The sequence below is a fragment of the Meles meles genome, chromosome 11, assembly GCF_922984935.1.
Source record: "Meles meles chromosome 11, mMelMel3.1 paternal haplotype, whole genome shotgun sequence".
Taxonomy (NCBI): Eukaryota; Metazoa; Chordata; class Mammalia; order Carnivora; family Mustelidae; genus Meles; species Meles meles.
In genome coordinates this window covers 5,669,133-5,733,216 of record NC_060076.1, presented here as the reverse complement: position 1 = coordinate 5,733,216, position 64,084 = coordinate 5,669,133, and the positions used below count along the sequence as shown (strand labels likewise).

The 64,084-nt window shown below is 56.8% G+C and overlaps 1 protein-coding gene across 1 annotated transcript; it reads left to right on the top strand.

The window, feature by feature from the left end:
* The first annotated feature begins 12,431 nt into the window (after positions 1 to 12,431).
* Positions 12,432 to 63,685, top strand: NCS1 (neuronal calcium sensor 1). The gene is made up of 8 exons (XM_046023500.1): positions 12,432 to 12,588; positions 36,296 to 36,320; positions 47,204 to 47,342; positions 48,726 to 48,804; positions 49,989 to 50,077; positions 50,435 to 50,512; positions 52,828 to 52,945; positions 59,245 to 63,685. The coding sequence occupies exons 1-7, from the start codon at positions 12,525 to 12,527 to the stop codon at positions 52,924 to 52,926; spliced, it is 573 nt and encodes a 190-aa protein (XP_045879456.1). The 5' UTR covers positions 12,432 to 12,524; the 3' UTR covers positions 52,927 to 52,945; positions 59,245 to 63,685.
* The last annotated feature ends 399 nt before the right edge of the window (positions 63,686 to 64,084 follow it).

The window sequence follows — 64,084 nt, the reverse complement described above, 5'->3', positions numbered from 1 at the left end:
ATTCCGTTCCTAGGTACACAGTCAAGAAACGCAAACTGATGTCCACACAAACACTCGTCTACAGACGTCCCTAGCAGCATCATTCCTGAGAGCCAAATAGTAGAAAGCACCCAAATGTCCATCACTGATGAATGCACAAAGTGATCTACCCAGAGGACGTAAAAAGGAATGAAGGGCTGACACGTGCTACAACAGGGATGGACCTTGATGGCATTTTACGGCAGACGTAAGCAAAAGCAAGCCGGCTGCAAAAGGCTGCCATTTACATAATATGTCTGCAGTAGACAAGTCTGTAGAGGCAGAAAGTAGATCGGTGGGTGCTGGGTGAGCAGAAGGTGTCTTTCTGGAAGTGGTGAAAATGCCTTTGTGGTGAGAGTTGTACAACTCTACATAAATACTAAAACCATTAAATGTGCACTTTCAATGGGTGAATTGTATGTGAAATGTATCACACAAAACTGTTAAAAAATACAGTGATCCAAGCTGAGAGGTGTCTGGCAACACAGAGCCTGGGGCCTCAACCCTGGCTAGATCAAGGAGAGCTGCAGGGAAGAAGTACCGTCCTGCACAGGATGAATTAGCCTGATGAAGCGGGTGGCAGACAGGGGTTCAGGCAGGGGGAACAGCGTGTGCTAAGGTCGGTGATGAGAGAGAGCCTGGCATATCTGGACAAATCCAGCAGAGCTGGAACCATGAGTGGGAAATGGGAAGCCAAGAGAAGAGACTAGAGAAGCAGGCATGGCTACATCAGGACGCGCTCTGCAAGAGCTTGGACTTGCCCCTGAAGATAGGAGGAAGGTGCTGGAAGCTTTAACAGGAAAGTAACATGGTCAGATGGCTCTGCGATGGGCACCCTGATCACCGCAGCACAAAGGAGTGATGTGGGGGACAGGTCTCGGCTGCCTCTCTGGCTTTCATCCCCCCTTCTCTATCCCAGATCCAACCTCTGATTTACCAGGATTCTGCTTTGGGTGAAAGTGACCCCACATTCCTGGCTCCAGACTTGGGCCCTGATTGGTTTATTTTTATTATTATTTTTTTGGAGGGAGAGTGGGGGTGGGGGTAAGTGGAGGAAGGGCAGAGGGAGACGGAGAGAATTATAAGCAGATTCCATGCTGAGCGCAGAGCCCAATGTGGGGCTGATCTCATGACCCTGAGATCATGAGCTGAGCCAAAATCAAGAGTCAGATGCTCAGTCAACTGATCCACCCGGGGGCCCATAGCCCTGCCCCCCCTACATTGATTGGCTTGAGAACAGACAGATGACCCCCTTCAGGCCATCTGGTCCAAAGAGATGCCACCTTGGAGTCTCAGTTGGCGGGGTGGGAGGACTTAGGTCACTTTCAGCCAAGACGTGAACACCTGGAAGCCCTAAGCTGCTTCCTGTAACCAAGCTGAAGAGTCCTGCTCAGAATAGGCCCCAATACTGAGGAAGCAGAGCCAGAAACAAGGAGAGGAAATCCTAAAGCCTGGATCAAGCCTTTCCTGAAAGCAGATACTGCCGGTCTCTATGTTACGTGAGTCGTTTTAGCCAATTTAGGTCATGTTTTCTGTTACTACAAAGCGCTTGATGAGAGGGATACACAAGGCGCAGGGAGCCCTAAGGGCCCTTTGCAGTCTTCCTGGATGGTCCCAGAGGACTGCCTGCAAAATGTGGGGGCAGAATTCTGAAAAATGAGAAGGAGGTAATTAGCGAAGTAAGTGGAAGGGCTGTCGTGGAGAGGAAGGGCTGATTTATACGGTGTCTTTCCTGAGAATCTGCTAATGACATTCATTCATCATCAATGCCTGGAAGGCTGGCGTGCAGCCAGGTGGGTTTCAGTAGTCTGGCGGGAGGGGGTTTGGGGGGGAACCCCAACCCCAGACCCACACTGAGTACAAGAAGGGCCCTGACAAGCCATCCAAGGTGAGGCCCCAGGGCACAAGCCTAGGTGTGTTGTCTCCTGACTGAGTCCTTTCCACACTGCTCAGGGTTGGACTAGAAACAGCAAGGCTTCCAGGGCTGAGCTTGGGAAAAGCAGATTTTGCTGTTTTTGAGAAAAACCTCATTTATCCCATCTGGCATTCAGGCACACTCCTTCCCTGTCCCCCTCCCTGCCCCCCGCCTTTACCTGTGGGCCTCTGGCTGCCGCTCTGGCCTTTCCACTGTCAAGGCCCTCATAAAACGCATCCGTGGGGTGGCCTCATTGATTTTTCAACCATGTTTTACCTCCGCATAATGAGTCTCTCCAGGCCCCTGAGAACTACTCTTAACTTGGATCATCTGGCTCCCGAGACAGGGTCACTCAGACAGAATTATTAACAAGGCTCTATTTACTTCTCCGGAGGGGCTTGCTGGGAAACGTGGATGCGCAGCAAAACGGGAGAATCCAGGGCCACTCGGGCAGTAAGGGGCCTCATTCCGGCAGGGTGGCCCAGCCCCCACCGCCCCCATGGCCCGAGCTGGCTCCCACAGTCCTCCAGGCTCAGGGTCAAACCCTGTCTTCAGAGACAAGGTGGAGACAGCCAAGAAAGGGGGTGTTTGCAGCTTGGCTCCACCCAAGCCATCAGCCCGTGTAGAAGGACCCCAAGTTGCACCTGCTCTCCATGGAGGCTCCCCCGGGGGGGACAGGTGGGGGGGGCTGCAGTCAGCTCAGCATTGGCAGGTTTCCTTCAAGCCAGGAAGCCTCGTTGAGAACTGCAAGAAGCAGGAGGGGCTGGGGCAGGAAGCCCCAGGGAGATGGGGGCCAAGCCCAGGAAAGACGCTTCTGGAACTTCCCCTCCAAACTCAGCCCTGTGCCCCCACCTTACCAGTGGAACTTTCCTACATCCTAATTTACAACATTCCCAGAAACCACATGAAGCCTCGGTCTGAGCTCCAGCAGTTCACTGGTCTTGGGGGGATGGGGGAAGGAATCCTGCGCCCGCATGGATTTTCCTGGGCTGGGGAAGTGGGGTGCTCACTGTCAGCATGGCCATCTGTTAATGACACCCCAAGGCCACTGAAAATGAAGGCTTTAAAGATCCACCGCACATGATGGCTGTCCTCTGTTGGCTGGACCCCAGGAAGGGGGCTGTCGGGCTCTGTCTGCAAAACATCGGGAGGTGAACAGGACCAGTGCCCACCCCAAGCTCCCCCAGAGCTCTTTGGACGAAGGGGTTATGGGGAGCTCACTCATCCACACAACAGTGAGTACTTGGTATCCCCGAATCCTGTGACCCCTGCGTCCCGCCAGCGTCGGTGGACTGTGCAACCAAGCAAGTCTCTGCTGAGCTCTTTGTACCCGGGTTCCAGGATGTCTGTGTACCACACAGTGAGCCCCCAGGCTGGGGAGTCAGACAGACCTCACTTGAATCCCTACGGCCCGCCCGCCGCTGTGTGACCAGGCTCGGTTGCTCAACCTCTCTGGGCCTTGCTGCCTAATTCGCAGGATCCTGTGAAGGCTCAGGGGCCCATGCATGGGAAGCACTTGGTGCGTTGCTAGGCACCCTGCAAGGGCGTGGTGAAGGGGGTGGCTGCAGTTGTCCCCCTGGGACCTGCTCTTTACCAAGTCCTTGCAAGAAGGACTGCAAGGGAAGGACGATGTCCTCCTTCTATCCTGGTCAGTTCTGCCCCTTCAAGCCTGGACCCCAACTCAGAACTGTCAAAGCACACAGCGTCCCAGATGGAAGGCACCTTGTAGCCCCTCAGTGTACAGGTAGGGAAACCGAGGTCCAGAGGGTGAGAACAACGGTCCAGGTCTGTGCCAGAAATGAGTGGGCCTGGAACCCAGGACAGGGGCCCAGGGACATTATTGGATTCTGCATGTGGTTGACCTCAAGGAGATGGATGGACTTAAGGTCATGGCCACGGAGGAGGAAAGGGGCTGAGGAGTCACGGCCCAGCCACTCACCAGTGTGGTTTGAGCTTCCTCTCCGGGCTGGGCTCTGGGCAGGCAGCGGCAACGAGATGCACGTGGTCCGACCTTCCTTGAGCCCATGCGTTGGCTCAGAGATCAGTGACGTAGGGGACCCAGGGCCCTGGGAGAGCTGGGCCGGATCGCAGAGGCCATCAGGGGCTCAGAAACCAACAGGCATCTCGCTGATGAGCCAGGGACAGGCCAGGTGGAGGGTAGCTCCCTGGCACGAGGGCATTCATGGACCCCTGGCCTGGAACCTCCAGAAAAGCTGCTCCTCCTCCCCACTCCTGCTCTGAGTGTGTGTATGAGCTTGACCCTGGGGGAACCCGCTGGCTCTTGGGAGCTCTACTCCGCACCTGGCAGAAGCCACAGGACACAGCATCCTCCGTTCTCCCATCTGTAAGATGGGCACACTGGGCCAAGTGGTCTTCAAAGTTGTGGCTCCCAGCTTTGAGGATTCTCGAATTCTGTGGCTGGTGATATTTAGGGGGTTAGTCCAGCTCTGCTTTCCTGAGGGCAGGCCTCTGGAGCCATAAACTATGTGACCTGACCCTGGTTGGCCGGGGCTGATTCTCTCTCCCAGAATTAGGGTTTGTGACTCAGCGGTCAGGCTGGCGGGCAGGTGCTGGAGGGCAGGAGGCCTCCAGGAAGCTGTCTGCAGACCAGCTGCCTGGGCATTTACTGCATCTGCCCCCGACCCCAACATTCACTTCCCGTTCTTTTAGGAAAAGTGCTCAGTTTACCTTGGTCGGGGGGAATGCCCTTCCCTCACTGGAGGAGTTTCCCACCCCACGTCCAGTCTGGTTCCAAGACCCTAACACCGGCCACAGACAGTCTCTCGCAGGACCGAATTCGGAACCCAGGACTACAGAGTGGGAAGAAGTGGCAGGAGCTGCTGGCCGCCTGGACCCCCGTTTCCTCGGCGTTGCCTGTAGATTCCACATCCTGGAGATTCGTGGGTCCTGGTCCTGCTCGGCTCCCTCTCCAGCTGCTCCCCAGGGCCCTGAGCGCTCCTGTACCTACACACACTGCCAGCTCTGCTGCCGTGAGCCACTTTGGTCCCTGTTGCGGGCAAACCCGGAGCCGGGAGATTCCCTCCCAGGGGCGTCTCTACTCTCAGGGGCCCTGGCTTGTCTCCTGTCCTTCTCATATACTGCTCCACGCTGGGACAGCGGGAGGCATGTGGGAAGGGCTTCACTCGAGACCCTCCCTGAAGGCTTCAGTGTTTGGAAGGTGAGGTTCAGAGAAGGCACCCGTCCCCAAGCTCCCCAGCAGAGCCTGAGGGGACCCCAACAGTCTGCCTGTCCGTGGCAGGATGGCCAGTCACTCCAGGAGGAAAGGGACCCCCTCCTCAGTTCCAGGGCACCGGAGAGAACCGAGGAGAGAGGCCAGCTGGGCTTTGCACCTGTTTCTCATTCACAAAGGTGCTCACTCAGCTCTTCCATGCTCCTGTGACCCAAGGAACCCGCTTCAAGCCCACAGATGGCCCCGCAAGGCAGCAGGTGCCCGTCGGGACACTGTGGTCCCCACTTACAAATGAGGAATTTGAGGCTCAGAAAGACCCTGTACCTGACCCTGGATCCCGCAGGCAGGACTGGCACTCAGACTGTTGGTTTAGGGCCCTCCCCACAGATGGCTTCATTAAATGATTGCCTTTTCCTTTGTCAATAACAACTTTAATATTATTAAAATACAATGTTGTTATTCATCAGTAACAGTAGCCAATCTATACCGAGTGGCATGAAGTATTTTACACACATCATCTTGCTTCTTTTTTTTGTCTGTTTTTAAGATTTTATTAATTTATTTGACAGAGAAATCACAAGCAGGCAGAGAGGCAGGCAGAGAGAGGGAGGGAAGCAGGCTCCCTGCTGAGCAGAGAGCCCGATGTGGGGCTCTATCCTAGGACCCTGGGATCATGACCTGAGCCGAAGTCAGAGACTTAACCCACTGAGCCACTCAGGTGCCCCCTCACTTGATTCTTATAAAGACCTTGTGGGGACGTGGCATCTTTATGTGCCCATTTACCAGATATGAAAACTAAGGCTTAAGGAGTTTAAATAAGTCACCCAAGGCCACACAACCAGTAAATGCATGTGACTTTGGGGCTGTGTTAACCAGAGCCCTGCAGGCTTCCCTCGACAGGGGGGAAATGACTGGCCACGTCCACGGGTTCCTAAAACACAGGGCTGGCCAGAGGGCCCAGGGAGGGCATGCCATGGTGGGCAGCTCTGACATGAGTGGACGACCAGCTCCTGGTCCTCTCCACGCACCATTTGCCCTGAGTGAGTAGTCACTCAGACGGGCAAGATGAGTGGGAACGACCAGAGGATTCTCCCTGAGAGAACACAGGGAGGCACGCTGCCCAGGTAGGCCCTTCCATCCGCTTAACTCTCATCAGGGTTCAGTGTTGTCCCACTTCCTTGAGGGAATGCTCTCCCCATCATTTCTCCCAGGGAGGTCAGACTGATAAAACAGGGGGCTCCTCATGCTTCTTTATTCTATAGGATACCAGTTCTTTAAATGCTAATGGGAGTGAAGAAAAAAAAAAATGGTACCGGCCAAGTAAGTGTGGAAAATGCTTACTTAAATAAAATAGATTCCTTCACTGCAGGACTTCTCAGAGCCTTTACAATGCTCAAATACATCTCGACTTTGTGGACAGAGTGGTTCACAGTATGGCCTACTCCCAACAAGCGTCGTAGAGGGGAATGCTTCTTCCCATGGATGTATAAATCAGAAACTGGTTTTTCTTCAGGAGGCACAGACTTATGTACATTTGACAATCTTTTTTTTAATTTGGAGAAAAATATGGGCGTCTGGGTGGCTCAGTCAGTTAAAGCTTCTGTCTTTGGCTCGGGTCATGATCTCAGGGTCCTGGAATCAAGCCCTACATCAGCCTCTCTGCTCAGGAGGGAGTCTGCTTCTCCCTCTCCCTCTGTGATCTCTCTCACTTCCACCCTCTCTCAAATAAACAAATAAAATCTTAAAAGAAATAATTTGGAGAAAAATATGATAAAAAATGACTTAATGAAAATACCCGGGGTGTCTGGGTGGCTCGGTGGGTTAAGCCTCTGCCTTCAGCTCAGGTCATGATCTCAGGGTTCTGGGATCGAGCCCCGCATCGGGCTCTCTGCTCAGCAGGGAGCCTGCTTCCCCCTCTCTCTCTGCCGGCTTGTGATCTCTGTCTGTCAAATAAATAAATAAAATTTAAAAAAAATTGGTAAAAAAAAAAAAAAAGAAAATACCCAATTATGTGCATAGATTCTTTCCCCCCAACAGGTGGGATCCTCTTATAGGGTTTTTGGAACTTTTCTGTGTGTTTTGTCCTGTAAACAGATCTATACCTTGTGAATAGGTTTCCAGCTACATTATAATTTAATATCATACAGGATCCCACGGTACGACAGGCGAATCACTTGTTTGGGATGTATAGACCATTTCCGTTTTTTATTGTTATTATTTTAAATGTTGCTGCAGTAACATCTTTGAGGCTTAACATTTGTATAGATCTCTAATCGTTGGCTTAAGATAATTTCCTAGAAGTGGAACTGCTGAGTCCGGGAATACGGGTATTTATTGCCAAAGTGTTCTTTAGAAAGGATGTACCAACTTGCACCCTGCTTGGCAGTGTCTGGATGCCCATTTTCTTGTTCCAATGCCAACACTGGGTATGATTGTTCCTTTTTTTTTCTTTTTGCCAATTGTCTTCTTTGATGGCTTGTAAGGGACAGCTTTCCTGAGGACTGGCCACTTGCATTTACTCTTGGGTCGCTCGCTTGGGTTCCTTCCCCAACCTTCTATTGAGAACCCATCTTTGGGGCACCTGATGGCTCAGTTGGTTAAGCATCTGCCTTCGACTCAGGTCATGATCCCGCAGTCCCTGGATCAAGCCCGGAAATGAGCTCCCGAATCGGGCTCCCTGCTCAGCAGGGAGTTGGTTTCTCCCTCTCCCTCTCCTCCTCCCTCATTCATGCTCCATCACCACTCTCTCTCTCAAATAAATAAATAAAATCTTTTTTTTTTTCTTTTTTACAGATTGAGAGAGAGAGAGAGAGAGAGAGATCACAAGTAGGCAGAGCAGCAGCCAGAGAGGGGAGGAAGCAGGCTCCCTGCCAAGCAGAGAGCCCGATACGGGGCTCGATCCCAGGACCCTGAGATCATGACCTGAGCTGAAGGCAGAGGCTTAACCCACTGAGCCACCCAGGCGCCCCTAAATAAATAAAATCTTAAAAAAAAAAAAAAGAAAAAAGAGAGCTCGTCTTTTTCTTATTGACTTAGAAAGTTCTTAATAGGTTAAAGATACTAAGTTTGTCCTGTGCTCATGGAAAGCATTTTTGATCCTTGCAAGTCTGCCCTCCCCCCATGAGAAGATCAGATTAGTTTATGAGATGTGATCTACCAAAAGCCACCTGGTGCATGAGGGACAGGACTGACCAGGACTTAAGGGGGGGTGTCACACTCCCTGATGGGGGCTCAGTGGAACCCCTCCTCTTCCCCTGTGGGCCCGCCCCCCCCGCTGGGCCAAATCTCAGCACGCCCCCCCCCCCCCCCCCCCCCCCGCCAGCAGCTGACTCTGCCCTGAGCATCCTTCATTTGTCCCGATTCCCCCCAGGCCCCTGGAAAGGAAAGGACTTCCCTAGACACGCCTCTTTATCATATAAAGTGTCACAAACCATGGACCAGGTGCCCGTGGGAAGCTGCACCCCAGGGGGACCTGAGCTCACCAGAGCAAGCCAAGGAAGTTCCGAGGAGGTTAGGTTGATGTGCTGCCCAACAGAAATACCGCGCGAGCCGCAGGTGCAAGTGGACACTTTAAAGTTAAGATATGGAAACTTTCTATCCCAGACATTACCAGTTCAATACGGCATTCAACTTTTTAAAAATATCAGTGAGGTATTTTTTCATTCTTTTGTTTTGGGCAAAACTTCAGCATCTCCTTTGGCCTGGCCACCCTGCACGTGTTCAATGGCCTTGGTGTGGGAGGGGTCCCTGTGCGGGGCACGGCAGGTGTAGGAGGGCACTATTGTGGGAGGGGAAGGGAGACCAGTCCTGGAGGAGGAAGCCCCATGAGAGGGAGTTAGAGGGGAGTCAGGAGAGAAAATGGCTTTGAGAGAGGGCGGTGACTGGATTCGCCTGGCTCGGGCTGGGGGGGACAGAGGAAAGTGTTCAACCTTGCAGTCTGTTCAGGGAGCGAAGGCCAATGGCCCAGGTGCAGAGGATGGATGTAGAGAGTGGGGTCCCTGGGGAGAGCAGGGGCTTCTAAGATGTTTCAGATTTTTGGCTGGAGCCAGAGTATAGAAGCCATTTGCTCAAGGAGAGATTCTTGGGGGGCAGTGATAAATTGTGTTTCCGGCCTGATAAGTTTAAGGGACACCCGAATGACCACACTCCATAGTGCACTGGAAAAGACTTAGAATTCCAAGACTGGGCCAGAGCTGCTGATCTGGCGGGGGAGGTACTGACGCCCAGGATGCAGGGGCATAGGGAGTATTTAATCCAGACTCTGCCTACCACAGGTACGTCATTTTTGTTCCCCAAGGGCTTTCTGGAAGAACTACTGAGCAAGCTTCTGGGGTCACTCTCCCAGGCGAGCTTATAAAACAAGACAAGAGACTCTCCGCTGAAAGGCAGGGGAAGGACCAGCGGCTGGGTTAAGACGCCGATTCCCAGGCCCCCACCTCATTCAGATCTGCCCCTTCTGGATGGTGCCTGGGCATCTAGGTCATCACTATGCTCGGGCATGTGATTCAGGAAGGCACCTTCCCTGGGCTACCGCACATGAGCGAGATGACTTGATTGAATGTTTGTCTTATTCAAAAGCAACACGATAGCGGTAGAGAACAGTCTGTATAAAATACAGGTGAGTTTGTGGAATCGGTAGTGATGATGGTTGCACAACCCAGCCAATATCCTGAAACCACGGAACTGCACAGTCTGGGATGTGGATTTCATGGTATGTCAATCACATGCCACTCTTTTTTAATGCAAGGAAAAAGGCAAATGAAGGCGGAAAGTAAAGGGACTTGTAATCCCATGATACTGGTAACAAGCGATAGAACCCCAGCAGGTAGAACCTTCAGCTGCTCTTCACAGGTGTATATAACTGATTCAAGTACTTCATAAGCTCTGGTTTATAATCGTCAGGGAGCGGCTCTTGACCGATCCTGGTCCCCGAGGGTTCAGTCCTCCATGCTCTCCTTGTCTACCCTCCCTCCTTAGTGACCGTATCCTGCCATGAGGCTTTACACTCGGTCTCTACGAGGAGGATGACTCCCCAGGGGATCCCTGCAGCCTCCATGACCCTGAACTCCAGGCATCTGAATCCCCTGTCTCCTGGGCACCTTGTCCAACATGGTTTCATACTTCAGACGACCAGAGCTGGACTCCTGCTCGCGCCGCCTCCACACCCATCCGCTCCCCACTCGAGTGATGGACATCCATTCTAACAGTTGCTCAGGTCAAAATCCTTGGCATTGACCTTGACTCCCTTTGTCCCACACCCCCATCCAGTCCATTAGGCTATCCCACGGTCTCTATTTTCAAACTATAACTGCGTCTAACTAGTTCTCTCTGTGTCCTCGCCTGCCTCGCTGGACCCGGCCACCAGCACCCCGGCTGACCACGCAGCACCCTCCGTGGGTCCTGATTCTGCCCATTTCTGCCGAGAATCAGGGCTGAGAGCTACAGCCAAGGGATCCAGTTAAACACCAACAGATGCGGAGTCTGACTTACCTCCCACCTCTCCATGGCTCTCCAAGCCCCACCTTGCTATGCCCCTACAAGGCCACATAAGGGCTGCTGTGCTCCGGGGCAGGGCCTGGGCAGTGCTCCCCCTTCTCCAGATCGCTCCCCACTGCATTCCCTGATGAATGGCTGGCAAGAATATGCCCATTGGAAGGCTTCCTAGGGCCTGGGGCTCCCCCCAGGCCAGGCAGTGTAAGGAGGGGAATTGGAATGGGCCATGTTTGGAGGCAGGAGGGGGGTACCTGGAGGCTGAGAGGCTCTCCTCGGTTCCTCTGGGTACCCCAGGTCCCTTGAAGTCTGGAGACTGTGCTAAAGTGGGGAGAAAAAGAAACCCCGCCCACCACCCCATCCTTGCCTCCTCCTCCCATGCTTGGTCCACCCTGAGGCCCCCAGCCCCTTCTTTCTCAACAGGGAGGTTTGCTGAGTGACCACTGCAAATCAGCTGCCTTCTAGGTGTTAGAGATACAACTACAAGTAAGACAAGAACTCCGCTCTCAGGGGGTCACCCTCCAGGGAAGGGGACACAGGGGAAATAAACACAACCTACAAAACAGACCTTTAGTCTGTGGTGGCTGCGAAGGAGAAAAAGCTAAAGCTTTTCGGGACAAGAGAGGTCCCAGCATAAGGAGGCTGTAGACGCTGACGGCCCGAGAAGGCCATGCGGACTCTCTCTTGCCTCTGTTCATCCAGGTGGACCCCGGCCCGAGGGCCCCACCACAGGAAGCAACCCCCCCACCCCGCTCCCGCACAGAGACCAGAGAAAGCCCATCTACCCGGTCACCCCTCTACTTAAAGCCCAGAGGCCCAGCATCTTGGGGACAGGGGCAGGCCGGTCCCCACTGGCCCTAGTCCTTCTCTCGGGTTTCAGATCAGACCCAGTCCGCGCCTGCGGCCCTGTGCTCTGAGAGTTGTTCTCCCTCCGGCTCGGGCCTCTGCTCCTGCAGGTTTTCGTGGCCTGGAACATGGTTCCAACCACCCCCCTTCCTCCCCTGGGCTTGGAGGTCACCTTCCCCCCACGCCGCGGTAGGTATCCCCCAGCAGACATGTGACATCCTGCCGCGCAGTGATCCCCCCACCCCACCCCCGTCGCGGGGCCGCGCCTGTCCCATTCACCCGCGGGTCCCCGGCGCCCCACAAATCCGCGTCGAATGAATGAGTCTCGCCGCGCAGAGAGTTGGCCCCATTCACGTCAGATCTTCCGGGCCCTCCCCCGCCCCGCGGCGCCACTGGGGGCCGGGGCGGGGGTGGGGTGACCGTCCCCTCCCGCCGCGGGCCCGGACGAGGCCGGGGGCGCCCCTCCGCCGGCCGGCTCGGTGCCCGCGGGGCGGCGGTGCGGCGGGGCGCAGGCCCGGCCGGGCGGGTGCGGGGCGGGAGGTGGCGCCGGGCGCTGAGTGGCGGCTCCGGGTCCACCCCTGGCGCGCCGGTGCGAGCGGGAGGCGGGAGGCGGGAGGCGGGGAGCGCAGGGGCGGCGGCGAGAGGGAGCGCAGCAGCGAGCATGTGCCGCGGAGCCCAGTAACCAGGGACGACCGCGGCCACCCCGCGGCCGCGTCGGCGCCCAGCCCAGCGCAGCTCCGCGCCGCGGCGCCCGGAGAGGGCGGCGGCCGGACGGCCCGGGCCTGCGAGCGGCCGCCCCGCGCCCCCGGCCCCGCGCCGCGCCCAGGGGGGCCGAGGCGCCGCCAGCCGCGCAGCGCCGCGCGCCGGAGCCCCGCGTCCGGGCCGCGCGGGCCCGGCGGAGACAAAGGCGCGGCCCCGGCCCGGCTCCGGCTCCGGCTCGGCTCCGGCCCGCCGGCCCTCCGCGCGCCCCGGCCGCCGCCCGCCCCGGCCCCGCGCCTGCCGAGCCGCTCCCGCTGGGCGCCCCGACGGGGTCCGGCCGAGGGCGGGGGGCCGCGGCCGCCGAGGATGGGGAAATCCAACAGCAAGTTGAAGCCCGAAGTTGTGGAGGAGCTGACCAGGAAGACCTACTGTGAGTGCGCGCGCCGGGACCCCCGCCCCGCGCTCCGCGGCGCTGCCTCCGCCCCCTCGCGCCCCTCCCCCACGCCCGGGCCCCCCCACCCCCACCCCCCGACCCCGCGTCCCTCCTCGGGGCGCGCCCGCCGCACCCCTCCCTCGGCCAGTCCCCGCCCTGCCTCCGCGCGGGCCCCTCCGCAGCACCCCCGGCCGCGCCCCCGGCCCCACACCTGGCCCTATTGTTCTAGGGCACCCCTCCCCACCCCCACGCCCGGGACGGGTGCCGCCTGTCGGCGCGCGCGGGGCCACCCCCGGGCCGGGAGGACCGGCCCCAGCCCCCTACCCCCACCCCCGCGGCCCCTTCTCTGCAGAGCTGTCCGAAAGAGCAGGGGTGTGCCTGGGCGAGGGGCGGTGGTCGGGGAGGGGGCTCCGGGTGGCGCGGTGGCTGGGGCTGTGCGGAGCCGACTGGCACGAGCGCAGCGGGGTGGGTGATTCATGCATCACGATGCCGCTGCTGTTGCCGCTGCTGCTGCTGCTGCGAGGTTGGCCTGTCGCCCCCTCCCTGGCCCGGATTGTGTGCGTTGGGGTGGGGGGTGGCGAGATTTGCCAGAGAGCTCCAGGCGGCGGCGGCGCGGGGTCCTGGGCGCACTGTGGGCTGCAGGATTTACAGGGTGGATTCTCCCGTGGCTCTGATCTCACCTCCCCTTTTCTAGCTCTGTCTGCCACACTGGGAAATGCGTTGATGGGGGAGTGGGGGGTTATCTGGGCCATCTCAACAGGTCACCGTCTGGGGTCCCCCTAAAAGGAGGGTCTGCGCATTTCGGACTTCTTCAGAGCTGGCCAAGTGTGTCTTTGCACTTGGCCCAACTTCACAACTGTCCTGCACCCCAGCATCTCTGGTTTCTCTATGAAGGACTTCTCCCTTCCCTGCACCCTCTTAAGGGGACACCCCGGCTTGCCAGGAGTTCACGGCACCGGGTCCTGACCACATGCTCTTATTTTGCGGGGGGACCGGGAGGAGGACAGCTGCATGGTCTGGAAGGGCTCCTCCCTGAGTGTCTGACTTGGACAAGAGCACCGGCCCTGGGTGTTCAGGCCCCATACCTGGCAGCCACAGGGGTCCAGCCCCTCTGCACTCTTCCCCCAGGAGGGAGAGGGACTGCCAGCCTCCTGCGTGGATGCAGGCCTGGGAGGCAGCTTCTGGTGGTGCATTGCACAACCTCTGTCCCCCCCTCCCCCCCATCGGTCTTCTGGGCACGTTTGCAGGTCTGGCCAAGCCCACACTTCCTTCGGCTCCCTGCCCCTCGCCCCCATGTGCTTAGAACAAAGGGGGCTTTCCTGAGTGGGCGCTACTCTGCTAGGAGGGACTGGTCCTTCTCTGGTGGCGTTCTCCAGCAAGGAGCTCACATCCCTGTAGCTGCTCCCTCAAGCGCAGAAGCTCCAAGGACTGGGACTCGGTCCTTCCTGCTCTTACCTAGGAGTTGGGGGAGGAGGACAAGATGGGGGAGGCGGGAGGTGGCCCAGTTTGGCTGCCGTTCTGTGAGATTAGCTGGGTCTTCCCTTGGGCTCTGTCCAGATGTGGGCCGCAGCTGTCTGCAGGTTGGTTGCAGGTGGAACTTCCCAGGCTCCCGGGCCTGGGGAGGCAGAGGGCACCACGGGCTTTGACAGGAGGGGTGGGCTTGGGTTGCACAGGGTGTCCCCACGCATGAAGCCAGGTTGCCCGCTTCCTGAGCATGTCCCATGCCAAGCTCTGCATCATCAGCTCATAGACTCACCTCATACATGGCGGGCACTGCCGCCAACCGCATTTGCAGACAAGGAAACTAACACTCAGGGGTGAAGTCGTGTGCCCGAGATCCACAGCCAGTCACCAGGCGAGGGTCAGGACTCAAACTCCGGTCCGTCTCCAAAGTTACGCCCCTTGAAAGGGCTCAGAACTCAGGCGGAGAAGTTAGGAGAGGCTTTTCTTCTGTGGGTCCCTGTCTGATTCTAAATGGGAAGGGGTGGGGGGGCAGTCATTTTTGGGTCCCCCACCCCAGCACATCTGTCAGCCTTGGGAGAAGTTGAGTCAACAGGGCTTTGGTAGGAAGGGGCCTGGCGGTACTGAGCCAGCCTGGGCTATTTTTAAAGGCCTTTGGAGACCTGGAACAGTTTTGATCAGAGAGTTAGCTCAGTACTTTCCTCCACAGAACCTTATTAGGTGTGGGCCGGGGGAGGCGGCAGGGGGGTTCTTCAGCTTCCCGTCTGTCTCCCTTGCTGCTGCTTGGCTCTGCTGGCACTTAGTAGGTCCACAGATACTTGTTGTTGGAAAGTCTCCCGGCAGGAAAAGCAGAGAAAGCCTCCAGCTTGTCCTAAGGCCCCCAGATGGGCTTCCTTCTGATGGGGCCTGGGGCCATCTGCTCTGTGTTCCGGGGGTTCTGTGTCAAGAGAGGAGCACTCAGCAGGGGCCGTCGGAGTCTCGGGGAGAGCTTGTGAAGTTTCAAGTGCATGGCTAGCTTTGCGCTCAGATTTCTCAGGCCTTAGGTCTGGGCTGGGTCCAGGGCCTTGCGTCCTTGGCAGGTGTTTGTCACGCAGATCCTGGTTCCCAGGAGCCCCATCTGAAGACCCACACTGGTTCCCGGGGTCCTAGGCTGCCTCGGGAGAGCACAGCTGGCAGCAGTGCCCAGAGGGGAGTCCAGATGTTCACACCTGGCTCATTGCTGGCTGCCGCCCCTCTCCAGCTCCGTGGGAAAGACTGTCCCGGTGGTGTGTGTTTGCGTCTGTGCGTGCGTGCGCGGGGGCGCAGGAGAAGGTCTCAGACCCATCTGGTCGAAGCCTAGCTAAAATTTCCCGTCTTTCAGGCTGAACACTGCAGAGGAGATGTTTTTTCCTCCTCTGCAGATAAGATTTTGTACATCGTCGTGTCCCATCGTGCCATCCTCACCCTGGCACAGCTCACATCCAGGAGCAGCAGGGGGTTCGAGACTGCGGTGGGGGGGCCCCTGTCCAGCCATTACTCGGAGAGCAGGAGTCCGTGTGGCCGGCAGTGCGTTTCTCAGTGTCTTTCAGCTTGTTGGTGAGGCTGTTGTCAACCCTGTGTGCCCAGGCTGTGGGACAGGCCAGCCCCTCCCCGAAGTGACCCTCGGTTTCATCATCTGCAAAATGGGTATGCCCGTGGTACTCAGCTCCCAGGGGAAGTAAGGCGTCTGCAGGGTAATTTCCTTATAGCCCAATATGTAGCCTTTCGCAAAGGGTCCTCCTTAAGGCGCGACAAACATTTGTCAAGGACGTAAGGATGCGTATGTGAACAGTACACGACTCAGCTTCATCTTGAATTGATCGTAAACACATCTTGCCGGCAAAGCTCGTCTCTCCGCACAGGAATCTTCCCACGGCCCCGGACTTTGTGCCTGGCCCACAGGAGGCAGAGAAAGGTGGGAACCTCGGTGTGCCCGAATCCCAGCAGGTTCTTGTTTTACCTGGTCTGCCCTCACCTGCCACTCATCAAACACTCGGGGCTGGGCGCAGGCACTGAAAAGGGAAGGAGAGGGATGTAACTCTTGCCTTCAGAGGGAAACCAGCCAGATGGTCCCCAAAACCAAGCTTACGGGGCTCGAGCTGTCTGCTGCGGTCTGAGCTGCGTTGGTTTTCAGGCCTCTGGGCTGCAGATACCGCTGCCCCACTTCCCGTCCTTAGCCTCTCCCCCTGGGGCTCCTGGCACTCTCCAGGGACCCCTCCGTCCAGGACTCGGAGGAGGTCGCCTGCTTCTTGTAGCTCTTGGTCAGCCCAGGCTCTGCCTTGACCTTGCTTGCCAACCTTGAATCTCTGCAGCCTTATTCCTGATGCCCCGAAGGGTGCCGGCATGCAGCAGCTTGTGGAGAGGAGACACAGCCAGAGGGGAGGTCTGGGCAGCCGGCCCCTAATGCTTCTGCCCCCTCCCCCAGAGCTGAGAAGGGGACCCCCCATTTGCCATCAGGAGTCTGGGGTTAAGAGATGCTGAGCATCACCCATTGGGCTCTTGTGACTCTCTGGCTTTGAGAGGGGTCACACGAGGGTCCCTTCCTGTAAGAGAAGGAATATTTCCAGTGATCACTCCCCTCCCCCAGGGCTGCTTAGCCAAAGGGGGCACAACATGGCCGTGGGGGGAAGCAGTAGCTGGTACCCATCTGGGGACAAATGAGTCGGGCTGTGAAGGGCCCCACAGCCAGGCAAGGAATAAGCCACCCAGGAGAGGGAAGGCCCAGAGGGAGGAAGGCGGCTTCTGTTATGCTATGTATCCTGGGCACGAGGGGGTGAGACCAGGGAGGCCCGCTCCCTCTCTCCACTGGAGGTGAGAGAAAGCAGCAAGAGGAACTGAGGTGAGGGGCGTTATGCTGCGGGCGGCGGGGAGAGGTGCATCTGGGCAGGAAATATCCATGTCTGCTCTTAGGAAAGAACTCAGTATCCTGGAGAAGGGGGCTGGGTCCTGTGACCTTGGGCAAGTCACTTACCCTCTCTGAGCACCGGCTCATTCGTGGACAGCAGCTTCCCATGTGACTCCGGGGATCCAAGTGGGAGGATGCTTGAAAGTCTAGACTCTGGGCCAGAAAGGGAAGAGGGGTGGTTTGGCACAGGGTCTTGGGGAGGATAGTAGGCCTCTGGGGCCAGGTGGGCTGGGGTTCTGGCTCTTTCCTTGGGCAAAGCCCTTGTCACAGAGCTTTACTTCCGTCTTGTAGAAGACAGGCAGCCCAGACTCCCAGAGTTGTCTTCGGGAGTGTGTGAAGGGTTTAGTACGGTTCCTGGTTCTGGGGACCCTCTAGACTTCTGGTGGCTTTGCTCCTAGGATCCTCTTGTCTCCTAGAGCAGGGAGCGCCGAGTGGGTCTGCGGCCTGCGCCTTTGTGCTAAGAGACGAAGAGAGGCCAGAGGTGGGGCAGGAACTCGGGGGGAGTCACAGAGCATTGGCCTTCTCACCGCCCCGCCCCAGAGATGCTGGCGGTGTGAGGGGAAAGCCCATTTTCGGCCACCCAACTCTCTCTCCTCCCAAGGCCAGACCTCCGCCCTTCTGGGCAGATGGTGGGGCGCGGGTCAGTGCAGCTGGAGCTGGGCCCGGCTCACAGCACTGCACGCCAAGGGCCCTGAAGGCCATGGAAGGGCTCTGCCCATTTTCTGAGATGGGCGGGGGGCCATGGGAGGAGAAAGTTAGATGCGGGTGTGGAGAGTGTTCTTATCTGTAGTCCAAGAATGGATTGGAGGAGGGGGTGCTCATGAGGGCTGGGGGTGGTCAGGGTGACGAACTGGGTGTCCGTGGGGAGGACCCCAGATTCTGGGTATGTTTAGCAGGAAGATTCTGGGGAACTCGGTATGTAGGTTTCATTACTTTATATATTCGGGATTATATACTTCCTACTTTCTAACTTTTTTAAACCTGACAGTTGTGAATGTTTGCTCCCAATGTGAACTATTCTTTCAAAACATGATTTTTAAGGGGCGCCTGGGTGGCTCAGTCGGTCAAGCGTCTGACTCTCCATCTCAGCTCAGGTCTTGATCCCAGGGTCATGGGTTGGAGCCCTCGGCTGGGCTCCATGTCAGGCATGGATTCTACTTAAAAAAAAAAAAAGAAAAGAAAAGAAAGTTTAAAGCATGATTCAAAAAAATAAAAAGCGTGATTTTTTTAATGGTGTATCATATGAATGCAATGTTTTATTTGCTCCCCTGCCTTTGGACAGTTAGTTTCCTTCTTTCCTTCCTTCCTTCCTTCCTCTTCCTTCTCCTCCTCCTTCTCCTTCTTTTTGCCAATATCAATAGTGCTGTTACAAACATTTTTCTACTCAATCTTTGTACGAACATCTTTGCAATAAATTTTTGCATGTAGCTCTTCTTGAAGATACATTCCCCAAGGGGCACCAGGGTGGTTCAGTCATTAAGTGTCTGCCTTCGGCTCAGGTCCTGATCCCAGGGTCCTGGGATCCAGCCCCACATTGGGCTCCAGCCCTCCCGCATTGGGCTCCCTGCTCAGCAGGAAGCCTGCTTCTCTGTCTCCCGCTCCCCCTGATTGTGCTCCCTCTCTCACTGTGTTTCTATTAAAAAAAAAAAAAGATACATCCCCCAAAATGAAACTGCGGAGTTAAAGCCTGGGGACGTCTTAAAAGGCTTTTGATAGAAAAATTGTTAAATCGCTTTCCAGAAAGTCTGTTGCCATTTCCATTCTCAGCAAACGTGGATGAGAGGGTGCCTGTTTCCCTGCACTCTTGCCAGCACTGAGTCTTACTGCTTTTCTTGATTACTGCTGATTTTGTGGGGAAGAAAAGAGTAGCTCACTCTTTCTTTCGTTCTTTCTTTTAAGATTTTATTTATTTGACAGACAGAGATCACAATTAGTCAGAGAGGCAGGCAGAGAGAGAGGAAAGGAAGCAGGCTCCCTGCTGAGCAGAGAGCCTGATGCGGGCTTGATCCCAGGACTCTGGGATGGTGACCTAAGCCGAAGGCAGAGGCTTTAACCCACTGAGGTGCCCCTACTCTTTCAATGTTCATTCCTTTGATTACTATTAAATAGGATCCAAGGACCTTTGAGCTAGAGGAGGTTCGGGGGTCCAGTGCCTTTATTTTACAAATGGAAGAACCGAGTACTGGAGAGACGAAGTGTTCCTCCCAAGGTTATAAGGCAGATACCAGGCAGAAACCCAGGACTACTGCCTCTAAATGTTGGGGTGTCCCCCATTGTGCCATGATGGGTTGGCTCTTGGGGTTGAGACGGGGGTGTCTTGCTGTTTTCTGAATTGGTTCATCTTGTCCTAAATATCTCTTCCTCTCAGGTAAGGAAAAAACCAGTATCAATGAGAAAGAGCATCCTTCGTACTGGATGTAACACTCCACATGTCCTGGGTGTGGTCTGTTTACCAGGGCAGAGAACGTTATAAATTAATGTGCCAAGTTTCCAGGTAACTGGGAATTGGGATCAGATTCCCAGCGGAGGGCAGGACTGCAGAGTGTTAAGAGCTTGTGGGACAGCTTGCTGTCTTTGGGCTGTGACTCTGGCTAGCCCCTTACCCCTCTGAGTCCTGGTGTCTTGTGTGCGAGGGGGATGGACCACAGTGCTTTTCCCAACAGGGGGACAGGAGAGTATTAAGTGCTCAGTAAAGACTCCCATAGGAAAGAGGCTGCTAAGCTCTTGGTGTCCGGGGACAGGGGTCCTTGGCCACCCCCACCCCCACCCCCCGTGGTGGCCTCTGTATTTGGCCCAGGTGGTCTGTGGTAGGATCATTCTGCACTGGGCTCCTGGCTCACTGAGTGGTGGAATTTAGGTCCCTGCTTAGAGATGGCCTTGGAGGGCCAAAGAGACACCTGCCTGGGCTTCAGTCCCAGAACCATCATAGCCTGGACAGTGTTGGTGGAGTCCCCAGTGCCCCTGGGACTCAGTTTCCCTTTCTGTACTACGTTCCGATTGCCAGCTGGTGAGAAGTCTGCGGGCGGCTACACTGGGACTCCAGGGACTGAGCGTGCCAGGCTTTGGTGACCTGGGATCACGGGCTGTCTCACCCGCAGGTACAGTTCTTAGTTTCTCCTGCCTCGGTTTTCTCATCTGCGAATTGGGGCTGCTGTGGGTGAGGTTAGGGATCACTGAGACGGGAATTTGGTGGCTCATCGGTGATGAAGGCGGATACGCCATCAACGCCGTGGATCAGAGGCCGTCCCCGCCGCATGTTCATGTCAGCCAGACCCGGCTCAGGGTTCCACGCGCCGGTCGCCAGCTCCTCCCGGGAATCGTGGGTGGTCCTCGCTTACAGATGAGAAACTGAGGCTCACGGGGGATCAGGATTGGCCCAAGGCCGCCTGTCTGGTGAGCGATGCTGCTGGCGTTTGATCCTGGGCGGAGCGGGGGCCCTTGGGCGTGGGGGCGCCGAGAAGCTGCCTTGGAGGTGTGCGGGCGATCGCGAGCCAGCGTGGGTGCCTGGTGTGGGTGTGTGGTGGGGCGGGGGCCGCGGATCACATGTGCGAGCCCCGGTTCGCGGGGGCGGGCTCCGGGCGTGAGTGACGGGGTCGCGGCGTGTGTCGGGAGTGGGCGAGCCGGCGTGTCTGTGCCCGCGCGTGCGCACGCCGGTGTGTGTGCGGGCAGCTCTGCGCAGGTTGTAAACGCAGATGCTCCGGGGGGGCGGGGGGCGCCGGGCCGGGAGGGGGGTGCGCTGTGGGGGGAGGAGGGAGAGACGGGCCTGGGGACCTGAATCAGAAGACCATGGTGCAGTTGCCTGCTCGGGGACCAGGAGATTTGGCTGCCGCTTCTCACCCCTCCGCCCTCACCGCGGTCCTCTGTGGGAGCCCTTCCGTCCCGGGGCAGTGGGGGAGCTGGGGAGGGGGAACAAAAGTGACAGCCCCCACTTACCAAGGGAGTATGCGGGGCGGCAGATAGTACAGATATACGGCCTCTGGTCTCACCACAACCCTGGGAGTAGCGACTACTGAGCCCATTTTACAGGTGAAGAAAAAGAGGCCCAAGCAGATTGGGAGACTTGCGCATGGCTTCCCACACAGTCCGTGGCCACGTCGGGGCTCAGGCTCAAATCTTTGTGTGCCGAAACATTGCCCTTCCGTCTGTGTGCCTGCCTCCTACAATCTCTGTGAACCTTATAACCTTAGAGCTGCTGAGTAAGGTAGTGAGCACCCCATCATTGGAGGCACTCAAGCAGCGGTTGGATATCACATACTGGCCGGGCGTCCCAGATTCCTGGGCTGGACGTGAGGTTGGGCAGTGGGTAGGATCCTTCCAGCTTCATAGCTTTACAGGCGGCCCTAGTGGTTCCAGATGTTTTGCCTCCCGCAAGGGATTTGGAGCAGCCTCGGCCTTGCCTTCCTCCGGGTGTAGGTAGGACAGACCTGCAGGAAGGCAGCAGGACAATGGTTTTGAGAAGTGCAGGAGGCAAGAGGGGGCTGCCCTGCCCCCGCCTCTTAGGCTTTCTCAGGCTCTGCCCATCCCAGGGGAGGCTCCGATGCTTGTGAGGTGTCCAGCGCTGGGCTAACCTCACAGGGTCCTCTCAGCCTGGGAGCTCAGAGGCGGTGTGTCCCACTGTCCAGCACTGGCACCTTCCCTGCTGCTGAGGAGCCCGCAGGCTGGGCGGAGAAGCAGGAGGAAGCCCAAGGACCAACAGTGTACGCCTGGGGCGCCCCCTGGCTTCCTGCCCTGCCGGTGCCCGGCGTGGCCAGGGTGCCTCGAGAAATGTCTGTTGGACAAAGCGGGAGACCACAGATGCAGTGCGAGGCTCAGGGACACAGCGACAGAGGGGTCCTCAGGGGTCAGAGGCCTGGTAGCAGCGCCTTGAAGGTTGGGACATGTGTGGTGGATTTGTTTTCTTGTGCAGTGCCCGACCTGGAGCCGCGAATAGGGCAGGACTGTGAACACCTCTGTGGAAGGCTCTGGGCTTTCCAAAGTGTTTGTCTGTGTGTTGCTTTGTTTTGCTCCTCTGCTGACCAGGGTGGGACGCGCTTGTGCTCCTGACCTGCCATCAGATGGAGTGGGGCGGGAGGGGACGGGTCTCCAGGTTGGAGTCGGGGTCCTGGCTCCAGCCCCACTTGCTATGGCTTTTAGCTGCCCCCTCAGGGTCTCAGTTTCTCTGATGTCCCGCTGTCTATGTGATGGGATGTCACCTTTTCTTAACTTGAGGGTATCCCAATGGGGCCACCCGGGGGACAGTGCTCCCCACCTGGTGAGTCTGTGTTGCGGGTGCCCGGGAAGGGGTGCAGGGCAGCTGCAGGCTCTGGCACGCCTGGTCTCCTGGGGTGGCACCAGGAAGCTGATGGGGCGTCCAGGCCACCATGCTCCAGATTCCCTGGCAGGGGAGAAGGAGGAGGGCGGGAGGAATGTGGCTTTGAGGAATGCTTAACCCAAAGCAGAAATAGCACTCCACTTTTTTTATTTTAGGCTTGGGTTTTCAGCTAGGAAGTGGGCTCCCTCTCTCCCTCTCTCTCTCTCCCCAGCCTCCCTGGCTCCCCCACTGCTCTGGCCTTTTGGGGACAGAAGGTGGCCTCCCCCCCCAACTAAGAAGCTGCTGTGGGAACCAGGAAAGCCCTGGATTTGGTGGTAGGCAGAGCTGGGTTCAGATCCCCCTTTCTCCACCTCCCAGGCCTGGGGCCACTTCCCACCCTGACATCTCTGCTTTGTCTTCTGTGGAACTGGAGAGGGGACGGTGCCGGGAGAGATGGCTCGTCTGTGGTGCTTTGTCAGGCACTCCTGCTCGGAAGCAGCCAGGCCTGGTGCGAAGCCCGGCTCCTCTCCTGAGCTCCGGGAACTTGACCAAGTTCTTTCCCCCTAGCCTCCTTACTTCACCCCATCCAGACAGGGCATTCCACAATGCTGCAGGAGGCTACCGGGTCCGAGGTGCATCTGGGAGGGCTTCCCGGAAGAGGTGATAATCTACCTACCTACCGGCCTACCGAGATTGTGGCCGGAATGAGTGTGAAAATATTGGCCAGAGGGACTGGCGGGTCCCAAGCTCCTGCATCTCTCCTTTGAGGCCCCGTGGCCTCCTGCAGGCTGGCTGCCAGGTCGAATGAGAGTCCGTGCCCTGGGCGAGGGGCAGCTCAGAGGTGCTCTTCACTTGATCCCCCTGCTCCTACCAGCATCTCGGTGCCCTCTCTGAGGGAAATGCCCAGGGACTGGCCAGTGGCCTCCCCAGACTGGGCGGCGAGGACATGTTCAGCTTGTCCCCTTCTCATTCAGCTGTGAGCACCCTGAGGACAGACTCATCTCATTGTGGGGGTCACCGCTGTTCCCCTGGCTCACAGACCAGAGCCTGGCACGTAGCTGTTGGAACAAACGAGCAGTACAGAAAGGAAGAAACTAACAAGAGAGCAGAGCTTCTTATCCGGCTCCGGTCTGCGCTTTCTATTCCCGTCTGTCCCCCTCCTACCTCCTGGGCCCGGCCTGGGGGGCCTGCCCTGTCTGGGGGGCACAGTCCTGAGAAGTCAGGCACAGGGAGGCTGGATGCCGGCAAGGAAGGGCCTGGGCCCTTCCCACCTCCCCGGAGTCTGGGGACACGAGGAGGGGTCCAGCCAACCAGCGTGGCCCCTCCTCCCAGGCCCCCCTCCCCGCCGCTCCTGTCTCTTTGTCGGAACCAAGAGATTCCTGTTCAAAGGCAGGAGATGGGCTATTTTTGGCACTGTGGGGGAAAAAGCGAATGCTTCCCTTCTGTTCTAAAGTATATGGTGTGTGCGCTGGGCAGGCAAGGCGCTCGACAGGGCTCAAAGCCCGTGCTGCCGGGGCTTCTGCCCACCTTCCCCTCCTCACCGCCCCGGCCCCCAGAGTCCGGCCCCCCGTCCGGGGCTCAGCAGCCCACATGGCCCCAGTGGGTGATTATTATTTCCAGACTGCCTGTGATGAGGCCCTTGTTGGGCCTGAGCAGAACATGATCTTAATTCAAACTAATAGCAGCCCTCGAAATACAGGAGAGGAGCCTGCTCGCCGCTCTTCCCTTGGTGCGTGTTTCCTCGGCCCAGGCCCTGCGGAGCTGGGGGTGGTTGTGAGAAGGAGGCCCAGCCGGCTGGGGGAGAAGGGCTGGAGACCCCGGGGGCCCGTGTGGGGTGACTTCAGCCAAGGGTATCCCCGGGCCACCTTGCCACTCTTGACTTCGAGATGCGGAGAGTCTTTGTGGAACCGCTGCCTCATGCCAGGTCCTGTGAGTGCCAGGATTTCTGGATGGATGGATTTCTGGCCTTCCTGGCATTTGCAGTTTGGTGGGGAGATGGATAGGAGGCTAGGATAAGCATCAAGACAGGGCATTCCACAATGCTGCAGGAGGCTACTGGGTCCGAGGTGCGTCCGGGAGGGCTTCCCGGAAGAGGTGATGTTTCGGTTGAAACCTGAGGGTAGGGTTGCCAGCCATAATAAACAGTTAGTCATTATCGATCTGAAATCCAGATTTAAACGGGCATCCTGTATCCTTATGTGCTAAATTTGATGACCGTACCTGGAGCTGAGAAGGCACAAAGAGGTTTTGGGGGGGTAATTTATGGGGGATGCTGAAAGTGTTTTCAGCAGGAGCAGCATGTTCCAGGTCTGGAGGCATCTAGGAGCTGCAACTCTTGAGGACCTAGGGAAGGTGCACTGGCTGGAATGGAGAGGAGACACCTGGTAAGGAGGAGGAATAGTAAATTAGCCCCGGGGAGGGGCTGTCGCTCAGTAGGATGGGGTCCCACCGGAGGGAGCCCTGCTGGAGGCCAGTTTTGGGAACCAGGTGAGCCATGTGAAGCCTCACGGACCCTAGGGGAGATGGGTGTCCACTTTGACCAAAGGAGGCCCCAGCAAGGGGTCACAGCCTCCATCTGGCCTCCGGTGGGTTCTGGCAGGGCTGACCGGTGTGCGGCTGTGCCTCTCTGTGACGTGTTACTGCTTGGAGCCCCAGGGCTGGGGTCCTCTGGTGCCCAGGACCAGGATAAGGACCAGGACAGATCACTCCCATGCAGAAGCCAGATCGGAGTCACCCTCTGTTCTTGGTTCTTAAAGGGCCAGAGCCCGCAGTGCTGCTGGCCTCCCAGGGTGCCTCGGGCTCCGCAACCCCCTAGGGACACTGTGGGGAGCTGGGCCACCCTCGAGGGGCTCAGGTGCAGACGTCACTGCCTGCCGCTGGCTGGTCACTCTCAGCGAGGGCCTTGCCACATGTCGGGGAGGGGACACTCCACAGGAAGGGAAGGGAGGAGTGCTGGCGGTGGAGGTGGGGCGGGGTCCTGCTGACCCTGTGCCTGCCCAGTTTCCATGCCCAGGGCTGTCCCCTTGGTCCCTGTATCCCTGCCACTGTTTCCTCCAGCACTGCCCCCCCCAGTCCGGGGGAAGTTTCCTTGCTCTGGGACTTGTGACCTTATTAAGGGCTGAGACTGAGCTGGCTCCTGCCTGAGCTGGGATGGAGACCAGCCCAGCATGTCCCCACCTGCTCCCAGGTCTGGGGATGAGGCAAGGAAGTGGGGGGATGTTGGGGTAGGCAGATGCCACATGCCCCAGGAGAGGGCTGCTCGCACCCCTCCCCCATCCAAGGCACCCGTGTTAGTGGCTCCGGTCATCTTGTCTCTGGGTGCTGTGACTCCTTTATTAGCAATAGTAGCAGTTGCTAACCTTTTGGAGCCTTCACTGTGCCTCATCTGCCCAGACCATGTCCCGCTTCTTCAGGCCAGTCCTTTGTCCCAGAGAGCTGTGGCTTCTCGTGGTCCCCTGAGCTCACCACACTGTGGGTCATCTCTCCCTTCCTCTTCGCCTGCTGAGGCCTACCCATCCTTTCGGCATCAGTCCCTGTGCCCTTTTCCCTGGGGAGCAGCGCTCACCCCCTGACTGGGTCAGGATCTCACTTCACACACGTAGTTAGACGGCGGGGCTGTCGTATGCTTGGGTCCATCTCTCCTGCTCATCGGAGACTCGGAGCACAAGGACCTGTGTCTGGGTCAGTGTTGTGTCCCCGGAGCCCAGCTCAGGGCCTGGCCCATAGGCTGCTCAGTGATTATTGGGCGAATGAAGGGGTATTTGTCCGTCCCTCCATCCTTCTTTTCTCCCTTCCCTTCCCTTTTAATTAATTAATTAATTAATTAATTGGTTATTTTTGAGGGGGGGAAGGTGGGAAGGAGAGAGAGAGAAAAGGAGTGCCTAAGAGTACAGCCTCAGGACAAGCCCATTCATTAGCCAGGAGGCATAACCTTGAGTTCTAGAAAGGAAAAGCAGGCGAGTCTACTTCCCCACCCCGAACCAGCAGGACACACACCTGCATTCTCCAAGCACAGATACGCATTGAGCCCCTACTGCATACCGGAGGTTGTTTCGTGGCTGTGACTTAGGCAGACACAGATCCCGCCCCATGGAGCCCCGGCCACCGAGGAAAGACCAAATTAGAGAACCCAGGCAGGCAGAAAGATGAGAGCAGAACCTCTCCTCCTGCTGTCCAGGCTTTCCTCTGCGTATGCAGCCCGGGTCGATTTTATCCTCAGTCTCCTGATGAGGAGACTGGGCCTCAGAGAGGTGAACTGACTTGTCCAGTGTCCCACAGCTGGAACGTGGGAGGGCTGGGGTTGGAACCTGGGAGGGTCCCTTGGTCTGGGCCACTGGGCCAACGCAAGTTGTTAATCGATGAGCAGATACTGAGAACATTTGCTTCCCAGCCCCAGTGGCCCTTTGCCGGGGAGTCAGGGAAGCCAAAGATTCGGTGCCTCTTGGAGGGCCCCAGGTGACGCCGTTCAGGAGGCAGGAGGGAAGGTAACTCCCAGAATGCATTTGTGTGATGTCAAAAGTGCTGTCCTTCGCCGGCAAGTTCTGGACTCACACGGACCCTGGTTCTGGTCCCAGCCTCAGTGCAGGCTGACGTTGGTTCTTGGGCAAGTGGCTTCACCTCTAGAAGCCTCCGTCTCCTGATCTGTAGCAGGAGGGATGCAAAGTCCTTGTCCCACAGTGTCGCTCGGTCTCTGAGTGAGATTAACGCATGCCCAGTGCTTAGCGCAGGTGGGCACGCAGTCAATGCTAAGTAAACACAGACTTTTTTGTCCCTGGAAGCTGCAAGACAGAGTACATCTTTCTGCACTTTTAAAAATTTTAGGGGGGAAAGTTATTTAACCTATTTAGGAATTAAAATCAATGCATCTTATAACTTTATTTTTAGGGTAAAATAAATGCGTATAAATGACGGAGCAGAATGCAAAACTCCGGGGAATATTTGAGCTGGAACATACGATTTGAACTACACCTCGTTTCTCGTGGTTTCCTAAGACCACCGTGAGGAGTGTGGGCAGGGGCTGAGCTAGAGGGCACCAGCCGGAGGGGAGCTTGGGGTGAGATGGGTGGGTGCCCCTGCTCTTGGGGACGCCAGCCCTCCACCTTAGAGGCTCTGGGGAGGGCACCTTTAGGGAGCCCCTGGGCTCCTCCAGCATGTGGCCCTGCTCCAGGGACCAAGCGCTTTCTCCTCCCCATGAGCCAGTGGGAGTGAACATTCTTACCCCATTTGTCAGATGAGAAAACTGAGACACGAGCGGAAAGACACACGTCTGGCAGATCTATTTTTATTTATTTTTTATTTTTTTTATTTTTTTTTAAGATTTTATTTATTTATTTGACAGAGAGAGATCACAAGTAGACAGAGAGGCAGGCAGAGAGAGAGAGAGGGAGGGAAGCAGGCTCCCTGCTGAGCAGAGAGCCCAACGCGGGACCCGATCCCAGGACCCCGAGATCATGACCCGAGCGGAAGGCAGTGGCTTAACCCACTGAGCCACCCAGGCGCCCCACGTCTGGCAGATCTAAATGTGGGAGGGTCTCGTCGTCCAGGAGAAAGAAAGGTGGAGCCTGGAGCCTTGTGCCTGGTTCTCGGAGCGCGGACCAGCAAGGGGCACTTTTGATGGGCAGGAGCCGCTGCTCCCTGCTGGACCAGGGACCTCACAGCCCAGGCACCCAGGGCCTGGCCCACTGCAGGTGCTCAGCGAGGGCTTGCCATGGCCTGCGGGGCTCGGCGGTGGCCCCTTCCCTGGGGATGGCCATCTCCAGGCTAAAGCCTTCTTGAGGATGGGCTTCAGAGTTGGAAAGAGCTGGGTGCCCACCTCCAGCCCTCCACCACTGACCGAGACCTTGGAAAAGTGCCTTTCCCTCTGGGAAGACTCAGTTTCTTCCAACAGCTGGGGGGGGGGGGTGTGTGGCAGGGACACCCCCCCCCCCCCCCCGCCAGCTGTCAGCACAGGGTTTGAAGCAACCCAAGAGTACAGCCAACAGCGCCGGTGCTGTTCTAGGGCTCAGGAGGGTCTTGAGGGGTCAAGAAGGAGCAGGGGCATCTGACTTGGGATCTGAGCAGGCCGGAGCAGCTCTCACGGCTTGGTCCCCTTGAGGGCTTGGCTCCTGCCTGTGCCCGAGGACATTTCCCATCATCACCCCGCTTCCCCCCAGCAGGCTGCGTCTTCTCCAGCTGCCGCAGGGCAGTGAGACCCCCGACATCTGATTCTAATACTGTGGCTGTCATCGTGATAGTCTGAGTCCCCATGTCACTCGTCACATACTGGGCTCAGCGCTCTAGGCCTGCATCCTTTGGTTGGCTCCAACAGCAGGTCCATGAGAGGGAGGGGAGCTCAAGGCTCAGAGAGGGGCGAACATAACCTGAGGTCACACAGCAGAGCTAGGTAGCCGGTGGGCCTGTCCCCACAAAGGCCTGAGGTGGGAGAGAGGCCGGCTTCGAGGGCTGCAGGCCGGTCAGCCCGAGTCGGTCCCTGGAGCAGAGGGGCGAGGGGTGGGCAGCTGGCCTAGCTCTGGCCGGAGCCATGACCCCTGGGGCTCTGGGAGGCTTTACAAAATGCTGTGCGCAGAGGGCTCTGCACAGGGCTAGCCTCGCGGCGGCTCGCAGATCCGGTCCAGGCGTGTCTGCAGATGGCAGCCCGATGCCCGCGTTGTCCCCGCAGCTGAGCTCGCACGGAAGGTTCGGGGTCCGGCATGAGCACAGCAGTCGAGGCCCTGCCCCGTGTGTCCCCGCGGACTGCTGTGGGTCCAGCTGGCGCGGGTGGAGAAAGCACGGAGAGGAGGCTGGGTTAACCACCGGTGGGGGGGGGGGAGGGGCCCAGAGGAGAGGGCTGGGGGCGTGGGGGAGGGCGGGGGGGGGGGCCAGGGCCCTGGGGAGCTCACTCCTTCTAGGTCAGCCAGAGGGGCTTCCGCAGCACCCCGCTCAGCCTGGAGCGCCCTGGAATTCCGGGCGGGAAGCCAGCTGCCTTTCTGATGAGCTCAGGCTGGCTCCCTCCAGCTGGGCGTTTATGGAAGACAGGAGAGGGGCGGGCGGGGGGCTTGCTCTCTCCCCACCCTAGAGGAGGCCCAGAGCGAGAGTCAGCTCCTGTGCCTGTTCTCTGGTTGTATCTGATCTCCGAGGCGGCTGTCCCCAAGGGTTCCTTCTCGCCGAGGAGCCCGCTACCCCCTGCCACCCTATTCCGGGCTCTTAGCATCTTAGCACAACACCCGGCTCTGGTTTTCTGGCCCAGGGCCCGTGCCCACTCTCCTGTTTCCACGCTGCCCCTGGTGGGTGTCCGTGGCCTGTTGCTTCTTGGCCACAGGGCCCACGGGGGGGGGGGGTCCATGACCATCAGGAGAGCTGCCTGCAGGTCACTTCCTGGGGTGTGGGAGCTGGGGGCTGGAGCTCTCCAGAGTCTATGGAGAGCTGTATGGCCAAGGAGGGCCCCCTAGGCCCCTGTCCCCACGGGAACCAGCATATACACGGGTCTGTTGGGTAATGGTCTGGGGTTCGGGACGCGTGTGGCCCTTGGAGGATGGGAGAGAGTGGGTGTCTGCTCACCCAGCCCTTAGCACTGTAGGTAACATCTGCCGTGTGCGGGGCGGGGGGGGGGGGTCCGTGTCCTCTTTCATAGATGGGAGAAGGGACAGGTCACGTGGCAGGGGCATAGCCGACCCCGGGAATCCAGGTCCCAGAAGCCTGCCCTGCTGCGCCACCTTCCCTATAGGGAACTGCCTGCCCCTTTTGGAGGTGGGGGGTGGGGTGGCCTGTCCCCAGGGTGGAGGGATGGCCCGGCAGCAGCTTCCCTCCCTTCCCTGAGCTGCGCCCCGGGGAGGAACGTGCCAAATTAGGGATGGTGGCAGCGGCCCGTTGGCGGGGGGGGGATCAGGTGAGGGACACCCGGCTGGCTCTGGAATGGGGGGGGCTGTTCCTGTGTTTTCTGCCTCGTAGAGCAGGGAGAGGGGTGTCCCCAGGAAGGGGAGGTTCAGTCTGAGGTAGGGAATCCCTTTGGGCCACGTGGAGCGTGAGGGGCTCCTGGACCACCGTGAGGAGTGTGGGCAGGGGCTGGGCTAGAGGGCGCCAGCCGGAGGGGAGCTTGGGGTGAGGTGGGTGGGTGCCTATGCTGACCCCCGTCCCCGACTGCCGTGTGAGAAAGGGACTCAGGGGACCCCAGTATTTGGAGGTTGAGCAAAGGAGAGGCCCGGGGCCTGGCGAGGCGCTGTGTGAGGGGTGCCGAGCTCTAGAAGCTCTCTCTGCGCTTCTGAGCACTTCTTCGTCCCAGCGGTCAAAGGTGTCACCACTAACGGAAGTGTCAGATTTAGTGACAAGGGGTCGCTGGGGGTGGGCCCGAAGGTCCCACTTTCTCTCTTTGTGTCCATCAAACCAGAGGCGCTCTTGCTGCAGCGGGGTGCTGGGAGGCCTGGGCAACACAGGCACTCGGCCCAGCCTCTGTCCCTGGAGACCGAGACGGGGCCTGGACTGGCGGGAAGGAGCGGGGTGGGCCTGCCATCCCCCGCTTTCTGTTCCCGCCGTGTTTGAGCTGAGCTGCAAGCAGGAGAGAGGTATTTTGCTTTAGAGAAATCAAAATCAGACTCAACATTTATCCTGGGCTCCAGGGACCAGCTCTCTCGCGTTCGTTCCTGGCAGACGAGAGCTGTACATGAGGGCGGAGGCCCAGGAAGCAGCCTCGGGAGCGGGAGCACTGTTCCTGCTATTCCTGCGGGGGGGGGGGGGGCGGCAAGGAGAGGGGCTCAGCAGGCACCCCCACCACAGGGGGTGAAGGCCTGGTTGCAGTGAGCCAGCTGGGGAGCCAGCCACACCGGGCTGGGCCCCCTCCCCGCTCCCCGCCTCCCCTGCCTCTCAGGGAGGTTTGTGGGAGGGAAGCGGAGGGGATGCCTGGCCCCTTTCCTCCTGGCTCTGTCCCTGCTCTAAGACAGGGAATTTTCTAGCTCCCTCTCAAGAAGCCCTCGCCATGGCTCTGTCTGGTGGGAGTTTATACCCCATCCTTCCATGAGAAGTCAGGCTCAGAGAGGTTAAGTAACTTATTCAGAGTAACACAGCCTACACAAGGCTGAGACGGGATGCGGACCCAGAGCCTCCCTCTGCCTCAGCCATGCGGTTTTAAATACTGGTTTCCTAATGAGCCTGGGTCCCCCTGGCCTGTAGGCAAGAGGGGGCTGGAGGAAGACAGCTCGTTTTTAAAGTTGGCCAAAGCCAATGGCAGTTGTTAAAGTAAACATGTGTGAGAAGCCCAGTAGGATGTGTCCCCAGTGCAGCCAAGTGGCGTGGTGACGAGGGGGAATGGAGGAGGGTTTATTCTCTGCCCCCCATGTGCAGGACACGGGGCCGGGTGCCCAGGTGATGCTGGGCCATGCCAGGAGAAGAGCCTTGGCCTCTGGGTACTTAGCGTCCAATTGGGAGGAGGAGAAAAAGTGCCACTGTTGCGCGCCTGCTGGCTGCCCGACATCGTGACGTGCTTTCCGTACCCTTCTCCCCTCTAAGGCAGACGCTGTCATCTGTCTCCTTTCCAGATGTGTAAACCGAGGCTCCGAGGTGTGGAGTCATTGCTCAGGGCCCTTGCCTGAGTCAGGCAAGAGCCCTGGCCTGGGGTGCTGGCTGGGCTGACCACAGAGCCCCTTCCACGGACCAGTCCATTGCCTTCCCTCTTGCTGAGCTGGCCCTGCCGGGCAGCACCTGGTCCCCCCCTCTGCTGTGCGTCGATGGGAAGACAGACCAAGTGGGAAACAGTGATTCCCACACATCGGGGGGCTTCAGTGGGGGGGCTGTGATGGGGCAGGAGGGCTCTGCAGAGAAGGGACATCTCAGTGGGGACCAGAAAGGGGCATAGGAATTACCCAGGAGAAGGAGGTGAGGACGTATGTCCTGGGCAGAGGATCAGCAGGTGCAGAGGTCAGGAGGCGGGGGGATGGCTAGTGAGGGGCTTGGAGCGGGCAGTGCTGGGCTGTGGTAGCCGTGAGGACAGCCTTTTGTTGTCCTGAGCCCTGAGCCTTGAGCTTGGACCCGCCTGGTGCAAGTGCGGTGTGGGTGGACGCCTGTTTAATTTCACACTTGGATGGAGGCCCCGGGGAGGAGCTGGGAAGCCTGAGCTTGGGAATGTCGCTCTGGTATCCAGGGGGAGTGTGGAGGGACCCCGTGACGTCCCCCACCCCTCCCCTCCCTCCTTCCCTCCCCGTGCCTGTGGTGGTCAGAGCTGTAGGACCCCCGGCCCTTCTGGTGCTGGGGTGGGGTGGGGGCACACCCAGGTTATGGGCTGATGAGGACAAACTTGTCCCTGCAGCCTTCAATTTTGAAAGCAGGAGCAGCATCGAGATGACAGTGCGGGAACACCTGTATGTCCTTCATCCGGGTTCACCCGCGGCCAGCGTTTTGCCGGGGCTGGCTGCTTCTCTTTCTAAATGTGTGTGTGTGTGTGTGTGTGTGTGTGTGTGTGTGTATGTGTGCATTTCTGAACTTCCCGCACGAAGCCGCTGGCATCCTGACCCTCACCCCTAAATACTGCCGGGCTCATCTCTGATGAAGAGGGGCATTCTCCCACACCACCTCCGTGCCGTTCCTTCCCCTAAGAAAATCAGCGGCGTCATCGGGGCATGCAGTTGTGCCCCTGGTGCAGCTTCCTCCACGGTCCGAATCATGTTTTCCGCGGCCCGTCTTTAATGCCAGATCGAGGACCCAATGCAGGCTTTGTGGGTTGCGCTTGATGGCCTTGTCCCTCTTTCCAGAATGATCCCTGCCTCGTTTTACCTTTCATGGCACTGACTCAAGTGTCCTGGCCAGTTGCCTTGTAGAGTGTCCCGCCTTCTGGATTTGTCTGGTTCTGTCCCCGTGATTAGACTCAGTTGAATATTTCTGGCAGGAGGACTCTGTGGATGCCTTGTCCTCCCATGGCATCAGATGGGGAGGGGGGGCACACGATGTCGGGATGTTTCACTGTTGGAGAGGCCGGCTTTGATCAAGGACCGTCGTCTTCATAGTTGTGTTTCTGTCGTGTGTTCGAGAAGATACGAGCAGCACATATCGTTGGTGATTTTATGGCTGTTGGTGCTTAGACTGAATCTAGATCAGGCAAGTCAGTGAAATAAATGAGTTGATACAAAGAAATATCCCGAGTGAACCATTGGACAGGGGGTGAGGGAAGAATCGAGAAGGTAGCATGGGGATGGCTGAGCTCCTGGAAACCCAGAGAGAATGGTAAGAATGCGGGTCCTGGCATTGGACAGACCTGGGCAATGACCTCCTGCCTGCCTCCTTCTGGCCATGGCCTTGGGTCCCTTCCTCAGGTCTGTGGCTCGGCCGCCTCACTGGACCGTCTGGTTTACACTGGTCACCTCCAGGTTCCTGACCCTGGTGGAGGAGCTTCGTGTGGGTGGCTGGGTCCCCGGAGGGCTGCCTGATTCCCGCCCCACCCAGGACCCTCCGTGGCTCCAGGCAGGGAGGCAGTGATGACCTGCTGGCCCTGGCATGGTGCCAGGAGACACCTGATGGCTTCAGCTGTTTCCTGAAGGTTAATTAGCTCCTCAAAGCATCAGTAGGTCCATTGCCCCCCACCCTAGCTCCCTTCCCCCCCCGGGGCTTGGTTGCCTGCTGATTGGTGCTGGGGACCATTCCAGTGGGGGAGGGGCAGTCAACGGTGTCCCCTCCCCGCATGCAGCTGTTCCATCCTGGGGACTTGGGGGGGAACTTCTGAGCTGGGGGATTCCAGGGGAGCCTTCTCTGGCCCCGTGAGGCCAGAGGTCAGCCGTGGATCTGTCCTCCAAACTCTTACCACCCAGCTCGTGCGCTTTCTGTCACGTGATGCCAAGGTCACCCAAGGTCATGCAGAGGCACCCAGTTGGGTGTCCATCCCGGGCTCCAAAGGCAGTCCTGGCCCTGCCATTTCCTGGCAAGGTGACCTTGGGTTACTGCAAGCAAGTGGACTTGTCTGAACCTCAATCTAGTTGGGAAAATGGGACCGTCACCAACCTGCAGGACTCTTTTTCTTTTTAAGATTTTATTTATTTATTTGTTTGAGGGAGAGAAAAGCAGGGCACCAGACACAGGGCTGGATCCCAGGACCCTGGGATCATGACCTGAGCACAAGGCAGCCTCTTCATCGACTGAGCCCCGAGGCGCCCCTAACTGTGGATTCTCATGCAGAAGAGCACCAAGCCATTGTCGGTTTCACGAGAGCCCGTTTCACAGATGAGGGAACTGAGGCTCAGAGAGGGGAAGTAATTTGCCCGAGGACACACAAGCTAGTAAGCTGCGGAGTTGGGTTTGAATCCAGCCAGCCTAGTCTGGCTCTGCAGCCTGTGCCCGGAAGCTCCTGCCAGTGCCGTGATGGGGGTCCTGTGTCTCTCCAGGTCTGGGCTTTGAGCATCACCCCTGCCCCTGCAGCCCTTCACTGCCAGGCGTGGGTGGCTCGAGCCCAGGGCAGCTCAGCCTGCGTTAAATCAAGGTCACCTTCCCTCTCCACCCCCACGCCTGACCCCTTCCCACCTTCTACCCTCTGCCAAAACTCTCTGGGAAAATTGCGTTCTTTATACCAGGTCTGTCTGATCCAGGAAACCAGCGCCTCCCACCGGAGCCGTGCCCTCTGTTTACCAGTTGCCTACTCGAGAACTAGCCTCTTCCTCCGCCTGGGATCTGGGCTGTGCAAGGAGGAACCTGGCCGGGGGGCCTCCAGCTGGCCGCAGGGGTCTGCCCACCAGGTTCCAGGCTGTGGATCAGGTGGCCGAGCCACACACGGAGTGCAGACCGTTGTCCTCTCACTTCGTGTCCTGGCCCCCTTCGTGCCTCAGTTTCCCCCTTTGGAGCCAGGGTGGAGGTATGCTGTCTTCTCTTGGAGCTGTTGTCAGGGCAGCTGAGCCAAAGCACAGGGGCCTGCCCTGGCACGGAGCCAGTGGGCACTTGGTATCTGGCAGTTGGGACTGGCTTCCATTGAGTGGGTTTTTGGAAAGTAGCCTTCTCGAGTCGTCGGGCGCAGCAATTCAGGGATAGCCCGTGGGACCTCCCTTCCCATTTCCCTAGGAAGAGGTTGCCATTCCGTTCTGCAGCTGACTCCCCTGGGAAGAGATTGCAGGTCCGTTGTGCAGCTGACCCCCACCCAGCACCCACCTTCCCGTCCATCCGTTCACCCGTACCTGCATTCCTTCCTTCTGCAAACCTGCACGGAGCACGTTGGCCGGCCAGGGGCTCAGGAGCGTTCACACCCACTTCACACCTGTTCTGATCGAATTCCCAGCACAGCTCCTGTGGCGGGTCCTAAGACTCCTGCTTTACAAATGGGGAAACTGAGGCACTCTCCCGAGGTCACCCCCACAGAGAGTGAGTGTGGCCCAGGAGGTGGTTACCTGTTCTCATTCTGTGATCCTAGAGAGAACCCTGCTTTGGTTCCAACCTGAGCCAATTTAGTACTTTCCAGAAAAAAAAGGGGGGGGGATTTTGTTTGTTTGTTTCACGGTTCAATAAGGAATGACTATTTGGATTTGGCTGGATGTTCGACCACATAATGTGGCTTGTCCCAGGTTTTGGTTCATGGCTCTGTTCTCGTCTTGCCTGTAAAAAACCTGGAACTGACCGCCGGAGGGCCAGGCCGAGGAGAGGAGGGGACTGGGCACAGCCAGGGTCCAGGGGGGCTGCTTAGCCTTTCTGCCCTGGCCCGCCACACGTAGGCAGGCCCCCGGGTGCCTTCTCCGACAGTGCTTTCCCGGGGCTGAGAGATGGGGGACAGCATATCTCAAACACTGGCCTGGGTGTGATGCTCTTTCCTGCGCCCCCCCAGCCCCCAGGACGGCAGGGAGAGCCAACCCCGCATGTAAGAGGCTGTTCTCGTCAGTCCTTCTAGAAGCTCAGTCGGTCTCAGGAGGGATAGGCCCTTGCTGTCCCCTGCCGGGGTGGCTGGACACACAGCTCCTGACTGGGACAGATCATCTGGGGGACATGGGTGGGTAGACCAAAGGGGCGGTCTGGGGAGGGCAGGAAGGAGGTTCCCCGGGTCTGTCTGTCCCCTAAGACACCTCCCAGAGCTGAAAGGCTGCTTCTGTTTTCTCTTGCAGTTACCGAGAAGGAAGTCCAGCAGTGGTGAGTAGCTCTTTTCCCCCAAACTATCGGCGGGGACGCCTGGGCGGCTGTCGGCTTGGGCCGATGGGACGGCAGTGTAGCTGCCCAGGGGAGGGCCATGGGGAGGGACTTTGCAGCGTGGCTGCTGTACCAGCCAGACCGGGCAGGCTTCGCTTAGATTCTTTTGTCCCCAGGGGGCTGGTGTAGGGCCAGTTGAACTGGGGTGGCCGGGGGTGTTGGGGGCTCCTTGCCTTGTGTGTCATCTCTGGGGACCACCAGGCCCTGCTCACCAAAGAGAGGGGTTGGGACCAGAAACAAGTCGGGAGATTCGGTTCCAGGCCTGGCTTTGTCACTGAGTCAGCAGCGGCCTTGAGAAGTCTCTTCCCATTTCTGGGTTTCGGTCACCTTTTCTATAAAGTGATTGGTGAGACTGGGCCAAGGATGGCAAACAGGTTTTCTCTTGGATGCCAGCTCTCACCAGTCTGTAGAGGCTGCCCAGAGTGCCAGGTTAAGAAGGATTCTGAGGCTGTATGTCACGGAGTGGAGGGAAAGTACAGCAGGGAGGGGTTGACGTGGGCTGGGATGGGTGAGTGGTGCCTGCCTGGGCTGGGGGAGAGGGGAGCGGCATGCTGATTGTCCCCTGGTCCCCTGCGCAATGTGGCAGAATGTGGAGCTGGCAGGGGAGGCTCGCGTGAAGGGAGACCTGAGGTCGAGGGGGTGCGGAGGGGAGGAGACAAGCCTGGAAAACTTCCAGGCAAGCTGGGTGGGTGAGAAATGGATCTAGAATCCTGACCAGGCCTCAAGTGATTCTCCGAGCCTCAGTTTCCCCGTGCGTATGATGGGAACGGTGATGTACTGGGAAGACATTCCCTGTGAGGGTCATAGCACCATGCCCAAGAGATGCCAGCCACGGTTGGTGGTCTTCTGTGTGCCGTTCAGATGGGGAACTGAGGCCTGGAGAGGGCCCCCCGTCACAGCCAGGGCGTGGCAGGCCTGCAAGGATCCGTGCCGTGAGACTCTGGGGCAGCTCCGGGGGTGGGATGTGCAGGGCCAGGCTCCCCTAGAGGCCACTCCGTACAACTCCCGGCCCCTGAGTCCAGGCTGTGGAGGGCAGGAGCTGTGGCCGCCCTGCCCAACTCTGCTGACCCCGTGTTGGACATCTAGCCCGGTGGCCAGAACCCAGATGGTGAGCCAGTTCCTCCTGCAGAGTTGGGGGGGGTGGGAGCAGGGAGGAGCGCCTGTGGGGCGAGCAGCAGCTGCCACCTTTTCCTCCCCTACATCGGAGGACCAACATGTGGGTCTGATCTGCCTCTGACCTCATTTTCACTTCTCCGCTTCCCCAGGTGAGCGTTCCAGAAACGTTCGTACTCTAGGTCTTTATCCCCAGGGCTCTGCCTTCCAGAACTCCCCTTCCTTCCTTCCTGGGCCTTGGTCTGCTCATATCTCCCCTCCAGAACTCCCCACCCTTCTTTCCAACCTTCCTAGGCCAGCTGAGATTGTCTCCCGAGACTCACCTGCATGTCACCTCCTCTAGGAAGCCTTCCGGGATTCCCCATCTGTACATAATCCCCCTCCTTCCCACCTGACAGCCAGAGGAGTCATTGTTTAACAAAAACCTGACAGTGTCTGGCTTCTGCTTAAAACCTTCCTTCGGCCTGGTTGTGTGGGGCTGAGGATGGGTGTGGTCTGACCCTGTTGACCCTGCTGGTCTCACCACCATCTCCTTCTGCCCCCTGGCCTGCCTGAATCCGCTGTCTGTTCCTGAACTCACCTCGCCTCCTGGGCCTTCCTGACCTTGGCCTGGCCTCTCCCCCTCCTGGGGACACCCCTCCGCCTCTTTGCTTGGCTCCTATCTCCCTACCTTCAGGGCTTTATCCCTGAGACCCCCTGGGCCCTCAGGTTAGCTTAGGGGACCCACCACAGCTGCAGACACAGCTGGCCACAGTTACTCATCTGCGAGCCTCCCTGCCTCCTTTCCTGGCCCTGCGGGCGGGCCCTGTACTGTTGGCCCCCGAGCCCCCAGAGCCCGGCCACGGCAGGTGCTCAGCTCCTAGGAAGCGCGCCCCGTGCTTCACGTACATTGCTGTTGACCCCCGGCCAACAGGGCTGTGATCTGTCCTGGAGAGCTGGCGGATGCTTTCCCAGGGCTGCTGTGCGCTTAGCGAGCTCTCAGACGTGGCCTCATTCAGTTCCTCCCTGCTGTCACCCAGAGGAGTGTCCCAACACGGCATTTAGCCCCTGGGCCCTGCCTTGCTCACACCTGTGCTTCCTCCAGGGGAAGGCAGAGCAGAGTGGCCAGACGGGCTTCGGAACCAGGGCGCCGGGCTTGGGGACCTACACCCCAGGTCCTGCGTGACCAGTCTGGAGCAAGTTACTGGACTTGTCGGTACCTTGGTTTTCCCATCTGGAAAGTTAATCTTTATAGGAATGTTGCAAAGAACAAATGATCTAATTCACATAAACCATCTGGAGCACAGCCTAGTTATACTCTCTCTGCTGGCGATGTTAATAATGACCCCAGTATCGTGGTCAGTACGAGCCATGGAGCAGTCCTCCAAGTCCCCTTCTCATTATGACAATGGGGAAACTGAGGCCCAGACAGGTGGAGTGACTTTGGTTCCTTTGCCAAGCTGCTATTTCAGCTACGACCTGGACAAGGACTTGGCTTGGAGGGGAATTCGAGGAACAGGGAAGAGCAAGCGGCAGGTGCAATGGGAATGGACTTGGTGTGTTCAAGGAACAGCAGGGAGGCGGTAGAGGCTGGCCCCTGGAGAGCCGTCAGTGGAGGCTGCTGTAACAGAGCCGGGGCCCTAGGCCTTGTGACACCCAGCCCTTGCCGTAGGGTGACTCTCTCTGAAGAGCTTATAAAGACAAGAACTGATTTTTCTTTTTTCTTTTTTTTTTTTTAAAGAATTTATTTATTTATTTGACAGACAGAGATCACAAGTAGGCAGAGAGGCAGGCACAGAGAGAGAGGAGGAAGCAGGCTCCCTGCTGAGCAGAGAGTCCGATGCGGGGCTTGATCCCAGCACCCTGGGATCATGACCTGAGCTGAAGGCAGAGGCTTTAACCCACTGAGCCACCCAGGCGCCCCAAGAACTGATCTTTCTTTGCCAGGAAGTTCTGTGGGCCTCAAGTACATGTCCTTTGGTTCATTTTGGTGATGCCTTCAAGCCTAGGAGACAGCTGACTCAGTGTTTTCCACTGGCCTTCCTGGGTCAGCCCCCGACCCACCTCACTGTGGTGTTCTAGAATCCCGTAGTGCAAAGCTAGCCCAGGGATACTTAAACAGGGACATGCATACCTACACTCTCTCCGCCGGTGCCCACAGCAGACATTGGTAATGGATCACGGATTATAGCACTCGATCACTTTCCTCCAGGGCTCTGGGCAGCCAGTACCATTGTTGCTGGCAAACAAAATGAGCCCTTCTGTTCTCCCTCAATTGGCCTGAACCTCACTCGTTCACTAGCACTGTAGGAGGCCCGCCGTCCACTCTGTCTTTTGCGCAAGAAGCAGGTAAGATGAGCACCCGCATCCCAAGTGCCCTGGGCCGTTCTCAGAGGACACTTTGCCACCACAGCCCCCAGCCAGCCCCTTCACATCCCAGACAGCTCTTGGGGCACCCAACAGCTGGGACGGTGCGGACGCCAGCCCTCCCTGGGAAAACGTGGGCTTCCCAGGATCGCTCACCTCTCCTTCTCCCATGGCCTCACTGGGCAGCCCCCCCCACACTTGCTGACCCTCACCCACACCACGCTCATTTCTACCTCTGAACCCCCCATCCTTGCTGTTCCCTCTGCACCCAGGTCTTGGCATCGCCAGCCCAGGGTCCTCTCTTCGGAGAGGCGTGCCCTGACCACCCAGTCTCTGTTTCTGCAGCATGCTCTAGGATCCCCTTATTTTGTGTAGACTCTCAGTAGCCACGATGCAGCAGGGAACCAAGGCCCAGGGCTTTTTCCTTTTTTTTTTTTTTTTAAGATTTTATTTATTTATTTATTTGACAGACAGAGATCACAATTCGTCAGAGAGGCAGGCAGAGAGAGAGGAGGAAGCAGGCTCCCTGCCGAGCAGAGAGCCAGCCCAATGCAGGGCTCGATCCCAGGACCCCGGGATCATGACCTGAGCCAAAGGCAGAGGCTTTAACCCACGGAGCCACCCTGGCGCCCTCCTTTTTTTCTTTTTGAGATTTTCTTTTTAAGTTATCTCTGCACCCAGCTTGGGGCTCAAACTCACAGCCTCAAGATTAAGAGCCCCGTGTTCCTCTGGCTGAGCCCAAGGCCCAGGGCTCTTACATGATTCTATGAGCGGTCGTGGGCCGCCCAGGGAGCAGAAGCAAAGCCGGGAGTTGCACTCGGGCTTCGGTGCTGGTCGGGCTCAGGTCCTCGGGAGAGCCCAGGCCCCAGGTTGTCAGGAGCACAGGACAGGCTGCAGCCGTGGGGTGCCCAGGCCAGCCGCATCAGGGCTCGGTCCACACCGGGCTCCTGCTGGGGGCCCCTCAGGGTCATCTCAGGAGTTCCTTGCCCTGCGCTGCTGTGCGGTTCTCTGTATTTGCAGGGAGTGGGCTGGAGGCTGAGCGGTCAGGCTAGTGTCGGGGTCCACAGCCAGCCTGGGTCTTTGCCCCTTGTTCTTGACCATCTCTGTTCCCATGCTGAGCCCGGCTTGTGGCCGTGGAAGGTGAGGACCCGCAGTGTGGGCTAGGAAGCTACGGCAGGTCCCAGGCCCTTGCGGATGGTTGTGAAATTGCCATCACTCGGAGGACAGAGAGACAGCAGACAGAGGACCACGGGGGCTGGAGGGGGCGGGGAGGGCAGGAAGGAAGAGGCTTCCTCCTCATGGGTGTGCGTGGGATCCTCCTCCAGGATCTGTACAGCGAGGGGAGCGGCACGGGAGGGGGTTGTTTGCAGAGATAATGGGAGAAGAATCTGTCAGGTGCACCCCCGAGGCAGCTGGGCCCACGCTGGGGGGGGGGGTGGCGGGTGGCGGGTGGTGGGTATACCGCTCCCATGTATCCATCTGTCCCTCACCCTTCCCGCTGCAGAAGGCCGTTTTACCCTGGGCCTGGCGGGAGAGGGGCCTGCAGGGAGCTGCGGCCTGGCCTCGAGCTGGCTCCCGTGCGGCGGGGTTTCCTGGGAACTGAGACCACGGAATCCCAGAAAATCCCAGCAGGCTGGGGCCTTTGGGCCTTGCTTGGGGTCCTCCGAGAACGGGAAGCAGAGCTGGAGTCGGACCCCCGTGTCGCGGCGAGGATTCGTCCATTCACTCTCCATTCAGTTGTCTGCTCAGAAAGTCTTTACTGAGCACCTGCTAGGTGCCAGGCCAGTGCAGGGGGGCTGGGGGCAGGTGGCTCTGAGGGAGACAGGTGCCTGGAGTCCCCTGGGGGAGGGGACACAGGCACAGCCCAGGCTGGCGCGGTAGGGAAGCCCCTTCCGGAAGTGGCATTCAGCCTTTGCTGCTTTATGAAACGACAGGTTTCTTTTCTCCTTTCGCTTTCAAGGACGCGTAAGAGTGCACTGGTCAGGTCTGCGACTTTCTCTTCTTATCCCCACCCTGTCTCGAACGGCCGGCCCCCCAAATAGCCATCCCCGTCAAACGCCCGTGCTTAGGTGGCCAGACGGCGTGTGCCCGGTGTGCTCAGACGCTGTGCCTATTTCCCGGGCTTGGCCATGTTGCTTTCTGTCCAATTCCCAGACCCGCTTCTGGCCCCCAGGGAGCCAAGACCCCTATTTTCGAACGAGATTTCAAGGCTGGCGACAGGTACCAAGATAACTGATTGAACAGAATGTCATCTTCTTGCCTCAATAAAAAGATGACTTAAAAAAATAGCTTCCACGAGTCCTAGTAACTAAGGACGGTTTACAAAAGAGAAGGCAAATCTAGGGAGAGTCGTGATTGTAGTTTGGTTTGGTTTTTCAAAGGTTTCATGTTCTGCAGCAGCCTTTTTAAAAGTAGCTCGTTTTTCAGTGGGTGACGGTTGATTGTGTTCGCGGTTCATGGATCTATGTGGATATAAGCAACTGTTATTATGTAGGATTTGTATTCTATATTGCATGCTGTGTTACACCAAACTGTGTCTGTGTTTGGTATTTTTATACCTGATCTAGAATATTCTGTAATGATTTTAATTACTTTTTAAAAATGTGGTGAAATACACATCACGTGAAATTTACTATCCTAACCGTTAAGGCTGTGTTATGGGAGTGGCCTCTGCACAGGGTTGAGTGAGTAGACGGAATGGGGGCTTCAGGGGTCTTGGTATACTGGAGCCTGCTCCTTGGGGCACCTGGCAGGACAGGGCGACCAGGCGGGGGGTCTGTTGTGTCCGTGTCCGTGACATCTCGGGCTCTGCTTTGTGGGAGAGGTTGGCGCTGGAGCTTGGCGTCCCGGCAGATGTCCAGGACATCCTTTGCCGTCTACCACACTGTTGCCGTTTGCTGGAGCTCACCCAGGGCCTGGGGGGCAGGTGGTGTGTTGGTTCCCACTTCATGGATCGGTAAACTGAGGCTCAGGAAGAGGAAGTCACACACAGATCCAAGGTGGTCCTGGGATCGAGCCAGGTCTGATGGGGAAGCCCGAGCCCTTCCTTTTCAGTTCTTTAAACTCTAAAAAAAATGAAACTTCTTTTATATTATGGAATTTGTGCACGTTCAGTGCATTGAGCTAGTAATAATAAACAAAATAAAAAGATCCTTCCCTGCCTCCTTTCCACCGCACATGACACTTGACTTGCAGGGACTGTTGGTCCCAGAGCGTGACTCTTGTCTGCAGTGGTGAGGGGGCGTGTCTCTAAGGGAAACATAGAAGCTGAGAATGAAAAGGTGGGTGGGAGTCAGCAGGGTAGGGAGGGGAAGTGAGGGCTGAACAGAAGGGGTGCTGAGTGATGGCCCCGAGACAGGGCAAGACGTAACCTTCCCCAGCCTCAGTTTCCCCGTCTGTAAAATGGGCATAATCGTCCTTGCCGCCTGGGCTCAGTGGGACCATGGGGTGAAATTAGGCTTGGAAGGCATGTAGCCATTTGCCTGGCTCTTAGTAGGTCAGTAGCTGTCACTCAGGAGCACAAAAGACTCAGGTACCAGACCCTCTCCAGCTCATGGGGTTCCCAGAGGACGTCTAGTTCAGTGGTTTTCAGCTGGAGTGGTTCTGCTCCCGTGGGATATTTGGCTCCTGTCTGGAGACACCTTTGTCCCAACTTGGGGGCAGGCACTATGGATGGCTAGCGGATGGAGGCCAGGGCCACAGGACAGCCCACCCCCCCAAGAATCTTCCAGCCCCAAATGTCAGAGGTGCTGGGGTGGGGAAACCTGCCTCTGGAGCTGGTCAGAGTCACTTATTTTAGCAGCAGGGAAACCGAGGGGCATTGCAGGGAAGGGGTCCCTCGAGGTCCCTCTCCCAGCGAGACAGGACGGGGCCAGGCTTGGCGTAGGTTTCCTGTCGGCTGCGTGTCTGAAGGAGAGCAGAAGGGACCTGGGCTTATTGGAACCTGAGGCCTGGCCCTGGGTGGGGGATGGAGTCACGTCACTCAGTCGTCCGGGGGACAGAAGTCCTGGACATGCGCTTCATCATGAGGCTGCAGCCCCTCCCCCCCACCCCGGTGCCCTGCAGGCAGTGGGGAGGGGGCATGTGTCCCACCGCTGGAGGGTAGGCGGCGCCTCAGGACTGGACCCTTTTGTGAAGTCCCAGCCCAGAGCTGTGACAAGTCACAGGGTGAATTAGGAGTCGGGGTAACCAGGGTGTCTGGGACAGCAACCCCATCTCTGCTCCGGCGATGCAGGGTGCCCCCGCCTTCCAATGATGAACGACGGGGTGGCACAGTGGTTGGGGGGCACGTGCTTTGTGTTTCCACCGGCTGGAGGAGGGGTGGGTGAAGCGGGAACCTGGGAGGCAGCAGACCCGGGTCTGAGCCCTGATCCTGCTGCTAACGATCTATGCAACCTTGAGCCGGTCTGTCGCCCTCTCTGAGACCCCCAGTTCCCTGTCGCAGACGGTGGAGGGACATCCGTGGTTCTCTAGCCATCTGAAGGAAGCTCTCAGGTTCTGGGCAGGGTCCTCGGGGCTCAGGGAGACACCAGATGCCTGGGCTCGCCCTCCCTCTGTCCCTGCCTGGCAGTCTGTATGCCCATTCTGCCATCCGTCCATCCATCCATCTCCTTGGACAGACATTTACTGAACCCCCATCGTACACCAGGGCCTGTGCTGGGCCTGGGGCACTGCTGCGTCAGGGAGATTACAGTCGGACCAGCCTGGAGACCAACAGGACACGGTGTGCTGGGGTCTCTGGGGGCTGAGGGAGCAGAGGAGCCTGCGAGGCCCTAGGGGTTGCGTGTGGAAGGGGGAGGGATCCGGCAGGAGGAGGCGGGGCCATCGGGCAGCCTCTAATTGGCATCTCCCCCTGCAGGTGGGCTTCCGGGGGCCCCACCGTGACAGCCTCTGCAGGGGGAACCGGACAGGCCCCCCAAAGGCTCCCCACTGAGTCTGGCCTCCTGCGCCCCCGCCTGTCCCCAGTTACCCCCGCAGGACCTCCGCTGCAGGCTCAGGCAGCTGCTCCCCCCGCTGAGGGCTCCTGCGGCTGAGCTAACCGCCTTCCCAGCCAAGAGCCCACCCCCCTGGGGAGCCATCCGCAGGGACCCTCGGGGGAGGCTTTTGTCTTCTCTTTATTGTTTTTAACAGTCTCTGCAGATCATTTAAGTAACATATATATTGTGGGGAAATGAGAAGCTGGTGGGGGAGGCCCCCCATTCAGGCATCCATCGGGATCTGGGGACATTGGAGCCTGCCCCCACATGACCCCCAAGTCCTGGTACCAGGCACTTCTGCTCCTCCTGCCCAGGGACCTGTCTTGGCCAGGGAGCCTGGGCTCATGGACCAGATCTTGTCCTTGAAATGCTCCTTCTCCCTGGCTCTGTGTGTGTGTGTGTGTGTGTGTGTGTGTGTGTGTGCGCGCGCGCGCCTGCGCACGTCCTGCCTGGCTATGAAGCTTGGACTGAGAGCCCCCCACTGGGAAGGAGAATTTAGGGGAGGGAACTACACGGGCTTGGGTCCCATCCTGGTTCTAGTGGTGGGAAGGGCGCCCGACCTCTTGCTTCGTTGGCGAACCCCGGCATCAGGGAACCCACCTCGCAGGGCAGAGGAGACTCACGAGGAACAGCCGTGAAGACTGAGCTTGGCATCCGGGGCTTGGGGACTTTTGCCAAAGGTCCAGGCGGAGGGTGAGATGGGGGCAGCCATGGGTTACAGTACCGGGACCTGGCCTCCCTGGGCCTCTGCTCCCTCGAGGTGCCCGGGGGAGGGCCGGCTATGGGCACCTACTCTAGCCCACCCCAGGCATGGAGCCCCCCACCGCGTTCCCCTTCCAGCCTCCCCCGTACCCCAGCAACGCTCATGCCCGAGGAGCAGCTGATACATTAGCAAGAATCTTTTCTTTTTTTTCTTTTCAAGATTTTCTTTATTTATTTGACAGAGACAGTGTGCTTACAAGCAGGGAGGGGCAGCAGAGGGAGAGAGAGAAGCAGGCGCTCGGCTGACCAGGGAGCCCGATGCAAGGCTCAAACTCATGACCTGAGCCTGAGGCACACACTTAACCGACTGAGCCACCCAGGCGCCCCTCCTATTTTCTTGTTCACATCTGATCTCTGTTCTGAGGCTGTAGATCCCCGAGTATCCTACGTGTCCCTTTAGGTCCTTACGTGTGAAGTGTCCCCCCGCCCCCGGGGCTCCTTAGATTGTTCCCTGGGGGCAGGAGGACAGCGGGGGCCCGGAATCCCCTCCCTGGACACGAGGGTCTTGGAACAATGCAGCAGGTGAATTTCAGCGACCCTTAGTCTCTGAGCATCTGGTCTCTTCAGTGTCTGCCTTCCACCCAGCTCCAGTCTGGATTGCGAAGATGAGCAAGTCCCCCTTCTGAGCCTCAGCTTCCCCATCCTTCAAATGGGCTTCGCTGCAGACTTGCTCACCGGTTGCGTGGGCGGCCCGGGAGAATGCATTTGCAGGGAAGGGTGCAGAGAGCTAAGGGCTGGGAGCAGATAATGGCTGATCCCTTGCTCCCTTCCCTTTATGCTGGGAAATCTCCTCCTCCAGTTGGGTTGCTAAGCTACACACAGGAGCCGACTCCTGAATTGTTTTACAACAACTCCTCTGAGTTCGTAACACTAAAGATCATGCTGCTGCTGATCTCTTATGCCCAGCCCTGGAGTAAGTATGTTACATGATCACCTCATCTGATCCCAACAGGAGAGCTGTGAGAGCGGGCCCCTTTTATGGATGAGGGGATGGAGGCTCAGAGACGGGAAGGCACTTGCCCAAGGTTGCACAGCCAGCAAGGGGCAAAGCTGGGATTTGGAGTACAAAGCCAGGCCGCTGTCAGTGGGCTCTGTGGCTGCAGGATTCTGGAACAAACCAGGGCACCCTGTGAGCTCGCTGCCCTGCTCCCGTGTCCTTCAGCGCAGATCCCTGGGAACAGAGGTGGGGGAGGGGGTGTGCATATTGTGGGGCGCAGGCATGTGGGAGGAGCCAGCTGCCGGCCCCATATGGCGGCTCTGCCTACTCTGTGGTGTCAGGAGGGGCTCAGCGGAGAAGGTGGGGGAGGCAGGAGTGGTTGGTGTAAGAGCGTTACTTTGGGGAACTGGTTCGGGTGAGTTTTGTTTATCCCCGCCGCGTGGCGGGGGGGGGGGCAGGCTGGGGGGTTCATTCTCATGGTACCTCTTATCCCCCTTGCGCGGATGAGGCTCTGAGAGAAGCAGTCACCTGTCCCAGGTCACCCAGCTGGCCAGAGGCAGAGGACGTGGTGTTTGTACCGCCACGGGGCTCACAGCCTCCTGGGGTGCTGGGCGGGGTGGGGGGGGTGCTGCTGGCAGGCGGGTGACGTCAGCACTTCCCTTCCCCTCTCTCGCCTGGTCTGCTACCTCTAGGTACAAAGGCTTCATCAAGGACTGCCCCAGCGGGCAGCTGGACGCTGCAGGCTTCCAGAAAATCTACAAGCAGTTCTTCCCATTTGGAGATCCTACCAAGTTCGCCACGTTTGTTTTCAACGTGTTTGATGAGAACAAGGTGAGCTGAGCACGGACGGGGCCCGCGCCCGGCCCAGAGCCCCCTCCCTCCTGCAGGTGCCCGCCGCACCTCCACACCCACGCTTTTCTGCCAGCCTTCCCTTCTGGAGAAGGCACGCGCGCGCGCGCACGCAGTGTGCACACGCACACACATGCACACCCGCTGATGCCTGCAAATGCACGTCTGCGTAGGCGCACACGAACGCACACACTTACACCTGCTCCACGGAGACGTCCACGCGCACACACATACGTATACCTTGACCTTTTCCTTACAAGCGCAGAATGCAAATGCCTACAGGGATAATAACCAGATTTAGAATCATCCACACTGACATTCACCGAGCACGGACTGTGTGCGAAGCTTTCTATGTGGACTGTTTACAACCAGCTCCCTGCGGGGTATGTCCTTTGAACACCCCCGTTTTGCAGATGGGGAAACTGAGACTCTGAGCAGCATACAGTTCGGGGGCTCGTTGGCGCCCGGCTGCTTTCGCAGAGCATCGTGTTTTTGAGTCTCATCTTGGGGATCCACTGTCGGGCCCCCACAGTCCTCAGCACCGTGCCCCACGCCTGTATTTTTCCAGGCTTCCTCGTGTTCACGGTGGATTTACTGGAACTTGTTTTCGCATTCTGTCCTGTTGGGTCCTTGGACTTGGATTGTCACAGACACACCCCGGCTTTCTCCCCAGGTGCCTTCGGGCTGACAGTCACACTGCCTGGCCCTGGGAAGAGCTCTGCCCCCCCCCCAGGCCTCAGTTTCCCTATTTGCAAAACGAACAGGTGGGATTAAACAATCTATTTTTTTTTAAAGATTTAATTAATTTATTTATTTGACAGAGCGATCACAAGTAGGCAGAGAGGCAGGCAGAGAGAGAGGAGGAAACAGGCTCCCTGCTGAGCAGAGAGCCTGATGTGGGGCTCCATCCCAGGACCCTGGGATCATGACCTGAGCCGAAAGCAGAGGCTTTAACCCACTGAGCCACCCAGGCGCTCCGGGATTAAACAATCTAGAGCCTTGCCCTCCTCCAAAGTCTCGGAGCCTGTGGCTCTGGGCCAAGGGGAAAGGGAATCTCCAGGCGGCCTTTGCCCAGAGAGGGAGTGTGTGTGTTGGCAGCACCTTCTGGCTCTTTCTCCCATCAGATGAGGAGTTGGGCTCTGCCTTTGGCCTCACTCTTTCTTCTGTTCGTTTTGCCTGGCCCGATCCATCTGTGATCCTACCCCCCACCCTGTCCCTGTCCCCTCTCTCCCACCCTCTCCGCCTGGGTGTCTGTCCTTCGGTTGTGGGTATCTGGTGCCTGCCGTCGCCCATCACACACCCAGGGCCCAGCCTGATGAGAGATCCAGTACTGACCAGGACCACCCTGCCCCTCTCTCCCGTCAGGACGGGCGGATTGAGTTCTCTGAGTTCATCCAGGCGCTGTCGGTGACCTCAAGGGGAACCCTGGACGAGAAGCTTCGGTGTAAGTCCTGTCCCTGGGTTCTGCCAGGCAGCCCCTGGCTGGGCCCAGGCTGTCAGTCCAGGGCTGAGAGATGGCACAGATGTCCTGCTTTTCCGGGTCAGAGGAGCTTCCCTGGGGGTGACCATGGAGGAGGAACACGGCTCACTGAGGCAGGGTGGACAGATGGGGCTGTCAATAGGCGTAGACGAGGACCGCAGGTAGTGTAGCCTTTGTGTTAAAAGACCCGGTTCCGGTGCTGGCGCTGTTTTGATGACCGGTCTCATTCATGCACTTACTCACTCACTCAGCAGAGATCCACGGCCACGGCCACAGCCACAGCCACGGCCACGGCCATAGCCACAGTCCACGCTGGCAAGGAGGCTAGGGAGCCACGAGAGAAACACACAGGCAGACGACCGCTCCTGTGGTTGTCAGTCTAGCCTGGGGACGTGATTTTGAAAAATCCCATAAAACGGCCACCGAGGCAGGAAAGGGAGGGTGAGCAGACAGGAGCGCGACGGACTCTGTGAAGGGTCAGGAGCTGAGCCCCGCAGGGAGAGAGCTGGCGCGCGCGGGGAGGAGGGAGAAGGTGTGTGGAACAGGGGAACAGCCTGTGCGAGGCTCCAGGGCAGAGCGGGCAGGGGCAAAAGGGAGTCTGGAGACAGGGTGGAAAGTGCTGAGCCAGAATCCACCGCTGTCTTGGGCCTTTACGCGGCATGGCGCTGGCAACAAGAAAACAGTGGTTTCTCTTTCCTCCTTCTCCTTTTTTAGGAATAAAGGAGGATTTTATTCTTGCAAAAGCTACCCCCTCCTCACCCACATTCCGGGCATATTATTTTGTTTTCTAAGTTGACCCCATAGCAGGAAGCCACGTGACTGCGGGAGGGGAGTGAGTTGGGTGGAGAGGAGGCCGACACTTGGGGGGGGACCAGCTCTGCAGACCCAGAGCCCCCTTCTTTGTACTTTTAATTCCTTTAAAAAAAGAGAAAACAACCCTAGTCGAAATGGTATCTGTGTCGATGTGTGTGTGTGTCTGTCCGTCGGTCCCTGTTTGTGCTGATGTGAATCCTAGTTGCGGAGTAGTGGGGCTCCCGGGCGTGCTGAGGGGCTGGGGGCGGGGCTGGGGCGGGGCTGGGACGGGGCGGGGCAGAGCCTGTCAGACCCCGCCCCCGCCGGGGTGACTCCGCCCCGCTGCTCCATCACAGGGGCCTTCAAGCTCTACGATCTGGATAACGACGGCTACATCACCAGGAACGAGATGCTGGACATTGTGGACGCCATTTACCAGATGGTGGTGAGGCGTGGGCCCTGTGGGGTAGAGGAGGCAGCAGGAGCCTCACGTGTAGGGACACGGCCTGGTTGGCCCTTAGAGGGAGTCCGCTCCCGTAGCCGCTCTCTCGCCCGGGCTGGGTTGGCCAGCAGAGGGGTCGCTGCGCATCTGCGAGGTGGCCGGCGGCTGGGGGTGTCCGTGGGGCCAGCAGGGGGAGGGGCAGAGCTTTCCAGAGCAGGAGGCAGAGAGGGCAGGGGTGGGGAGTGGGGGGGAAGAGCAGTCCGCATCGGGAGCCCGCCCAGATCTGGGGGCATAGTTTTGGCCGGGACCCCAAAGCCGCATGGCCAGGAGCGCAGCGCCCAGCTTGTCTCTCTCTGGCAGGGGAACACCGTGGAGCTCCCCGAGGAGGAGAACACCCCCGAGAAGAGGGTGGACCGGATCTTCGCCATGATGGACAAGGTGAGCCGCGGGGGAGGCTGGTTCTTGACCAGGGAGGTAAGGCGTGGGGGGCGGAGGCTCTGGGCCGCAGTGGGGGGTCCCGTGCAGAGCCGGTCCATGCAGGCCAGCAGCCATCCGCGTCAGCTGTCCAGAGTTTTAAGTGAGTTAAGCCAGCACTTCTTTCCGCAGCTAGGATTCTTAACCGTTTTTACTTCTTGACCTGGACCCCTTGGGCGTACTGGAGAAGTCTCTGGGCGTCTCAGAATAACGGTTTTCAGCGCATCGAGTCAAGTCTATAGGATCAAAAAGGAAGCTAATGGTTTTGGAATACAGCCCTCAAAATATTTTTTTAAAGGAATCTGTGATACAGCGTTCTGTACACTTCTTTATGAACGCGTTTAAGAAGAAGGTGTAGCGGTGGGTGTCACCATCCCCCAGTTTCAAAGCGATGGCAGGTGTTCGTGATGCCCGCGGGGTCTGTGATGTGCTGTGACATGGCCGGTGACCCCCACCGTTGACACAGGTCCCAGGTGCGGCTGGTTCTCTCCGGCATTGTTACCTACTAGCATCATGGATGGAAAAGCTACATTTCAGTTAGGAGTTAGTGAATAGAAAGACCTCATTTTGGGGCGCCTGGGTGGCTCAGTGGATTAAGCCGCTGCCTTCGGCTCAGGTCATGATCTCAGGGTCCTGGGATCGAGTCCCGCATCGGGCTCTCTGCTCCGCGGAGAGCCTGCTTCCTCCTCTCTCTCTGCCTGCCTCTCTGCCTACTTGTGATCTCTCTGTCTGTCAAATAAATAAAATCTTAAAAAAAAAAAAGAATTAACAAGAATTAAGAATTCTTAACCCCCTGGTTAAGAAACTCTTTTTATTATTTATTTATTTATTTATTTATTTTTAAAATATTTTCTTCCTTTATTTGCCAGAGAGACAGAGAGAGGGAGAGAGCGAGCACAGGCAGGCAGAGAGGCAGCAGAGACAGAGGGAGAAGCAGACTCCCCGCCGAGCAGGGAGCCCGATGTGGGACTCGATCCCAGGACGCCGGGATCATGACCTGAGCCGAAGGCAGATGGTTAATGACTGAGCCCCCCAGGCGTCCCTCAAACTCTTTAAAAAGTGAAATAACTTTGTTTTTATTGGAAATTTGATATGGTGAGAGTAGGGCAACCCAGTATTGCCTGCCTTAAATCAAAGAACACAAATTGCAGTGAGAGGGCTTATTTTTTTTTAAGATTTTATTTATTTATTTGACAGAGAGAGCACAAGCAGGAGGAGTGGGAGAGGGAGAAGCAGGCATCCCCAATAAGCAGGGAGCCCGATGAAGGGCTCAATCCCAGGACCCTGGGATCACGACCTGAGCCGAAGGCAGGTGCTTAACCGACGGAGCCACCCAGGCTCCCCTGACAGTGGAGAATCCAGGTGCCTGCCGGGAGGCTTGGCGCCCGAGATCAGCACATGTCAGAGAGGCGGCGAAGACATCTAGGTTCAGACTGCACTGCTCTCTTGACAGTGATCAAAAGATGTATCCATAGTGTGTGGAGTGAAGGATACTGACATTGTACAGGGTGGTTCGATGCTGTTTAATGGCAAGACCACATGCTCCTTAAATCTCCCTGACTCATACCTCCTTTATGTAGGGAAACAGCCCACCACCCACCCAGACTGGTGTAAATTCTGCCTTCCCCAGTGACTAGCCATGGGATCCTGGGGCGGTGCCAGAGCCTCAGTTTCCTTACCTGCAAAATGGGGATAAGAGTAGAGCCTCTTCTTAGGGCGGCCATGAGGAGCCTCTGAGACCATGCATGAGACGTGTAGCTCAGGGCCTGCAGTGAGCCATCTCTCTGGGATCTCTCAGGTTTCCTTGAGAGATGCTCCAAGACAGGGATTCTGGTCCAAATCACTCTTAGCCCTAGAGACCCACTCAAGTCCTTTTTTGTGAGCTCTGTGGGGTCTCTTGGCGTCTGGTGTGGGCTGCTCTGGGAGTGATTTAAACGCCCTTGCAAGAGTGACCCCAGAGAAATGCAGTGGGCTCTCAGCCCTTGGGGACTGACTGCCATTTATGGGAACTCATTGCAATGATAATGATAAGTATGGTGTTAGGGGCCCCGGGTCACGTGCCCAAGGTCACCTTGCCAGGAAGTGCCCGGGTCTCTCGGACACCCAACTCCTCCTACCTAGTGAGCCACACGGCCTCCCTCCTGTCCTAACTTTGGAAGCTCTCTCAGGGCCAGTCCTGGGATGGACTTGGGGAGCAGGGGCCCAGGGTCCAGGCCTGAGGTCCCTATCCTAGGAGGCTGGTTGTCCCCTCACCTTCAACCACCTCTCTCTGCTTGCAGAATGCTGACGGGAAGCTGACCCTGCAGGAGTTCCAGGAAGGATCGAAGGCGGACCCTTCCATTGTGCAGGCACTGTCCCTCTATGACGGGCTGGTATAGTCCAGGGCCCAGAGCCGGGGTGAGTGGAGGGGGACCTGGGGCTTGGAGTTAGGGGCGGAGGTGGGTGGACAGCCAGTCACAGGACACTTAGGATTCACTGGGTCTCCTGGGGGTCCTTGGGGCCTGTCCAGTTGGAGCTGAGCTGGTAGGAGGTGGCCTGAAGCTGGAGTTCTGATCAGCTACAGTCCCTCTATCTTTGTCATTTTTATATGCCCCAATTCGGCCCAAGAGTTTACTTAAGTAGAATGTCCCTGGATTAGAAACGCTTTGAAAAGTGCAGTTGTTGGGAGGCGGCAGGGTGGGGAGCGAGGGCCGTGTGCGCCCTCCGTGTGTGGCCTGTGGAAGCCCTGAGTGAGCCCCGGGTCTCTTGCTCAGTATCAGCTCAGATACGGTTTCTTTTTCATCCAGTCGAGTTTGCTGGACGTGTTGAGTCGTAGCGCCCGGAGAGGCCTCTGTGGCCGCAAGAGGACTGTCTCCCTTGGTCTTCTTGATTCTCCCCTGCCTCTTTTTTTTTTTTTTTTTTTAGATTTTACTTATTTATTTGACAGACAGAGATCACAAGTAGACAGAGAGGCAGACAGAGAGAGAGGAGGAAGCAGGCTCCCTGCTGAGCAGAGAGCCCGATGCGGGGCTCGATCCCAGGAACCTGCGATCATCACCTGAGCTAAAGGCAGAGGCTTAACCCACTGAGCCACCCAGGCGCCCCAAGATAGGGTTTTAGAAATCGATCACTGTTGGGGGTGCCCCAGTCAGTTAAGTGTTTGCTGGACCCTGCCAGCTCTGTCTCAGAGTTCCAGTTCCTCCGCAGCCCGGCCAACGCTGGATATTCCCTGTCTTTGACATTTTACACATTTGGGGGGGTGTGTCATGACGGCTTGTAATTTCAGCTTGCCTTTCTCCAGTGAGCATGGACGTCGGGGACCAAACCCTTTTAGGAAGTACCATCTTAGTTCTCTATTGCTGATTGCTAGGTCACCTCAAAACAGGCATTGAAAAGATTGGCCATAAGGAATTTGGGCACAGCTTAGCTGGGGGCCTTTGGCTTGAGGTCTGTCATGAAGACATAGTCAAGCTGTCAGCCAGGTGACCAGCCATCCCTGTTTCCCCGGGACTGTCCCAGGTTTAGCACCAAGATACTCAAGTTCTAGGAAACTCCTCAGCCTCAGGTAACCTAGATAAGCCTCAGTTGCTGGCCAGGGCTGCGGTGTCATCTGAAGTCTTGGTGGGGGGACACCCACTTCCAAACTCACTCATTTGGATTGGCAGCCTTGGTCACTCTGGGGACTTCTGCATGGGGCTGCTGGCTTCCAACAGGGTGAGCTTCCCAGGAGGGAGGGAGAGCGAGAACCCGAATTGCAGGCGTCCATCTTTTCATAACCTGATCATTGGTTTTTTTTCAGGGGTGCCTGGGCTACATTAGGCTATGTGCATTTCTAAATAGATTTTAGAATCAATGTATCCGTTTCTATACACACATATGCACACAGTAGGATTTGATTGGGATTAAGTTGAATCTATGGTTCAGTTTGGGGGAGAATGGGCATCTTTGTTGTGCGGAGTGTTCCAATCCATGAACATGGTACATCCATTCATTTAGGTCTTAAATATCTTTCCTCTAGGACATTTTATTGATTTCAGCTAGAAGGTCTTTCACATCTTATGATAGATTTATTGCTAGATAGTCAATGTCTTTTTTTTTAAATGGTATTTCCCATTTATTTCTGGTTTCTAGAAATTCAGTTGGTTTTTGCTTATTAATGACATATCTAATAGTCCTGCTAACATCACTTATCAAATCTAAGAACCCACCTTCAGTTCTTTGGGACTGTCTATGCTTTATTTCTTCCTCTCTTGTCCTTCTGCGATCTTTTTCTTTGTCCTGCTTCCTTGCACTGGCTGGGCCCTCCAGTGCAGAGTCATTTAGGAGTCGCGATGGTGAGCATTCTTGTCTTACTCCTGGTCTTGGGGGATCGCTTTCAATAATTCACTATTAGTTAGATTAGTTAAGTTACAGTTAGTCCAATAACTATCATTAGAATGTCTGGTATAGTTCTTCTGTTGATAGGTTTTATCCGATTTAGAAAGTTTCCTTTTCTAGTTCACCAGGAGTTGTTTTTATTTATGATTATTTGTTTTAAGCAATTACTACACCCCATGTGGGGCTCGAACTCACAACCCTGAGATCAAGAGTCCCATGCTCTTCCAACTGAGCCAGCCAGGGACCCCTCCTAGGAGTTGTTGTTTTTTTTAAATAACCATGGAGAGTGTTGAGTTTTATAAAAAAAAAAATTCTGCATCTATCAAGATGTTCGTATGACTCTTCTCCCTTTTTGGGTGTTAACCTAATGAATAGCACTGATTGGTTTCTGAATGCTAAGCCTCCGTTGCATTCTTAGAATAAACTCCACTTCCACTATGATGTGTTAGCCTTTTTACGTATCATCAGATTCGATTTGCAGATGCTTTATTTCGGGGGCTTCTGCTGTTCTGAGGCTTCTATGAGGCAGCTGCCGCTGTTGATGAATTTACACAAGAAATCCTTTTCCATTGAAGAGACCTTAGACAATATGTTGAAATAGAACACAAAAAGTTTATTTTTAAAAACCTTCATGTATAACCCAGATATAACCACTGTGAGCATTTTGGGTCTAGAGTGATTCAAAAGGAATGGAACACTCATAAAAACTTAATACTCAGTAACTGGGTCACTTGGGGATATATAATCAAACCAATTTCTAAAGGAATCATCCTAGTTGTTTCTCTGATCTTAGAAGCACTCGGTATGTGGCTCTGAGTCCCACCGTGTGTATGATCCATTGTCTCACTTCCCAGAAGCTTCTTTTGTGTATTACCACCAATGGCCTCCTTGGCAGCTGTCCTGTGACATGCTGCTTTGTCTCCCGCAGGCCACGGAAAAAGTGGTACAAACATAGGTTCTTGATATATCCGCCCCCCAGAAAAACTCACGCAGCGTCACTAATTTCTTTATGGTGTGCGATTATTTTTCAATCATCCTAATTGTTTCTGCCTTACGGTTTTTTTATGAACACATATGTGTTTGTATTTCCTCAGCCACAATGAGTTCATAACCATATGTTGTTGGCTGTTTTTTTTTTTTTTCTTTTTTTTATGAACAACTTATAGGAAACATTTATGTTTTCTTTTGGAGACTCAACACTTAGAAAAGAGATTTTTTTTTGTTTTGTTTTTTAAAGAGAGAGAGAGCACACAGGAGTTGGGGGGAGGAGCAGAGGGAGAGAGAGAATCTCAGGCAGTCTCCAGCCCAGTGTGGAGCCTGATGCAGGGCTCGAGCTCATGACCCCGCTGTGATCATGACCTGAGCCAAAGTCAGAAGTCAGATGCTTAACCGACTAAGCCACCCAGGCACTCCAAGAAAAGAGAATTGTAATGCCTTTTACCCAGCTTGGCATAAAGTTCATGTCACACTGTGTCTGCATGGGCTTTCCTTAACACCATCTATGGAGACATCCATCTGAGCCTCAACAGCAACATGGTGGCCAAGAAGATGTGACTTTATTTCCATGAAAAGCTTTTCAGATAACCTTCCTATAGCTCGTTCCCAAAATTCCCCTCTTCCTTTTCTCAGGCTTGTCCTAGAACCTGCTGGGTAGTAATTATATCCAACTTGTGTTCCATCATTTTGGTGATGGATTTGCCTTCTCAGATTCCTAATGTATCCTAGCTGTTAGATAAGTAACTGTTACAGAATTCACTGAGACACCCAAAAATGGTGATCCTGTTTTCTATATCAGTAAAAAGGTGGTTTGAGACAATTGTTTTTAATAGCTGCATAGTATTCTGTTGTATAGCTGGGCCATAATTTATAGAGTCCTGTGCTGTGGGACACTTGAAATCTTAAAGTGGATTTTAAAAAAACTTCATATTCACAAGCAGTGGTGGAGCGAATGGTGTAATCCCGTTACTGACCACTCTCCTTCAGAATCACCAATTTGCCACCGATCTTGTACGGTCTATACCCTCCCTATGCATTTTGCAGTTACTTTGAAGCAAATTCAAGACATTCTGTCATTTCATACATAAATATTTCAAAATGTATTCCTGAAAGATAACGATCCTTTCCAAAATTCATAATAGTAGAAAAATCAGTACTAATGCTTTACTACTAACCCCCACCCCGGCCTGAAGCTGGCATTCCCATTTCCTGTTCCCTCGCAGGTTTTGTTTATTGGAATCAGAATCTGAGTAAATGCCATCCGTAGCAATCGGTCGATAGGTCTCTCAAATTTATTTTAATCTGTTTTTCTCCTTCACTCTTTGGCTTGCTGAACATGTCGAGAAACATGTTCTGTAGAGTCCTCCGTCGGGTTTGTGGATGGTGCCCCCGTGGTGGTTCTAACGTGTTCTTCGGTTCCCTGTACTTCCTGGATCTACAGGCTTGTCCGGCCTTCAGTCTGGTTGTTGTTTGTTGAGAATGCCTCCCAAGTGGGGCTGTGTGTGTCCACCAGGTAGCTCATGAGGTCTGGTGACACCAGCAGCCATTGGTGATGACCACTTCATTCATTCATTCTGTGTCCTAAAGCAGTCTGTCTGTTGTCCGTGGCTTGGTTGCTTCTATGCAGGAAATGTTCCCCTCGTCAACTATCTGGTTACTCCGAAGCCTACTTTTTTAATTGGAAAGGCAGGAGAGATACTTGATTCTCCCTCCTTTTCAGTTTTCAAAAGGAGTCGATCTCCCAACCTCATTTTGAGGTGACCGATGACTTTTTTTTTTAAACATATAATCAAGAATCCATGGATTTAAATGCATTTCATGAGTTTCATCATGTTTGCAGTTTTAACCACAACACTGCAGATCACAAGGGTTCACAGATTGCCACAGAAGGCAAAGCTTGTGATTAGAAACTCAGCCAAGTGCCCCAGGGTTGGCACGGGAACGGAAGGCTGAGAGGACGCAGGCCTTTCCGTGAGTGACTCCGCCCTCCACCACGGTGGCCCCCGATTCTGGTCCCGTGGGGCCTTGCTGTTCCTCCACGGCCCCCGCCACCTAGCTTCTGACTGACCCAGATGATGCTTTCAGGTCATGTCACACAGATCTGGGAAGTGGCCCCTTTTGGATCAGACACCTACGCCCGCGCAGTCAAGAGAGCAGAGACGTGCGATTTAAGTGGAGCAGGTTACGGAAAGGATCTGTGGATGGCGTAGACGCTGACAGACAGGACGGTCCTCCATGCCCTTTTTCAAAAATAGATCAAGGAGAAATTCACCGAACTTAAAATTAACCATTTTATTTTTAAAAAATTTTTAAAAAATATTAATTTATTAATTTGGCTCCACACCAGATGCGGGGCTTGAACGCACAACCCTGAGATCAAGAGTCACGTACTCTCGTGACGGAGTCAGCAGGGCGCCCCATCTCAGAGATGAAGTGTGGGTTCCAGTGAACCATTTTCAAATGAATCATTCAGTGGCATTTCATACATTCATGACGATGTGCAACCGTCCCCTCTGTCTAGTTCCAAAACATCTGGATCCCTCCAAAATCAGACGCCATCTCCACTAAGGGGATTCCTAGGAGTGGAAGTGTTGGCTCCTGGGCTAACTCTGTGTTTAACTTTTTGAAGAGCCCTCAGACTGGTTTCCATGCAGCCGCGCCATCTTGCCTCCTCACCAGCAAGAGTGAGGGTCCTGGTTTCTCCACATGCTCTCCACCACTTGCTACTTCCCCGTGTTCTGGGGAGAGCCATCCTAGTGGGTGTGAAGTGGGGTCTTAGGGTTTTCTTTGCCCTTTCCTGCTGACTCAGCCCACTGAGTTTCTAGGCCACGCCATGCGTTGGCTCTCAATGGTTGTCCGTCATGTGATGCTTGGGCTGTGTCCTGGGTGTCCAGCCAGCTCCCCACTAGCGGACACTGAGTTTGCTCCCTTCCTTTTTATTCTCCTGTTACAGATAATACTGAGGAAAACCCACCCCTTTTAAAAAATTTTATTTAATTGACAGAGAGAGCGAGCACAGGTAGGGCGAACAGCAGGTAGAGGGAGAGAGAGAAAGAAGCAGACCCCCTGCTGAGCAGGGAGCCCGACTCGGGACTCGATCCCAGGACCCCGCGATCATGACCTGAGCAAAAGGCAGATGCTTACCCAACAGAGCCACCCAGGCACCCCTACCTGATCTATTTCTGAAGGGTAAATACCGAATGGGTGGATCAGAGGGCGTGCACGTTACATTTTAGGACTGACAGAATGCTACCCCGCCCCCTTGTTGACTCTCCCCCAAGCCCTGTGGGGGTGCGTCCCTGGCAGCCGGCTCTGGGCCTGTCTCACCTTCTCGTGTCTTCCAGATGCCTGGGAACCACTCACCTCCTCCGAGCCGTGAGGCCCCCTCCGCCCCAACACCGCCCTCGTGTGTCCACCCAGCCTTTCTCCGCATCCACAGCCGGCCTGGCTGCCCTGGAACCGTGAGGCCCAGCTCTCCTCCCCCCTGCCCTGCACCCTCCGCCGCCTGAAGCCACCGGCTCTGATCGCCAACCACCTCTGCTTGTCCAGAAACCAACACGAAACAGAAAAGTCTCGAGCCTTCTGCAAAACCAAGGACGCGGCTGCTGCGCGGGCAGCCTCTGGGTCCCTCCCGCTCTCCTGTGCGTGTGCTTTTGTTTTTTATTTCAAACAGACCTTGAAAAAGAAACAAAAAACAAAACTACCTTCTGTCCTGGAAGGTGCAGACTGACAGATGGGGAGAAGGCTACCTTGGCGTTGACCTCAGAGAACACTGCCTCCCGCCTCGGCCATCCTTCGGCAGCCGGAGAGGCCACGGGAGGTCAGGGCCACGGCCGCGGTGCGCTCGGGGTGGCGGGGGTTGGGGGGGGTCCCGCCGGATTTACCGCTCTTTGTCGTCCCATCCTCTAGTAGCAAGACCCCCTGCGTGGCTAGGATGATTCATGACGAGAATGGTTTTTTTGTGTGATAACAGTATTGTGCTTTTTGTGGGGAAAGTGAGTTTTTTTTATACATATAGAATTGATATCTTTTATTTATTGGTTGTTAACTGTTGCTGCTGCCTCGCGTGTCCAAAGCTCCCAGGGATGCGGGGCCTCCCGTTTACAAGTGCACGCCCTCGCCCCCCTGCCCACCTGTGCTTGGGAGGATGGTGGCCGGCAGTGGCCAAGAAGCCAAAAAACTTTCTCTCTCTCTCTCTCTCTCTCTCTTTTTTTTTTTTTCCAGATACTGTGCTTGATGTGTGGAGAGGGGGAAGGGTCGGTCTCTTAAATGGCTGATGCACTGTTTCCCCCGACCCCTAGCCCGAATGCTTCCTCTTGAACCCCTTTTCTCTGCTTCCTGTCCACGCTCCCCATCCTGTGTCCTCCTCTGAGTCCACACACACACAGCATCTTTTCTGAGGACGAACAGGGGACATCTTTTGGTTTCGCAACTCTTGCTTTGGTGTTTGCCGCAGCGTGGGGCCTGGGAGCCGGCAGAGGAGGACTGTGTGCATTAGGGAAGGGGAGGAGGTCAGTCTCTGCAAGCAGGTGAGCAGAAGGAAGGGCTCCTTCTCCCTTCTTGGTGGATATTTTGAAAACCGTCACTTAGTTCTCTCCCACTTGCTTTTCTGCCTGCCTGCCCTGTCCAGGAGACCACAGAGCATCCTCCTTCCCTACCCTCTCTCAGCTCAGATGCTGGGAGGGAGGGCAGGAGAGAAGGGCCACAGGCAGTCCCCTTCAGTAGTGACCGCTCCTAGGGGCTGTGGCCCCCATGTGCTCATAGGAAGCTTCCAACCCCACCAGCCACTGAGACAGGATAGCCCCAGAGCTGCCACCAGGAAAGTCAGATGACTTCGGGCCAGAGGCTGGAAGCCTGTGGCCGGCCCTGCTCTGTGATTGTGGGCAGCCCCCAGCCTCTCTGGGCCCCGGCTGCCCTAGCTGCAAAGCTAGGGGGGCTCGGGCTGCTTGATCTGGAAGGTCCTCTCCATGCTGACGCTGTATAACTGTAAACCTGGGCTTTTTACAGTTTATGATTCTGCAGTCATGGCTAAGTTTTGCCAGAGCCCAGCAGACACGGGAACGGCCTGAGTCACTATTTTGTCTCTTGGCACAAGTCTCGGGGGATATGGCAGTTGTGGTGTGTGGGGTCAGACGACCTACCTGGCTCTCTTTGCAGTTCTTCCTGGTCCCTCCTGGACTCTTGGTCTAGAACTTTTTGGCCGAGAACCTCATCGAAGGAAGGCTTCCGGGACGGGAAGCAGCCTCCCTCAGTCCAGATCTGACTCTAGAATTCCTGCTTCTTTGCAAAGTCAGCAGCCTGTCCTCTCCCTGCTCACCCCAGCCCCAGGAGAGGAAAAGCTGGCCCGTGGTTCTCACTTTGAATTCTCCTTGGTCTTCACTTTGCACTTTCCCAGGAGGCCAGAGTGTCTGCTAATTAACCCAGAGCACGGCTCTGCCAGCGCGGGGCTTGCATGTCCGTTCCCGTGGGCCGGACCGCTCAGCCAGTCCCAGACTCCCTTCTTGTTCAGCAGAGCCCATGGCTGTCCTCCACCTCCACTGGAAGCCCCCAGATTCCACGGGTACCAGGACCGCTTTCATTTTCACAGGCGACTTTGTACGTGGGGCCCCTCCAGGCTCCCGCGGTCACCTTCCTGCTCAGATCACTGGCTCAGAAGCCCCAGGACTCCCCACCTGATCCTGGCTCTGATCTAGGAACCTAGGGCAGGAGATTGACTTGCTGGCTTGGGGCGGAGTTGGGGAGAGGGGGGCCCTTCCGCATGTCACATTACTTCTCTGGCTTCTGCCTGAGCCTCGATTTGCCTCTCTGGCCCAGTGGGGAGGAGCTGTCGAGTAGCCTGTGCTAGAGGCATCATCTCGGTGAGGGACTTGTAGCTCAGAATCACCCAGGGTTACCCATGTGGACCCCCCCAGCTCCCACCCCCACCGCCTCAGACATCCATAGAGCATCTGCCTGGGAGGCCTTCCTCCCACCTTCTTGCCCTCTGACCTTCTGGTTTGGAGCCATGGGTGTAGCTTTTGGCCTTAACAGGTCTTCTGTGCACCCATGGCTCAGGCGCACCTTGGGTCCATGCCCCGGTACAGTCTGGAGCTGCTGGAAGGACCAGCCTTCTTCCTGGTGGGGTGCTGGACACTGGCCATTTGTGCCCGACGTTGCCGGGCAGGGACAGTTCTGTCCCCTTCTCTCGCCAGGCCTCTAGATCTGGAATCCTGAGCAGCTGTGGGCCTCTGTCCCCAGCAGCGATTTCCACCCGAGCCCCAGGCCGGTCACACACTGCTCTCTGGGGGTTCCAGACCCACTGGTGGCCAGGCTCTGCGTCCCTCTGCTGACCCTAGCAGCGGCCCTGGCCTCTTCCTCACAGCGTCCCCTCCCCACTCTGTGCTGATGGCACCGAGGAGAATGCCGGAGTTCCTGGTAATGTAACCAGGCAACATTCTGAGTAACGTCTAGGAAAACATGTGTGTCCTCCTTTCCCCTGAAATGCTTTTCTGTTTGACAGCCAACTTCCTAGACGACAGGCACACCTGGGCTTTCGGGAACCTGTCTTTCCTCTAAGGGTAGGAAGGTTGGGGGTGTCCTGGCCCCCCCCCCCCCGGGAGAGGCAGCCTCTCCCTGGAGAAAAGCCCACTTGGAGCTCCGCGCAAAGCTACCCGGTTCCCAGCCTCCGAGTCAGGGGAATCCAAGGGGACGCGGGCGCGCCCCCTGGTGGCAGGGAGCTGCAATGGCATGTGAGCCTCCCCCGCCCCGCCCCGCCCCGCCCCCAACGGGCCAAACAGGAGCTCGAAGGGGGCCAGCTGGGCGGGAACGGAGGAGGGGGCTTCGATCTCACCTGGGCTCTGGGCTTCAGCCCGGTGTTATGGGCAGCGTGTCTCCCAGATGCCCCTCTTCTAAGCCTCCCTCCCGGGGATAGCAAGTTAATTAGCATAAGGGCACCGTGACGGGAAGCCTTGCCCTCTACCCATTTTTTTAATATCTGCGGAATAAACCCAATGGTTGATTTTTGAATGAATAAAAGGCTTTTGTTGAATAAACAGCTGGTCCCATCTTCTGTCTTGGCATCTAGGCTCAGGCACTGTCTACTGCCCGGAACTGGGACAAACGCAGGATACCCTTCCCCCCTCCCTTCCCCCCCACCCCTTCCCTCTTGTCCCGAAGCCTGTACATTTCCGTTTTACCCCACGTGTTTGCAGGGGTCTTTGCGGGGGCCCGGGGCTTCACGGAGGGCCAGACGCTCCCGGTCTGACTCAGTGATCGGCTTTCTCTGAGACTGGGGGCAAGTGGCTCCTTGCTCAGTTCCTCTGTCCCTCGGATGGGAGCAGGGGTCTGCTCAGCTCCCCCCACCCCCGGGGGGCCAAGCAAGGAGTGGAGAGCGGGCACGGGCATGGAGCTCAGAGCACCTTGCAGAGGTGGAAGGCCACGGGGCAGTCTGTGTTGTCCCGGCGCCCCAACCTGGTGCCTGTCTTGGTCAAGGGATTTGGGCAACTCTTAACCAAAAAAAAAAAAAAGAAAAGAAAAGAAAAAAGAAGTGCAATGTTTCCTGGCTATGGTTGTTTTCTTTCTGTTTGCCTTTCCAACCCCCTCTGAGCCTCTTTTTGGGGTGCTGTCCTGTCTGAATCCGCTGGTTTGTGTCTCCGGGGAAGCAGCAGGCCCTCGCCCTGGGGTGCGGGCGGGGGCGGGGTGAGGCCCCGGGGTGGACCAGGGCCCCGCAGCACGCCCAGGCCTCCCCTCCTGATGTATGTCTTCCATGTCACGCCAATTAAACACGCTTCCTGACTTGTCCTCGCCTCCCTTGTGTGGACCTGTTGCTTTGTCTGTTTCTGTTCTTTTTCGTTTCATTTTTAGGCTTCCTCCTCCTCCTCCTGTGACACCCTTCCTCCTGCTTTGGGTGTTGTCTGCCCAGTGTCCCCAAGATAGAGACTGTGTAAGACGAGAGCCTTGGGCGTCATGATGAAACCAGAACATTTCAGGGCGTGTGGCGGGAAGCCTAGAATTCACAGGGTGAGCCCCTCACCCCGCTGTCTTGCTCCCAGCCAGCATGTCCATGCCTGCCCCTGTCCTCTCCTGGGGCTCTCTAAGGGGTTTCTCTAAAGGTTTTCCACGGTGTGAAACAAGACTAGGGGCCTGGACTAGTTCTGGTCGGGGGTGGGGGGCAGGGTGGCTGTGTCAGGACCACCCAGAGGGCCA

Excerpts from the sequence above, each read along its gene's own strand:
- NCS1 (XM_046023500.1), top strand. The coding sequence starts at position 12,525 with ATGGGGAAATCCAACAGCAAGTTGAAGCCCGAAGTTGTGGAGGAGCTG. Across the intron at positions 12,589-36,295 it reads GCTGACCAGGAAGACCTACT|TTACCGAGAAGGAAGTCCAG; the intron begins GTGAGTGCGCGC and ends TTTCTCTTGCAG. Across the intron at positions 50,078-50,434 it reads ACGCCATTTACCAGATGGTG|GGGAACACCGTGGAGCTCCC; the intron begins GTGAGGCGTGGG and ends TCTCTCTGGCAG.